This window comes from Bemisia tabaci, unplaced genomic scaffold (assembly GCF_918797505.1).
Source record: "Bemisia tabaci unplaced genomic scaffold, PGI_BMITA_v3".
Lineage (NCBI taxonomy): Eukaryota > Metazoa > Arthropoda > Insecta > Hemiptera > Aleyrodidae > Bemisia > Bemisia tabaci.
This window is the reverse complement of record NW_027311748.1, coordinates 45,441-106,388: the sequence shown is the minus strand read 5'-3', so window position 1 is coordinate 106,388 and position 60,948 is coordinate 45,441. Positions and strand designations below refer to the sequence as shown.

The following is a 60,948-nucleotide window of genomic DNA, read 5'->3' as shown; positions in this document are numbered from 1 at the left end:
GCAAGTGGTCCTCTTTTTCCGTCCAAACTTACAACATCAAAGCCAATGCGAGATCCATGTTCCCTTTTTTCCTCGGTGTAAAATCCTTGAATTTTGATTCTGTTAGTTCTGAGCCTTTCACAAATTTTTTTAGTTAGAGTAGTTTTACCCACACCTAGACAGAATAAAAAGAAACTGATTATGGATGAGACAGGCATATGTGGCGTTTGGGTGTCGCAGGACGCCAGAGTGCGTTGTAGAGCGACTTTATATATATGTATTATGGATGAGAGGAATTGTAAATTGGACTATGAAAATGAAAATTTGATTACATAACAAAACTGAAAGAAAAAGATGATGCTATTAAAGACGTAGATGTTACTTAACAGTTTCAAGATTAGATTGCATTTAACAGAAAGGAACCAAAGCGATTACGGAGCTGTTAAAATGAAACATTTTCATCTTAGTCTTAAAAAAAGAGACATCCTATGGAGTGATAAATAGGTTTCCTTTTTCTCCAACGAAATTTTTAATTTTTAGGGAAGCTATTGTGTTAATTTTATCTTTGTATCTTTGTATATTTAGTATTTTTTAAAGCAAAGAAAAAATGGTGCAATTTTGAAAACACTGTAATCCTGTTGGTTCCCTTCTGCGAAATGCGGTTCAATTATCATTCAACCCTTCAAACTCTGCGTACGCATGAAACCTTACGCCTAGTCTCCACGGGGCGTTTCATGGGATCTGTCTGAGGTTTGAATTGCAGGAAAGAAACTTCTAAGCTTCATTCCCCTTAAACACAGCAATAAAATTTCATCTCCTACTCTCTGAGTCGCTCTTAGGACCCCACAAGGACTCTGCTTGATAGTGCAATTAGTATTTACTAACTCAATATATTTCCCAACTTCGCAAGTGAGATTTTTCCCTGGGACATATCCCATGAAACATCCCGAGGAGAAAAGGCCATTAAAATTAGAAAAGAAAAACTGAGTGGTTGAGTTTTGGTACTTACCCGGAGGACCAGTCAAGAAAATATGCTGCAATCGAGGACGAACTTCAGCCATTTGGCACAATTTAGATTGAAGGTTTGATGTTCCGAGGAGTGGGCAATCGAAATACTATGTACAAGAGCAATCGGTTGTTGATGTCATTCCTTGGGAGAGGATACTTTCATCGCGCAGTCATTCAAATCAAGTTTTCTTAGAAATGACACACTCCTCAGCAATGAGTTTTTAATTACCTGAGACATGGAAAACATAATAGATTATTATAGGGCACAAAAGGAAAGTTCAGTTTTTTAAATCATGGGAACATTTGTAGACTCTCTTAGCTTTGAAAAATTGATAGATCAATTTTGAAACAATACTTAGTAGTAGAGGAAAAGTATGTAGTATGTTATGAAAAGAGATTTTTTGATACTCTTGAAAAAACCAGAATAAATTTTTTTTATACATCCACAAGTGTTGGAAAATAAATTTCAAACCTCAGAATCCCATTAAAATTTCAAAGAAATACGATTGTATTAACTTAACTTCAGACCAATATTTAGGATTCATTGATTCCTATAGATGGAGCTAGTGAAGGGCGAAGACCTGCGGGTGATTGTTGAATTGCTATTGAATGGCCTAGATCGATAAGTAGCATTGTTGATATAGGGAGTTACCGACCAAGGTCATTTAATGAAGATTCAACAATCGACCTGCTGGAGTCACTTACAGCAACCAGCTCTGAATTGGACATGGACTAGGCTGACTTCCACTGCTTTCCTGAGAAGTCAAATGAAAGTCATGGATAAATTTGCAGGGTATTTTATTTGATGACTAGGTGCTAGAATGGTGGGAAAAACTGGGCAAATATTCGTAGAGCCTCCATTCATGACAAGTGGTCAGAGCTGGCTCCTGCTTTCAGAGAGGGCAAACACAGGGCAATCTATCTACACTCTACATTGTGATTAACGAAACATTTTGGTTCAACATGAATTGGAACAACTAATATAATATGGACGTATTTCTATCAAACGGAACTATGTGCATTATGACGTGAGCCCTGAGACCCATAAGAGTATATGCATAACAAGGCTTACGTCATAATGCACATAGTTCCGTTTGATAGAAATACATACGTCCATATGAGAGTAAAATTGATGATTTTCACAGGTACTTAAGATAATTCTTTTATTCATTACTCTTGGTTAAATTCCAGTTTTTCCTTACATAACTTCGCTTTTAAGGATATTCTAATGCAAAGGAATATCATTGATACTGCCATTGAAAACAGAGCTCTCTTCAGAATTTTCTTTTTTCTCTTACATTGCCATAATTTCTTAATTTTCCAATTTCCTGAATTTTTTTGCCTCTCCTCACTTCAAAATTTCCGAATTCTCTAACTTTCCCTGAGAACAAACCTTTCATTTGGATTACTTTCTTCAGAGTATGCTGGCCTCTGTAGAATTTTCAACGATATTTCCACTTCTACAGATTCAAATTGTGGAAAAAGGCACTCATAAGCTGTTCTTGAATGGCAACAGCTGAAGTTCCTGAGCCAATGCGCTTCTCATATAATACCCCGACTATTCAAAGTCGCATACACTTCCTGACTTCAGGTTTTCTAGACTGCTGGAGACTCTGTCTTTCACTTCCATTCATTCCACATCAATGCAATGGGTAAGTTGCGCTGGTCAAAAATTCGAGTTTTGATGATGTAAGCTTACAGATTAATGAAAAATAATAAGATCTGTTCAAATGCCAAGTTTCGACATCCAATAATGACAGAAATATTGCTCATCGAAAAATACAGCTTGTAACGTCATCCACCGCAGCAGTGCATACCATAGTTTTTTTTTTTCCATTTTGGTTTCATCCATCTGTGATACACTCATTTGCGCAGGCCGCATGACTTAAAACGCGAATATAATCAAGGTGGAAGAAACTATGGTATGCACTACTGCAGAGGATAATGTCAGGATGTGTTTTTTGATAAGCAATATCTCTGTTGATATTGACATGGAAACTTGATATTTGAGCGGATTTCATTATTTTCTTGCTGATCTATGAGCTTAAACCATCAGAGCACGACTCTGCCACTAGCGCAATTGATCTATTAGAATAAAAAAGAAAATATGCAATTTATCACTTATACTGAGATTCCCTGGACGTATTTTGATGCACATATACATTATCTTCTGCAGCATTCTTTTTCACTGACATATAAAATTAAAGTCTCCAGCATTTTGTAGTGTACAAATTTAAAAAGAGTCCCTGCACTAATCCAAATAAATCTGATGATGATAAAGGTCTTGGGAATTTGTTACTTCACCTAATATAGTTATTCTTACTACTGGTGGTGTTTGTTAGATTATCAGTCGATCTGTTTTTCATCAAATCTACCCTCTTTAGTTCCTCACTTAATTTTACGCTCTCGATATTTTCCACTAAAAAGAGAGAGCAAATGCAAAGGAAATAAATAAGAACAGATACTGAATTTAAAAAAAAAATGATTTATTTCTGTTTTTGCTTCTCCTTCCTTGGATGGTAACAGAAACAATGTTTGAACTTACGACCTAACAAAAAAATATACATTTAATTTACAACAGTAAAAATAATAATTGAATTGGGAATTCAAGATATCTTATGATAGATATTTTGAAATGGTGACTTCGATATTCTAAGATTTACGTGACTTTTTAGGACTCGGCTTTTTTTGTGGCTCCGCAGAAGGATCCACACCCATTTCATCTAAGATTCTTGGAATTTGCTTGATGATATCTTCCGCGGTGGCTTTAAAGTCATGGTCTGCCCAATAAGCTTTGAGCTTGCTCATGGCCATACCCATTGATGGTCCACCTGGGAATGAAATTAATAAAATTGTAAATGGATTTAACATTATTATCAAGGGAGCATAAAATTCTTAACAGAATGATCCCCGTACAGAGTTACCCTATACAGACCAGACTTACCAGGCCCTATTGAACCAGACTTTTTACTCGGTGTTTTTTTTTTTGGTTGGTTGGGTAGTTGGACCAAATCAGGTACCTCAGGGATAAACAAAGAATTGACCCCAGTGAATCTGAATTTCATGATCTTGAAGCTCCCCTTGTGCCCCTTCGAAACTAAAAGGTGGGTTCTGACTTAGAAAAGCAGGGTCCTCACCACAATTTTCAAATTATTTGATCAAAATCAGATAGAATGGAAAACTTTGACTGAGTTAATACCACTAAGCAGGGCTGCATTTTCCAAACATATTTTTGTGAAAATTCCTTACGGTTGAATATGTCCCAGATTGGTAAAAAGACATGATTTGAAATAGTTTTTACAGAAAATTGTTGGTCAGAACGTCAAACCCATTCTAGAAAGCAGATAAAGGTGACATAACGATTATTCCCTCACATATCCTTCATGTTCCTTGACATTCCCAGGTTTTCCCGAACTTTTTAAGATTCCCTGACATTTCCTGGTATTCCTTGACCGTGACAATCCTAACTAAGTCCAAAATGGGCCTGTCTCTTCCTGAAATGTTGACCCTTAAAGTTAGAACACAGAGCTACCCTAGATAATATGCTAGGTCACTAAATTGAAGGAGAGATCCAGACAGTATGTATATTCAAAGGTTATCAATTGAAAGGAATCCGAATCTGATAGTCCCAAGGCACTCTAGGTCCTTTTGAGACATTAGTCATGAAAGGGCTTTTTTGGACAGGTTAAGTGTATGAAGTAAACATACCTGGAACGCCGTTTTCTCGAAGGATGATACCGTTGACAGGGAACTTGGGACATCGCCACGGCTCAAACTCTTTTAACAATTCCAAATCATTTTTGTACTTCAATAACTCGATAACAAAATCATGAGCTACATTTGGTTTGAATCTGGAATGCAACTCTAATAACTGATAAGGCCTGAAAAAAAAATTTGAGAGTGAGTCATTACTTGATAGGTAACAAATTTTGTTGAGGTGTTAAAAACAAAAATAAAAATCATTGCGAAACAAGTTAGTAGAAAAATTGGTATGTTGGTTGCTTTTACCTTAAACGATTGACGGCTTCTGGAGCTCCTCGATGTTCAACAATAAAATAGCATAAATCTCTCTCTAGCGCAGAAAACTTTAATCGGCCATAAAGCTCAGTTACCTGAAAATAAATTTAAAAAATTAGTCGATTGTTAAATAATTTGAGAAGCGCTATGAAAAGGATTTTACTTTCAAGAAAACCCTGCACATTTGCCCTTGGTGCTCAACTTAAGGACAAGGGCATGACTTTTTGAAAAACAAGGAAGGACGGTTGAATCATGATTTAAAGGGAATGAAAACCAGAAAATATGTTTCTGAAGTAATCTACGAGGGTCCTCCAAAAAGTAAAGTTCCCTACCTTGTATCTTCCAAACGAAAAGGGATAAATCAAATCGGTAAAAACATACATATTCGGCATACTCTAAGCTTTAAAACATGCTCAAGTTTTTGAAAATCGGCCAAGGAGTTCGCGAGAAAACTTAATTTTACTGAGACAACCTCCTGTCTCTGCGTGCCCACCTCTGAGGTCAGGATGCGTGGAGAATCGATTATTTCAGACTCGGCTTATTGCCGCTAAACATCAAATCAAAGAGGAATTTAAAAGATTTTATTGAGTAGGCGTTACTGTACTTTTTGAGATAGTCTGCGCATCTTTTTTGACATTTCTGGTATCATTGCAGCAGCTTTTTCATGCCTTCCGCGTAGAAACTTTTGTCTTGGCTCCACAACCAGTCATTACCATAGATCTGCACTTCTGAATCGGTTGGGAATCACTTTCCACCGCGGAAGTTTTTCATCTTGGGAACAGATGAAAGTCACCTGAGGCTAAATTGAGAGAGTACGGAGGCTTGGGGAAAAATTTTACTACGCAAGGCAACTGATTTGGATATGCAGATCTCTGGCAATGACTGGTTTTGGAGCCAAGACCAGAGCTTCTATGCGAAAGGCATGAAAAAGCTGCTGTAATGATACCAGAAATGTCAAAAAAGATGCGCAGACTATCTCAAAAAGTAAGGTAACGCCTACGCAATAAAATCTTTTAAATTCCTTTTTGATTTGATGTTTAGCGGCAATAAGCCGAGTCTGAAATAATCGATTCTCCAAGCATCCTGACCCCAGAGGTGGGCACGCAGAGATAGGAGGTTGTCTCAGTAAAATTAAGTTTTCTCGCGAACTCCTAGGCCGATTTTCAAAAACTTGAGCATGTTTTAAAGCTTAGAGTATGCCTAATATGTATGTTTTTACCACTTTGATTTATCTCTTTTCGTTCGGAAGATACAAGGTAGGGAACCTTACTTTTTGGATGATCCTCGTATGAAGACAATACTGCCATGATCGCCAAGAGAATCACGGGTCTTAAACTTTCAAAATTGAGTTTCCTTCCAAATCAATCTAATCTAATTTAGATGAAATTACTGATACAGCTAAAACAGCAAAAGGATCCCGCACACCTCTTATGGGAAGCTGCACCATGACCGATTGCCTTCTAACTAATGTCATTGGATTCTCCTCAAGATGCTGATCAAAAGTTATAATTGCGCCAACTTTCTACGATGCACCGTTTTCGCAAAAAATTTAAGAGAAGATTCAATTATTCGGCGACAATGAATAAAAACTAACAAAGCATTTGAGAACAGGCCCGATGTAAATAAGGAAAAAACGTAGCGCGTGTCCATCTTCATATCTAAACCTGCCGACTCTGGGGCTATCTCCCTCCCGCTCTCGTCCGGTTGACGTTCCGACTTTCCTGTTCTTATGCTCCTCAAGAATCTGATTTGGATGGTCGAGCAAAACGGCGTGCGGAATCCGAGATAAAATTGCCGGTCGGTGCGGGAGTTCCCCTGACTTGTTCACTCGAGTACTGAAATGAGGAATCTTTCTGGCTTTTTATCGCCGAATAATTAAATCTTCTTTTGGGTTTTTTACGAAAACGGTGCATCGTAGAAAGTTGGCGCATTTATAACTTTTGATCAGCATCTTGAGGAGAATCGAATGATATAAGTCAGAAGGCTATCGGTCATGGTGCAGCTTCCCATAAGAGGTGTGCAGGGTCCTTTGCCTTATTTGCCAAAATTCTTCTTATTTGTATACAAAAACGAGACATTCGAGAAAGCTATGAGTACGCAAAAATTGGTACTGTTCCAGACAAAACAGCTGTAAGCGGTATTATTCCGCTGAAGAGTCAATGAAAGTTATACTTTTAAATGGCTTACTTGGGCGTTTTATTGCATACTTTGTACTTGTACTTTAACTAAAACTTTTACTTTACTTTTACTTAAAACTAAAATAATGGCGCTTTTTTCTGCCAATTACTAACCTGAAAGTTCATTTGCGAAGTGTAAAAAACTCAATGACAAAAGCATGCAGAAGATAACTTTCAGCTGTCTTGGCTAACACTAGCCTAACATGAAAATGAAAAAGACCCTCCATATATGGTTGAAATAAACTTTCTTCGACTTTTAATCATCCAAAAAATTTCTGAGAGTCTTTTGGATGCCCTTTTGACAAAAAACGGAGGCTTCTTTCAATGAAATTTTCCACTCAGATGCTACTGAACCCATTTTCTAAAAACTTCATTTTTTTACTGGAAGCTCTCTTTGCTACCACGACTGAATACCTGTGTATAAAAATATTAGGCAGAGAGTTGGAAATGTAACCAACGTGTGTCACAATTCAGTAGACCGAACATTTCAATACAAAGGGGAAAAAAGCTCATTCGAGCACAATTTTCCCAGAAAGATGTGCTGTTCGGTGCAACACTAGTCACGAAAACTAGTGCACTAGTATAAAAACATTACTTGTGATTCAACCGACTGATCATTCTATAAGTCAAGTACATTGGTACTGTTAAGCGTCCAAAATTAAAACTGCTGTTGGATACCGACATCTGACACCATCAATAGTATTTTTTAAAAAAATACTTGCTCGGAGGAAGGGCTTTGGGTTTATCTTCCTCTTACATAGTGTCAAGCAGCATGAGTTTATCAAATGTGAGCGAGAAATGGGCTTCAGGATATTTTCACCCTGCAATATTTTTGACAGACTTCACTCTAACCTACTTTGCACCAAAAGTAGGGGGCATTTTATCATCAGACAGCACCAAGTATTGGAGAAACTTAACTTTCTCATGTCATACTTAATGAAAAATATGAGGGAGAAAACTATGAGGTGATGCAATAAAATATGTAGATAAAAGGAAAACTGGAAAGATATCTTACTTCATCTATACTGCTCACGAGAGCTGCTATTAATGAAGGAGGTTTCAACTTAATATTCTTGCTTTGGTTCCAGATTCTCATGAATTCATCCACATTAGAATCTTTTGGAAAACCTGCGGGCAATATAGACCATGAAACATCTTAATGTTGGCAGAAGAAAAAAGATGAACATGGACCTATTTCTGTGAGAAAATCAGTAACTGATACGTCAGTTCTGAGAAAAACAAAAACAAAATACTTTTGGCTGTGTTAACTTAACCAAACTTTAGGAAAAAAGGAGAATATTACAAACATAATTATTAAAAGTTGATCTGGGGCAAAAAACCTTGCTCAAAAGAATCTTTATTTGATTAATTTGGTATCAATGAGTGTTCAGATAAGATGATTCTCCAATAAATGAATTAGATAACATAGAATTTTGAGTAAAATTTTAGTTTGAGCACATAAATAATTTCCAAAAAATGAGGAGAGAATGCACGGGCTAGTGTATGCTTCAATTAGTGCATAGCTTTGCTTCACGAAGAGTTCAGTGGCGAAGCATAAAACATCTGCTATCAATAATATTCTATTCGAAACTATGGTAAAAAATCCAACATTAAAGTGGTCCTTGCAACACTCTGATAATTGATTCTTCTCCATAGGATTAAATGACAGATAGATTGATTCATTGCAAAAAACTCCATGCCTCTGAAAGAGTTAGAACTTTAGATGCGATTCTCACAAGACAAAGTTCCTTCCAATAAACTATTAAAGTAGGTATTTTCATAATTTAGAATTAGGGTCCAAAGATAAAACTTAAAACTCCAAAAAACTGATTGACTTTCCCATCATGTATGCAGATCTCTTTTTCTTAAATGAAAATGACAATTATGTAAAATATAAATCAATGATTTAATATCCCTGCAAAATTACACATAACTATTCCAATCTCAATTTACTTTTCTAGGGAAGGAAAGCAGGCAGCACTATCCCTCAACATTATCGGGAAAAATTCTTAAAAATGATGTAAATCACTGAAATTGTGACAAAATAATTTTGCTAAATAATCTTGTTAAAAGTATAACATGGGTATTTCTTAAGTTCTCATTACGTAAATATGAACTGGCGGAGAAATCAGTCCATTGAAGAACACCAACAATTATTAGAAGCTAAACAATTATTATGGCTTATATCATTTTCTTTTGAATGTTCCAAGAATATTGATTGATGAATGACAAATTTTAGAAAAACCTACCCATGTGAGGACCCATTCCTAAACTTAGCATTTTCGCCATTAGTTCACCTCCAAAGTTGCCCTCTAAAATTTTTGATAGTTCAGCCCAGATTCTCTCTCCAGAAATTCTATCTAAACCTGATGCATTTTGTCTCATGGCTTCTAAAGTCGGACCATCATGAGCATCAGGATGTTCAGCTATTCTACCATAAAATCTGAAAATTAGAAGAAGAATATTACAGACCACACCAATATACAATCCTGATGAGATTTCATAAGAGGGGAAAATACCTGGGAATCTAAAAAAATAAACTGCAAACATATATTTTCGTATAATTTCTACGTGATTGCTACAGAGTTTAGAAAATGGAAAATTAAATTCCAAGATTTCTCTGACGCGTTAAGGTAAAATTCCCTGAGCGTGAAGATATGCCAAATAGTTCAAAAGACACAATTTGAAATAGTTTTTACGCAAACTCTGTTGTTCTGAAAGACGTCAGACCCATTCTACAAAGCAAATAAGGGTGGCGTAACAATGTTTCCATGACATTTCCAAGATTTTCTGGTACTCCCTGGTTGTGGCAACCCTGTTTCAGTACGGGAAATTTATAGTTGGAACAAAGATATAAGACATGACTTGATGATAATAACTAAAACTTTTGTGAGCTTCAAATTTCTATTTAGGCTTATTGTTTTCTTTCCAGATTTCATCTTATTTTTTACAGCTAGGCAGGATCAACAGTATAAATGATCTCCAAAAATTCTAAAGTAATCTCTTTAAAATATTGTTCTTTGTACCAATCAATGAAGAAGAGGGTGCCTTTTATTGCCGTTTTTAAAGCTCAAGAATTTCAGTTTTCTCAAAACCATTGTTTCCATTAAACATGATTATTCAAAAGAATTGTTCAATTTCAAAAGATAACCCTTGGATCTCCCTTTAACTACGCAAGTCTTTCATTTATATCCAGAGGGTGAGAATAAGGTGAAAAAATAAGTGTACCGAAAATATCGAAGCATTCTTAAATAATCTTCTTGGATACGTTGAACAGCGTCCCCAACAAATCTTACTCTCCTCTTTTGCAGATCTTCATATCCATAAAAATAATCATACACAGTTCCATCTAAACCTGGAAAACGAAAAAATTTAACGATTTAATAAGTGTATAGTTTTAGGATAAGAGTTAACTGAGTGCATCTTTTGAGAAGGGATATGTTGACAAATGATTTCTACGATTTATTAAATGCTTTGAACTCTAGCAAGAATGTTAGTAGGATGTCAGTATAAGCACAACACTTATTTTGAGGGATACATACTATCGCAGGAAAAGCTAAATAAGGAGAAAATATCTGGACTATCAAAAATTTTACTGGAGTTTCTCACTACTGCTCGTGATTATTGTACACGATTTGGTTGACATTCATCAGGGAAAACAGAGGACATGATAACTATTTCCTTCAAAGATGAAAGAAGAAAAGCCAACGTACCAAGAAACATGGCATTAATGGTCAAGTCTCTCCTATTTGCATCTAGTTTCCAATCGGTGGTAAATTGAACCTCTGCATGCCTTCCATCTGTGGAAATGTCAATTCTTAGAGTTGTAACCTACACAAACAAAAACAAAATTACAATCTCTTGGGATGAAAAAAGATGGGATCTGCAAGCATGTTTCAATTTTATCAAGAGAGATGAGTTGATACTTTTTATTGTTCCGTCAATGGAAAAAATTTCATGGTAGAGCATGCATTCATTTACAGGAACAATAAATTAGGCTTGCAGCACAATTTTTTGAAGTTCAATTACAAATTAATTTAAAAAAAAAAAAAAAAAAAAATCGAAATTCAAAATAAGGGACAAAATGAAATCAGTCAAAAGTGCCATCACTTGGACCTCGTTAAGCAGGAAAGAACCAAGCCACATCAGTTATAGCCAAATTTAATTGGGTAGTTTACTTTCTTACATGAGGACAGATATACAGATTTTGGTGCAAATGTCGGTGAATTTTCTGCAAAGTACAAAGCAAATTCTTTAACATTTTTAATCCGCACAAACGTTCTCTAGTAAAAAACTAAATTGCCCAGTAAAATTTGGTAATGGCTCATGTGGCTTGGTTCCTTTCTGCTAACACCTCCAGACCACTTCATTAAATGCTCCAAGCTAGTCAGATAGACATACAATAAAAAATAATTCCGAACATCTTGGTAGTCAACTGCAGTACTAAAATTATGATTTGAAAAAAAAAATACAGTTGATGGAATTGAACTGATATGATGAAAAAAATTTCAATCTGAAACTCACTTCAAAATTTGCTTTGTCATTAATCCTAGCAGTTATAGTTCCATGTTTTTCGCCTCTATTGTTAATCATCCTGATGTTCTCAGTGGTGAACATGGACTTCATTTCATCAGGAGTAGCGACAGTTGCGAAGTCCAAGTCATGAGGAGCTTTGCCCATGAGCAGATCTCTGTGAAGTTGGGATAAGTATTTTAGAATGAGTACAAAAAAAGTTTGAATTTTGTTTTTTTGATTGATGATAGACCAATAAAAACTAATTGGCCAAAACTATATCATCAGCTGCCTGTTTACAAACAAGCAAGGGGACCCTGTGTCACATAAGTTTACCTTTTCCATCCACTTACAGACACCATAATGCAGGCAGATGAAAAGAGTAGAAACAGGCTTTGTAACAAGGGAGACAGCATACTGCTGAGGAGGGAATACATGTAAAAAGTAAGATTTTCCTCAACGGAGAAGAAACTCTGTTTTGCATTGAATGCAAAGCAGCACCAAGGTCGTAAGTGAAACTAAGATATGCTCAGCCAGGCTGAATCGCATTGTTTTTTTTTTCAGCCTTTGCAGGAAGTTGGGAACAGGATTCCAATTCTGCAATATTCAATTCTCATCGGTCCACTTTAATGCCTAGGCCAAACTTCCTGTAAAGACTGAAAAAAAAACTAACGGGACTGAGGGTTTTGTCATTTTGGGTGCTTGAATCGCAGAAGAGCATACCTTTGTTTCACTTACTTTGAAAGGACACCATGGTCTTTGGCTTCAGAATAGCTGACTCAATTCTGTTTCAGAATCCAGAGCGGATTTTTTCAGTAAGATATTTCTATTCTTCACATCGATTATCCTGAGTAATCCAATTTTAAATTGCTAGAATGATTGGCACTAAAACTGCTGATGAGAGCAGGTTGGCACTATTGAGTCAATCCTTAGTAACAATCAAACGCAATGGTTCATCTTTTAAATGAAAAAATAAAATACCTTACAGCTCCTCCTGCGATGCGAATTTCATAGGAATGCTTGTTAAAAATTGACACTAATTTTTCAAGCTCTGGAGTGAATATAGAATGAAATTCTGGTGTATCCAATTTCATGATGGCAGGTTCCTTCCTTGCTTCAGCTTGGGATTTTAGATATTTTGCAGGAATAAACTGATGCTTCCTTCTAATACACCATGCTGCAGATGAGTCAAATATCTGGAAAAGAAAATAATAGAGGACGTCTTTCTATGTTTCACATGTAACAATAACTGCTTGACGGTGGTAAATTGGGGGGAAGGGGGGAGGGGTCGATAAATAAAAATCCTGAAGCAAATAGAATGGTCTCTTGTTGACAAAACTTTACGTCCAGTAGGTACTAAGATCACCAATAACGTGCATGAATTAAGAAACATAACAGTGTTATGATGGCTTCTCCTGGGATTTAGTTCACTTATCATGACTAAAAATCAAAATGGGTGAGATTTTATCATTTGTTATGGATTGATTATTTTGTGTCTTGCTACAACTTTGGTCATCTTTAGAGTCTGTTGCTTGATCCCTGATTGATTTATTTTCTATCTCTGAAGCATCACTCACTAGCACCGGTTGGAAATGTTAGAAATTAATATGTGGAGAGATACCTCTGACAATTTAATATATTTTCTTTTTTTCTTCTTCTTTATTTTTTTTGGTGCTCTTTCTGTTGCTGAGCCTCGCCGAGTTAAGTAAAAATAAATATATCTCGGAGCTGAGGTAAATTTTTCACCTTCTCATTGTTTTACTTTTTTTATGCCTTATGACTCAAATTTACCGCCATTATTTATTGGTTTTGTCAATTCCACTCTAACTGTTCCTTTTCTCAGCTCAATTTTCTTGAAAAGAATTAATTTTGTACTTTTTTTTATAATTTTAATCAGTATATTTGGGGAGGAAAAAAAATACAATGGACTAATGAAGGTGAAAAGTTACCTCCCTTGGGATTTCCTTCTTCATTCAAGAACCGAAAGGTGATGATAAAACTATCGACAAAACATCAAACTGAAACTTGACTGATGAAACAAAAAAGTAACTGACAAGCACAAACAGCTTAATTTAGTCAAAACAGAGGGGCGGGGAAAAAAAAATTGCAAGATGTTGGAGGTAAGTAAGGAATAGTGTAAAGTCGAATGATTAATCTAGTATGCAAAGCAAAATAACTGAAATTAATCTCATTTTTTCTTCTTTTTTCGGTAAAAATCGAATTTTGAGAGTGACGCTCAATCAAGACCACTTTAGACAAAGCTGTCGCAGCATAGGCTATGACTGCGTCCGGAACTAACCCAACCGACCCTACCCAATCTAAAACTTGTTTGGGCAACCTCGAGTTTACTTTAATGCTCCGTCAAAAATGAGTGCTATATTCTAGAATTTCAAGAGCTTACTGGCAAGAACATAGAACTACAAGTCTTACAAAATCATCTGGAGATTATCTACACAGATTTCATCTCACAACTTGGCTGTTACTTTTTGAAACCATATGCTAGGACTGACATCGTCCAAATATTGCAAACTGTTTGGAAAATTTAGGTGGTCACGGATGTGAATAGGTATGATAATAGGTGCTTGATGGCTGTCAATTGAAGATACCTGAGCAAACTTATTAGCCAAGAGACTATTTTATTTTATTTTTTTATTTTATTTTTTACATAACATACATAAAGCCACCATATGGGGCTATTGTACTAGTCAACATGGTATTTAGTTACAAAAAAGACGTTAAAACAAATTTATCTTATAATAAATTTATAACCTGCAATAACAGCAAGTTGGAAAACAGAGAGAGTGAATACCGTGAGTTATCAATACTAGAACATTAAGTTAGGAAGTTAAGCAGTGGTGAAAAACTCAGAGAGATCTTGAAAGGATTCAGCCAAAAGAAACGATTTCAAATGTGAAAAAAATTTGCTGATCTCTGAGTTCTTAAAGTGAAGTCTAATATTTAGAGGGAGAGCATTGAACAGCTGAATAGAAGCAAACTTAACACTGTTTTCAGAAATTTTGTACTTGGTGGAATTGTTGGGGATGAAGAAGTGTCTGCTGTTGTAGTTGTGTGTGGGAAATAGATCAGCCGGCTTTATTATTTCTCCTTCTACTGCATATTTAATACATTCATAGATGTATAAAGAGGTCACTGTAAACAGTCTCTCTGATGACATTATTTCTTTACAGTCACTTCCATATGGTTTGTTGTATATAATTCTAATGATCTTGAGGTGTTCTTTGGAAACACGTTTTGTAAAGCTACTCCTGCCCCATACAGCGATTCCATAGCGGATGTGAGACATTACATTAGCATGGTAATATAGGAGAGCAGAACTGAGAGAGGCAACTTTCACAAGATTTCTTATTGCCCATTTGCTCTTTTGGAGTTTTCTAATTATATTATCAATGTGGGATTCCCATGTAAGGTACTGATCTAAAAATACTCCTAAGAAATTTGTGGATTCAAGAAAATTAAGTTGGGTGTTATCGTCGATTTCAAATGTATTTCCATAAGTAAGATCAGTAGGTTGTTTGACTCTTTTAGACGGAACATAAGAAATTAATTGAGTCTTATCTTCATTCAAGGACAAGCCATTCGCTTTGAACCAATTGTGTGCTTGGTTATAAGTTGTTTTTAACTGAGTAAGTACATCTTCCCCTCTGACTGTTGTAGAGGTATCATCTGCGAATAAGAAAGTGAGGGCATCTAGAAAACCTGGGAGATCGTTGATAAAAATTATAAAGAGCAGGGGTCCGAGACATGATCCTTGGGGAACTCCTAAATTGACATTTAATGTCTCAGAGAAGACAGGGCCATCCACAGTCTCTATTTTGACCGATTGAAACCTGTTGGATAAGTATGATCGTATAAGCATTATTGAAGATTCGTTTAGGCCGTAGTGTTGAAGTTTGTATAAAAGGAGGCTATGGTCTACTGTATCAAATGCTTTAGATAGATCGAAGTGGATGCTTGCTATAGGGGATTTATTTTCAAAGGCCGAATAAATGTTGTCCACTAATTTTTGAATAGCCTGAGTGGTGCATTTTTTTTTGCGAAAGCCAAATTGGTGGTCGTCAAACAGCTGATTGGTTTCAAAGTAGCTGTAAAGCTGATTATAAAGGATTTTTTCTAGAACTTTAGCTAAGGTTGGAATTATAGTAATTGGACGATAGTTGGTTACAAGCTTACGATTACCCTTTTTAAAGAGAGGGGTGACAGTTCCCTTTTTCATGAATTCAGGAAAGACACCTTCTGTAATGCAGAGGTTTACAAGTTTCAAGAGAGGGTCTCCTATTACATCAAAGTTCTCAATCAGTAGTTTGGTGGGAATGTTTCCGAAGGTATCTTGATTGTTTGTTTTAAGATCCTTAATAACAGTGGAAAGAGTTTCCAAACTAATTGGTTTGAAGGAAAATTCTAATGATGTACTTATAGGGATGGTGTCTCGCAATAAGTTCATGGCTGCAGGAATGTCAGCATTAGCATTAAATTTTGAGGCAAGACCAGTGAAAAATTTATTGAAAGAGTTTGCTATGTCGTAGGGATCAGTGAATATCTGACCATCGGACTCAACAATGTCAATTAAGGGAGATTGAAACCTCTCTGTTTCCTCTTTAATGATGTTCCAAACTGTCTTGCTTTTGTTTTTGGAGTTCTTTAATTTAAAATCATTAGAATTTCTCTTCAAAGTGTACAATAACTTTTTACATTGTTTATTTGCTACGTTCCAAGCTTTTTTGAACTTTTTAGAGCCAGTGTTCTTGTATTTCTCATAGAGATGTTTTTTCTTCTCACTTAAAGCTAAAATTTCATCATTATATTTGAAAGTTCTTGATCTTTTATCCTTCATATTGGGTTTGATTGGACAACAGGTCTCCATTGCATTGTACAGAAGTGAGTTAAACTTATTAAATTCAAGTGATACATTATCTTTACATAACATTAGAATTGACATACAGTAAATTAGGAGACTTCTGAGATTGAATTTATTTACAATTGTCCAGGAGCGGTAGCCCCTATTTTTTTCAGATTTTACTGCAATTACTTTCTTTTCGATCGATATTACTTGCGCCCTATGGTCTGAAAGACCAGGATCAAAAGTTATCGCGTTAGAAATTGGAAAGTTACTTATGCAATTGTCAATTAAGGTTTTAGAGTCTTTGGAGATCCGAGATGGAGTATTTTTGAATACAGGCTCAAGATTGTGACAAGAAAGCATGTTAAGAAAATAGGAAGATTCTTTGCAATTTTTATCCAATAAGTTAATATTGAAGTCACCACATATTAAAAAATGAGCTTTCTTTTTAACGATTATAGAAAGCAGTTCTTCAAGCTTATGAAAGAATAGTTCAGTGTCACAAGAGGGCGTGCTGTAAATATTGATTATAAGGAAAGGGGCACTTGGGACCCATTGGTCGATTTTCTTTATAATAACTGCACTGATTTCAAAAGCTGACTCTATTGCGAGTTTAGTCAATTCTTCACAGGGTGAGAACAGAATAACTGGTGCTCCGGGGCTGTTTCTTAAATAGATTGAGGAGCCTCCCCCCCTCTTTTTATCTCTGGAATAGAAGTTTGCGCAAACATAGTCTTTAATAGGTATTGGGGCCAAGTTTTTAAACCAGTGTTCGGTGATACAGATTATGTCAGGAAGTTTCTGCAGCTTAGAGATTTCCAAGTGCAGCAGGTGGGATTTTACAGTGCCTTGAATACTTCTAATATTGAAGTTTAACAGTGAGAATATTTGACCGATATCATTAGTGTTGCTAAAATTGATTTTGCGATTTAAATTTTCAAAAATTACATTTTCGTTTTCGTTTTTTTCTTCACATTCAGCGAGACCTGCTGCGTCATTTAAAATAAGTTTAAAGAGGAACTTACTTTTTTTAGAAAAATATTCAATAGTTCATTTTTGCCTGAGTAACTTAGATGAAAACCGTGAGCAGTGAACATATCTCTTTTAAAGATGTCTACGTCAAATACCGTAATATGTGAAAATTTACCAGCCACGTGCTCAATTTGTGAGTCAAAGTACCTTTTAAAATTAACAGTTATCGAGCCTGGTAAATCGTATCTGTGGAAAAGCTTTGGGATAAACAGATTAGTGTGCAATGTATCCATGGCAAGTCGGTGCAATTCTCTTGATAATACATAGTCTGTCATTCTCCCGACATGAGGATGAGGGGGAATATCATTAGAGCCTGCTAAAACTAATATAATATCTTGTTTGGAAAAATTTTTTGACAAGCCTTTGATGTGCGTAGTTACATGCTTAAGAGGTGCATCAGGTTTTATGATGGAACATATCTCAAATTCTCCATTATTGCCTAATTTACTTTTCAATATTTCTGAGACCTTGCGGCCATGAGAGTCTGCTAAGATTAAGATTTTACGTTTTCTTACGGTAGTAACTTCTTTATAATTCCTTACAATAGTACCTTCTCCGATCTCTGGTTTACCCAGATTATAGGAGATCTGTTCACCTATGCCTCTAAATTTTTTAAAAATACAAGTATTTCTGAGACTAAAGTCACAGATATCTTTTTTATCTGAATTTTTTCTCCTTAATTTAGTAAGCATGTAATTTTTAGCTTTTTGGAGGTAGAGAAGTTCTTCCTTGGCTTTCTGTAGCTCCTCACTGAGAAATCTTGCTTTTTCTTCAAGAGATCTGTTAATAATAGAAATATTAGTTATCTCTAACTTTGCTGCATTGTATTTTCCTGTCGTCTCAACAAGCTCACAGATTAAAGCGTCTCTTTGAGTGGTTAGATCTAGACTAGCATCAGTTTGGACACCCACCTGCCGATGTAGGAACCTTTCGTGATCAGTGTCTTTAATCTGAGGGGAGTCCGACAATGGTGATGTTGATGATATTGTGGTACCGGAAGTTGGGGTAAGGTCCCAAAAAGAAACATCAGTCTGGATTCCCTTTTGCAAGTCAGATGGAGACGGGGGGGACCGAGACGGAGATGTTGACCCTTGTGCAGTGGAACATTGTTTCTTGTTGGGGAGGGAAGATGATGCAATCCCGACGGCCCTTTTTGACGCTTTCTTCCGTTGATTTGGCAACATGTCGTTGTGCACAGTGAGATGACATCTCTTGTTGTTACTAGCTCGAGATACACCAGCTTTATCAGTCGGTGGACGGGCGAGATTTCGGACGCCTTTCAGAATGTCAGGGTTGGGAGATTTCTTGTTGGTCTGGTGTTTATCCCGTAATTTGTTGATAGTGTCCTGCCTCAAAACACTGGCTCGTGTGACACGAGGTGATAGCTTATTTTCAATTGACATGGCAGCGTTGTTCTTGATTGTTTACAAGCTAGGATGAGAATGATTGAAATTTTTTAAATTCTTTCGGAGGACCAGCAGTGATGTGCAATTAAGAATTTCCCAGATTCACAGCACAATCACCACACACAGTCACAATTTTAGTACTAAAAGATGCAGAATTTCACAACGCACACTTGGGTAGCAATTTTATATTTAACTTATCAAATTAACTCAGGAAAACATTTCGCGAAGCGGGAGCACAACGCACACGCGTTGGTTCCAGTGTTGACTATTGCAATACTAGACCCACTCAGACCTACTTTCCAAGCCTGAGACAAATTATTCAATATGCATAAGTTAGATATTGTTAGTAACATTGATAGAGGTAATGATATTGTTTCGATTGATGTGATCTGATATCATCAGGCAGGTATCAAATAATTAAATCGGTGGTACAGTAGATGCTGTACTTGAGATTTATTCAATTTGATACCATCAGTTTAGATTTAAACGATGACAAACTTCTGCATGTTTCAGCGTTGCCTACAAAAATGGAGAGGCCGTAACTACGTTCCTGTGATGTCACACTAGTGGATGAAACTCGACCACGGTTTAACATGTGTTCTTATGGGATAACGCTTGCACGTGTTCCTTTCGCTCCGATATCTTCTTGGGAGTTGATCTGATGCAAATATTCATAAGAACCTTTTCAAAAGAGGATGAAATTTCACTCCAGAAAACTAACTAATCCACTTACCTATGACATTGTCTGCTAATCGAGGAAATGAAAGTTAATAATCATTACTCCACTCAGATTCAATTGTGCCGATCACGCAAGTTCTGCTGTCAAGGGCCACTCTGATTGGTCCACGCAGCGATTGTCTCACTCATTGATGCACCGATGAACTGGAGATGCTTGTTGTTTTCGGTAAATATCTACTAGCTTGATGTCACAAAACTGACTAGTTATGGCCTCTCCATTCTTGTAGGCAACGGTTTCAGATGTGAAGATAACCCAAAGTACCTAAGTACCTAAGTAGTAAACAGTGGATTTTGCCTGTCCATGATAGCAGCAATACATGTTACTTATGTCTGCAACGGTCTAAACCTGTCCAGTTGGGACTGGTTCACTTTCATAAAAGTTGGCATCTACAGTACAATATTAATGTAAGAGAAATAGAACTATAGTGATTGGCAGTAAGAGTGTTTACCAGAGGTGAACAAATCACTAGATTTTGCTAGAAACTTTTGAATCTCCAGATTTTTTTTTTTTCTGCTCTCTCTCACATGTTCCGAGAAATTCAGAAAAGTTACCTCTCAAATCGGAACAAATGGTGCTCCTTTAAAATTTGTATTTTCCAAATTCATATTCTGACGTGCTTAAATTAATTAGAGAATAAGTACATCCATTTGACACTTACAAATCTGCAAGCAGGGACACTTTTCGAGACAACTTGAAACAGAAGTTTCACCATATCTTGCAAGAGAAAAATGCACACAATTTCATTTGCAAAAAAAAGGAGTACGATTATTTTAAATTTCTCAAGGCACAAAATGAAACGCGATTCTTTTCAAAGTGGTCTCAAGAATATACTAAAGGAAAATCTCGGTCTTCATGCTGCTAATAAACAACGGCAATATTATTTTGAGGTTAGAACCGTTTTGTTTTGATTCGAGCGGTGCCAGATGTGCCAGCGGATAAGCCACTTGCATGCGTGCATGCTCTTTCGTATTTTCGTGATTTGAAGGCGATTCAATAAACTATTTGACTTGGCTAGCAGTCATAACACTTATGCACAAAGCTCGAAGCTGCATTTCAAAATGTTATTTTCCCTCTAAAACAAAAATCCATCGTGGATGCTAAATCAAAATGATTACTGGTTTACACTTTCCATCAGAGGTATGTCTTTTGTCGGCTTTTGTTTTTGTATGACACGTTACTAGAATTTTTCTGTTCAAAATTTTGTCTCAATTTGACAAATAGGATTTATTAGTCCTCTGTGGTGAGTGATATGAGTGAACTTATTGAATTCTTTTGGATTCCTCATCAGAATTTTTCGCCAAGTCGGAATCTTTCCTTCAAATCGAGAAAATACAAAAGTGCTTAAATGCGTGCAAGTATAGGTTTTAGCTCTTGTGGTCTTAAATAATAATTATATTTAATTATAAATAACAATAATCAATAAATAATTATATTTTTACTAATACATCGCATGGATTAGTTCCATTTTATCAGCTACTTGTCATTTTTTTCGAATTCTGAGATTGCAATTCTGTTGTCAGAAGACTAAAGAATTCACTTTCCCATTTTGATAAAAAAATTCAACTTAATGAAAGCGGGTTATTTTAGAGGAGAAATATAGCATTCGATACTGATATCAAAACTGCACTCGAATGCGATATTTCCCCTTTAAAAATACCACGCCATTATTACGTTGAATTTGTTTGTCAAAATTGGTAAGTGAATTCTTTAGTCTCCTGACAAAGTGACAACAGAATTGCGATCTCAAAATTCGAGAAAAATGACGAGTGGCTGAAAAAATGGAACCAATCGATGAGATATATCGCATGTCGTTTTAACAAAAAAAATATGGCGTCCATCGAACCACCTTCAATGAAAAGATTCCCAGGTTTTGACATTATTCATTAATTATTTCCGTCGTCGCTCGTAACAAATCGTTTATGCAGCTAACTCAAAACTGTCAAAAATCGAGATACGCACTTCTGCACTTTCACCATCGAAATATGTTGGCCCAGTGGCCCTCATTAATATAGCGCCTTTGAAAGAGTTGAAGTATCTCCTATCATCTGCTGTACTCTTCGGATATGTACAATTCTGCCATGCTAAGGAGGAACGCCGCATGAGCCTTCAGACGTTGCCAAGTTTCCGTCGATAAAAAACGAATTTACTGGGAAAGATGTGAATATTTTCCCCCAAAATTTTTAGACAATTTTGTACGAAATTTAATCTACAATATCTGAAAATTTCAAAGAAAAATGTGCATGAGTGCCGTCAAAAATACACGTTTTATCAAGGGAAATTAGGCATCTCTCGAATGTTCATACGACGTTCTTCCTTAGCACGGCAGAATTGGACTACATTTTGAAATTAGGAACTATAAATTCTGACTCAATTTAAAAACAACGTATGAACCATTAGTTTCTTTATGCACATACGTGTTTTTTCGGATAAGCCAGAATTTATAGTTCCTGATTGCAAAATTAAGTCCAATTGTACTTACATGTTGTAGATTTAGGTTCAAGTCACAGATACAACTATTCGTGCACGTGCATCAGCAGGTGGTCCACACCAGCATTTGAAGGAATTTTGGTGGAGACAATTATCTCTCTTGTGGATAGCGTCGTGATGTGTTGCAGTTTCTCCACGCAGAATAAACGAAAAAATTACCTCGTTTTGTTGGGTGGTTCTTCAGCATTTTTGCGAGATTAATTAACGACTAATCGACGATTTACGATTAATTGATCATTTCTAGCTCTTAGACTATTTCGTAAGAATTTCTAAGCAACACATTACGCGCATTCAGCGTCAGGTTTTTTCACACAAAATTTAGCGGAGAAAAATGTTGAAACAGCTTTATACCTACATTCCAAGTGAATAACGCAAATCGAAAGACAAAACGATTTGCGGTACTCACTCGGTGCGTATTTCCAGAGATAGTTCAAAGTGTTTCTTTGTCAAATTTCATGTGCAACCTGCGGAACCATAGAGAGAAAAAAGGAGGTGTTTGCGTTTCGGGCATCTTGGACTTTTATTGATGACGTAGGTCGGTACGGCGACTTTTATCATCGATTTTCTTGGAAATGGTGTAGTTTATGGAAAAAATGCATTCTACATAAAGTGTTTGACATTTATCATGAGTTGATTTAAGCACACAAAAACGGACTGTATGGTCCGTTTTTCATACTTCGAAATCCGGATTTTGCTGGCCAGGTTGTACCAACCTACGTCACAGGGTACACAATCCTCAAGATGCAAACACCTCCTTTCTGCGGCACTACAGCATGTTGTCTCGTGTGTGCGTTATTGTGATGTACCTTACCTAATGTATACATTTCACCGACGAAGCCACTCAACATGCCCTTTTATTATTATTTCTGCTCTTGAAATCAGTCCAAAACAGTGTACAAAACAGTGTACAAACGTGCAATTATCTTTTTTTTTTTTTTTTTTTTTTTTTATTTATTAAACATATCAACTTCTGTACAGAAATAAGATATTTAGATGTAACTTAAAAATAAATAACGGTTATCGACGTGCAATTATCGAACGTATCACCTGAGCCACTTCACCTGAATCGAATTCAAACATATAAGTACGGACTATAAATTAGACGTATTTCTGTTGAACGGAGCTATGTGCATTATGACGTGAGCCTTTTTATGCATATATTCTTATGAGTCTCAGGGCTCATGTCTCAATGCACATAGTTACGTTCGGCAGAAATACGTCCAATTGAACCTAACATCCTTTGCAAACATAAATGAATTATTTTTGTCTTCAGTCATGAATTAAAGCACAAACTTGTCGGAATGGCTAGATCATTACGGAGGATTTTGCAACTGTTCACCGGTGAATTTAACAGTGACGAAGATAAAAAAAAAAATTCTATGAGCATGTCAAGATTAAATGAATAAATGCATTCAAGTAATCATTTATAAAATTTCCGCGCAATTCCGTAAAAATCTCTCGGTTCACAGAGTGCACTTCAATTCCGACAGCTAACGTTAAGTGGGTTCTAAGTTACCATCTTACTTCAAAGGCATAATATATTAACGAAGAAGTGATCTACATTTATGAAGGAATACTCTTGGTAAAAAATACTATTTCTCTCTGTACTTTCAAGACCCTGGCCCTTGATACTTTCAGTAAAAAAATATATGTTTTTTTAACTTCACTTTTAGGACCCTTGGTTTGTAAGGACTTAAATATTTCTCGGAAATAAGATAAAATAATAATTGCGGGGCTTAGAGGACAAGGCGTATAAGTGCAGTTTTTGTTATTTCAAGAAAAACGTGTTTAAATTTTCTAAATTACATTAAGCCTTACGGAGGATAGAAAGTTCATGTTCTGTGAGCCAAAAATCATAGTTCCAAATTGCAAAACGCTCTCCATTTTTGAGTCAGCATAAATCGTCTTTCTACTCACGATAGAGCGTAATTCAGTGTGACAAAATTCAACCTTACAAACTGCGTTATTACATTGAGAACCTTTGGCTTTTCTAACTGATAATTTCACTGATTTTCCTTCGAATCTCACGCGAAAATCAGAAAAATGTTGAACAAAAATTGCACATGATCGATAAACTGGGTGTTGGCAGCGAACACCTTAATAATCGATTCTTTACCATAGGTTTAAATGGCATAACAATCGATACATCGCAATTCACGCCACGCCACCGCAGAATATACTTGAAAACTAGTTTTAGTTGAGTTTATGAATATCTCCATTTTTTTCAAAAACTGCACGTATGCGTTTTGTCCTCGAAGCCCCTCAATTGGACTCCATTTTGCAATTTGGAACTATAAATTCTAGCCCGGTTTAAAAACAACGTATGTGCTATTAGTTTCCCTATGCACATAAGTGTTTTTTCAGAAGAGCTAGAATTTATAGCTCCAAATTGCAAAGTGCAGTCCAATTGACCGTTGAGAATAAATTGATACGTTCCACAAAGCACCCCGTAGCCAGGTTTCGAGACATCGTCTTCCTTTAATACACTGGATTTTCAGATTTGTCACAAAAAGGATTTATTGCATTGAGAGATCGAACCAATGGATTATGAATTATGCTGAAATAATTTTAATTGGTCGTCTGACTACCCTGCCGTGATAGCTAAGAGAGCCGTAAGTGCAAAAATGAAGTTTCGAGAAAACGGGCTCAGAAGCTTCTGACAAGAACATTTTATTGAAAGAAGCCTCCGTTCTTTGTCAAATTGCCACTAATCGTCCGGAAGACTCCCGGATGATTAAAAATCGACTGATTTTATTTCCATTACATAAAAAGGGTATTTTTCATTTTCATGCTAGGTTATTGTTAGGCAAGACAGCCGTAAGTGCTTTCTTCTGCATACTTTTCGTGGTTGCGTTTTGGACGCACAACAAACACATCCCCGCAGAAGAGGGCGGCACTTTACTGGAAAGCACTGTTTTCATTGGCTCTCATATGCACCTTCGGCTGATTGGAAAAAAACTATGTAATTTTTTGTGCACTTACGGCTTTCTCATACGATTTGTTTTCATTAAATTAGGATGAACTTTGCTGTTTTAGCTGTCTCAGTAATTTCATCTAAAAGAGTTTAGACGAATTTTGAATCAAACTCGATTTCGAAAATTTTCCACTTACGGCTCTCTTCGCTATCACGGCAGTACCATCATCGGTCATCACGCGGAGAGCCGGATGACTGACAATGAGCTGCATCGATAGAGTAAGGATACGTTGATACGTATCTTACTCGTGATTTTAACTTCCATTTTCAATGTAGCTCCAGTGCTCTTCGTGATATTATTACGTGAAAAACATACCCAAGTAGCAAAATGAAAATATTTTAAGAAAAATAAATTATAAAAATTTAGAAAATAAAAAAAAAGTAGCTATATTATGGAAAGTAGATACTTGTGCTCTTAGATGTCTTCAAATTATATGCACCCTTTGAGCTGGCAACCGTAGTACCCGATTAACCCCCATATATCATCGTAAAATCCCTTGATTGAGGGTGGCTTTAAACTATAGTGATATGTTTGGTATTATTCTTAGTATGTCTTAATTTTTTTTTTTTTTTTTTTTTTCTTCTTTTTCCTGTACAAAGTACATGGTATCAAAATTTCACTGTTAAATGTTAGGTTTATACTCATCACTGTGTGGTTAGTATAATGCTGTTCCGGTTGTTCGGGGTCGGACACCGCAGATACCGGGAACTATACCGTTTCCCAGGGCATCCAAGTTAGGAAAAAGTCTGTATAATTGTATATATTTTCAGTCGATAACCGTTATTTATTTTTAAGTTACATCTAAATATCTTATTTCTGTACAGAAGTTGATATGTTTAATAAAAAAAAAAAAAAAAAAAATTATATGCGGGATTCTCAATTTTCAACCAAATTATATGTGGGATTCTCCATTTTTGATCATTCAACGGAACTCTACAGAAATTGCTCCACTAAACATTTTGTTTTCGTCGACTAATGTTTCGCTTTCTATTGACGGTTACGCATTGATAAAAATCGGAAATGCGTTTTTCAGATTACGATGATAAAAGTCTTCAATGTTTTTTAATGTTTTCAAGGATAACCAACCATTAGATCCTATTGAAATTCTCTGTATATTTTCATCGCTTTCTCTAAATAAATCACAGCCAATTGCAATGAAACATTTCAATTAGTTTTCTTTGATTAAGATCGAGTCGGACGTTTTTTAAGGTGATTCGACGGTTGCTATTTTTTGCCAGAGCGACGAAAGATATATCGCATCAATTCGTTTCATAATTTAAGGTACTTATCATTTTTTTTGAATTTTGAGATCGCACTGCTGTTGTCATTATGAGACTAAAGAATTCTAAGGAGACTAAGAAAAATATAGCATTCGATACTAATATCGAAAGTGCAGTCGAATGCGATATTTTTCCTCTAAAAAACCCACGCCTTTAATACATTGAATTCCTTTGTGAAATTAGATACATGAATTCTTTAGTCTCATGACAATAGAAGTGCGATTTCAAAATTCGAAACGAATGACAAGTAGCTGAAATTATGGAACGAATTGATGCGATGTATCGCACGTTGCTCTGACACAAAAAATGACAACCGTCGAATCACCTTAAGCGTTACAATTGAGGTTTTACTTTTTCGCCTTTAGCCATTGATACGTGAAGAGTGGAAATTCAAAATCTGGAAAGTGTCATCCGGTATTGCTAAAATTGTGCATCTTGCTCCGTAGCGTAAAAGGACCTGAATACTTCCCTTCATTAAATTTTAGTGAAGAAATGTTCTATGAACTTTGACCTTATAGAAACTGGTGCTCAATCGTAGCAACACCTGGGGGCACTTGCCAGGTTTTGAATTTATGCTCTCCCTATAAAAAAGATAAAAAAGCACTTGATGAAAAGATTCTCAGGTTTTGATTTTACTTACTCAGAGGAGGAATAGAGGAACATATTTTGACAAGCTCGTTTCCACACCACCTTAGGAAAGCCCGATCAGGTAGAGGATACGGTGCTGCTCCTGGAGGTAGAGCTTACGGCGCGTTTTTTTTAACGTGGTGTCGCCAAGAGCCCTAATCCACGGGGAAGGGAAGAAGAAAAGGGAGAGGGAAGAGGAAAAGGGAGAGGAAAGAGGAAGAGGGAAAGGGGAAGAGGAAACAAAAAAATACACTCACCAACGCCGATGCATCTCCACCTGTCACTTCTCCATGCCGTTTTTGATACTCCTAAAAACAGCTGTGCCCGCAGAAGACGAAAGTAGCGCCCTCCGCAACTGATTATGGAGGAGGAATAAAACAGTATCTTACCTTCGGTTGCGGGAAGATCCCAGCAGCAGCAGCAGCACCTGGAACAGAGAATAAAAAAAAGAAAAGAAAGAAAAGAAGGAAAAAAAAAATAAAAAAAAATGCGACGATCCCGGTACGATGGCACCCAGCAGCAGCACCTGAAACAGAGAATAAAAAAAAGAAAAGAAAGAAAAGAAGGAAAAAAAAAAAAAAAAAAAATGCGACGATCCCGGTACGATGGCACCCAGCAGCAGCACCTGCAACAGAGAATAAAAAAAAGAAAAGAAAGAAAAGAAGGGAAAAAAAAAAAAAAAAATGCGACGATCCCGGTACGACGGTGTCCACCAGCAGCGGCCTCCCCCAACCCCGGCTTCCAGCGTCCCGGTTCCTTTCCCACCTCCTCCCTTTTTTTTTTTTTTTTTTTTTTTTTCCACTCGTGGCTTGCTGAGATCCTCCGGGGCGTAACGCCCCGGAGCCGCCGTCGCCGGCAGGGGCGCCCGCCGGGACCCCATAAGGGTCCGCTGGGCGCCCCCACCCCCGACCCCCCGCGAGGGGGGTCAAAAAGCCCCCCCTTGCGGGGGGGCAAAGTGACCCCCCTCGCGGGGGGTCGGGGGCAGGGGCACCCAACGGACCCACGGGGTCCCGGCGGGCGCCCCTGCCGGCGACGGCAGACCCCGGGACGTAACGCCCCGGAGGATCTCAGCAAGCCAGTCGCGGAGAAAAAAAAAAAAAAAAAAAAAAAAAACCCTAGTCCTCCCCCCGTGATCCTACTCCGCGGCCCCTCCCCCCTTGGAAACCCTGCTCCGCGATCCTACATAAACCCAACGGAGTCCCCCCTCTCCCCGGGAACCCCCTTTGGGAAACCCTACTCCGCGATTCCGCCCCCAACCCCACGAGCCCCCCTTTCCCCGGGAATCCTCCCCCCCTTGGGAATCCTCGTCTCGCGGTTCTTCCCAACCCCACGAACCCCCCGTTCCCCGGGAATCTCCCCCCTCAGCGAGCCCTCCCCCAAAACCCCCGCTTCTTCTGCCGCATCTTCTGGAACAAACAAGATAAATCGAGAGTTATTAGTATGGTTTGCAATGGGTGACAAAACTGGCTTTTCAGAATTCTCTATTAAAACCCCTCATTATAATTAGAAATTTTCTTGTTATCAGCAATTAAATTAGTTGGACCCATGTATGCTAAAAGGAACTATGTGCTTAGGATTTGCCTGCAACATAGTTGCTTCTAGCCTAAATGTGTCCAGTTCTCTCTCGCCAAGATTTTAGTCGATGCATTATGCCATAATGAATCAAACGTTTATTTTTCCAAACTTTAATTTGAATTGCAGTTTCATACTCTCTTTGGACTTGCAACATCATTGGATCACATTTTGCAATGAGAAACCACTATCTCTAGCTCTCATAAAAGCACATATCTGAATAGGGAAACCAATGGCATGTGTGTTATTTCTAAAATTGGCAAGAAATAATGGTTCCTTATTACAAAGTGTAATCCAATTACAAGTTTGCATTCAGTTGTAGTAATTGAACTGCATTACGCAAAAAGGAATTAATATTCTTGGCTCTTCAAAATTCACCTACTTATGTTGGAAAAATGAAACTCGTGTTTTTTCTACGGTGAACCGAAAAAGATAATTTATTTTTGCGTAATGCAGTTTAATTTCTCCCAGTTAAATGCAATATTATTTGACTGAATTAAATGAGAACCATGCGCAGAACTGGAAGGAATAGCAAATACTTCTTATATCCCTTTAAACAGCTGAGGGCATTCAAGTTAAGGTGATTCGACGGACGCCATTTTTTGTGTCAGAGCGACGTGCGATATATAGCATCGATTCATTTCATAATTTCAGCTACTCGTCATTTCTTGCGAATTTTAAAATCGCACTTCTCTTTTCATGAGACTGAAGAATTCATGTACCAAATTTCGCAAAGAAATTCAACTTCACAAAGGCGCGGTATTTTTAGAGGAAAAATATCGCATTCGAGTGCAGTTTCGATGTCAGTATCGAATGCCATATTTTTCCTCTAAAAAAACCACGCCTTTATTACGTTGAATTTGTTTGTCAAATTTGGAATATGAATTCTTCAGACTCATGACAACAGAAGAACGATCTCAAAATTCGAAAAAAATGACAGGTAGCTGAAATTTCAGAACGAATCGATTCGATATATCGCACGTCGTTCTGGCACAAAAAATTGCGTCCGTTGAATCATCTTAAGGATACGACACGTTTAAAATATAATTATTTTTATGGATTTTATGAATGAAATTAATTAAAAATTGATTGGATAAAATTTCAATCATACTAGTAATTACTACTTTCTAAATTATATGGAAATAATACACATTTAGGAGGGCACTACTTCCGTCCTCAATGACTCAACATGCGGAGCATCCATCCTCTTCGTTTCTTTCCGACCTGAAACAGACTAAGAAGAAAAAAAAAGGAATGATTAGTTCTTAACCTAAACCTAACTTGAAAATAAAAACTTTTATAACAAATTAGTTTTGATTTTTGCTTAATATATTTGTCAAAACTCATACCTCCTCTTTTCTAATGCTAAATTCATTCCGTGCAAATATTTGGAACTTAAGGTGATTCGATGGACGCCATATTTTGTGTCGCATCGATTAGTTCCATTTTTTCAGCCACTCGTCATTTTTCTCGAATTTTGAGATCGCAATTCTGTTGTCAGGAGACTGAAGAATTCCCTCACCAATTTTGACAAACAAATTCAACGTAATAAAGGCGTGGTTTTTTTAGAGAGAAAATATCGCACTCGAGTGCAGTTTCGATATCAGTATCGAGTGCGATATTTTTCCTCTAAAAAAACCACGGCTTTATTAAGTAAAATTTGTTTGTCAAAATTGTTAAGTGAATTCCTCAGTCTCCTCACAACATTATTGCGATCTCAAACTTCGAGAAAAATAATGGGTAGCTGAAAAAATGGAACCAGTCGATGCGATATCGCATGTTGCTCTGACACATAATATGGCGTCCATCGAATCACCTTAGTGCAATTGTTTTTACGCTATTTGTTCTCCTGAGCTATTTATTCTGTGAGCAAATAATTAGTCATTTCAAGTGGCTTTTTGAACGCAGCATAATTGGACTGCATTTTGCAATTTGGAACTATAAAGTCTGGCCCGGTTTAAAAAGAACGTATGTGCCATTAGTTTCCCTATGCACGTAAGTGTTTTTTCAGATAAGCCAGAATTTATAGTTCCAAATTGCAAAATGCAGTCCAATTATAATTGTTCTGATTTTAAATACTTAAAATATCAAACATCATTAATGAGCGATTCAATGATCAAAATGTGACTTTATGATACGTCTAAATTGGACCATGCTGTACAGTAGAGGAATTGATAATTTGTCTTATTTCAGAAATATTAGCAGTTTGCAGATAAGTGCTTTTGTGAGGGAAAAAGAATTAGTAGTTTCAATCGGATGTATTTCTGTTAAACGGAACTATGTGCATTATGACGTGAGCCCTGTTATGCATGTATTTTTATGGGTCTCAGGGCTCATGTCTTAAGGCACATAGTTCCGTTTGACAGAAATACGTCCAATTACAATATGTACTTCAACTGCAAATGGTGTAAAGTGGCAGATACACTTGCAAGTTAGAAGCGCTTGTTAAAAGTGAAACATCAATAGGAAACCGGGATTTCAATCGCTCGACGTCTAGCTATCAAAATCTTCCTTTCCTATTGGTGTTTCACTTTCAACAAGCGCTTCTAATTCGCAGGTGTATCTGGGTCTTCAGAGGAGACGCTAATGAAAGATGGAAGAAAGAATAAATAAAGAAAGAGAAATTAATAAGAGGTAGTTACGAAATAAAATGAAGAGAGCAAAATAAAATTAGGTATGAACTGCTTTCACTGCACCCGTTTCTTGCCAATCTGAAAGAAGAAGAAAAAATGGAAAATTAGTTTGAGGTATTTAGAATATATAAAAGAAAAAAAAGAAAAATAAAAGAAGATGAAACAACTTTCACTGTGTTCGTTTCTTATCGATGTAAAAAGAAATAGATAAAGAAAAAACATGATAAAGATTTGAAAAAAACACGGAGAGAAAAAGTAATATGATGTTTGAGAAAAACTACCAATTCTGTAAAGCAATTTTATCCGCGATCAGTATGCTGAAAGTAGCTTGTGCTCTGACCCTGTCTCTTGTCAATTTAGAAGAGATAAATACACGAGAAAGGAGAAAGAAAAATTAGCATGAAGCCTTTGAAGAGGAAAAATAAAAATTTAGTCCCATAAAATAAGTTGATTTCATTCAAAAAGCAAAATGCCGGAAACTTCATTACTGTTTTGCCGATCTGGAAAAATAGAAAAATGAAGGAAGCAGAGCTGCTAAAGATCTAATGTAAATTAAAATTATAGCCTGTGCGCAATTTTTTTTTTACTAAAACTTTAACGAGAGTTCGAATATCGATAGCTGAAGGTTGAAAATACTTATCTTTGACTGTGACGTCGCAAATCTCTGCTCTTGTTTTATTATTTTCAACCAGAACTAATCAGCAGTTTTTCATTAATATGAGTTTTTCATTAATATGAGTTTTTCACTCATTCTATAATATTTACGGAGAATTTGAGGGAGATTCCTCGGTTACTTTTCTTTTCTGAAAGTGGAACACCATCGGAGATTTTCAAACGTGGAGGTGTAGTTGCGCATTTTTTATTTAATCAATGTATTTTGATGCGATTCTGGATGCAAAATAATGACCTGAAACAAACAAAAATAAAAAAAAAGAATTATTAAAAGTCTAAAAGCATGAAAATAATTGGGAAATTAATGAATAATTGAATTGATTATTAATCAATTTTAACCTAGCAAATATGACCTTCTTCTAAAAATTCTGGGATTTTGATTTCGTTTATTTTTTTGACTAGGCGCTAAAAATTACTCAAGATTCAAGAATGCAAAAAAATGACCTAAAAGAAAAATAGCAATAATATAAGTCAAAAAGCATGAGAGCGATTGGACAATTCGACTACATTTTGCAATTTGGACCTATAAATTCTGGCTCATCTGAAAAAACACTTATGTGCATAGTGCACACTAATGGCACATACGTTGTTTTTAAACCGGGCTAGAATTTATAGTTCCATATTGCAAAATGCAGTCCAATTAATAAATACTTTGATTGATTACTTTTAAACTTTAACCAAACGAATGTTCACTTCTATTAAAAAATCTGCGATTTTGAGGGTTGATTCTCGTTTATTTTTTCAGAATAAGCGCTGAAAATTACTCAAGAATTCAAGAAAGTTTTCACAATCTAAGGGTTTTTTTGGTTGTGTAGATCTGTGCAAATTGCAGGAAAACAATGAAGGTGATTCGATGAACGCCATATTTTGTGTCAGAACGGCATGCGATTTATCGCATCAATTGGTTCCATTTTTTCAGCTACTCGTCATTTTTCTATATTTTGAGATTGCAATTCTGTCGTCAGGAGACTAAAGCACTCACTTACCAATTTTAACAAAGAAATTCAACGTAATAAAGGCGTGGTTTTTTTTGAGAGAAAACATCGCATTCGATACTGATATCGAAACTGCTTTCGAATGCGATATTTTCTCTCTAAAAAAAAACCACGCCTTTATTACGTTGAATTTCTTTGTTAAAATTGGTAAGTGAGTACTTTAGTCTCCTGACAACAGAATTGCGATCTCAAAATTGGAGAAAAATGACAAGTACCTAAAAAAATGGAACTAATTGATGCGATATATCGCATGCCGTTCTGACACAAAATATGGCGTCCATCGAATCACCTTAATATACTGTTGATCCATAGAATTCGAATGAATTGGAATAAAATATTATTACTTTCCTTTTTCCTTTTTTATTTATTTACCTTCTTTTTTCCTTTATCTTTTTTCTGAGAATACGAGTACCTAAAACGATGATTAATAAAAATTTAAACCTGGTACGGCCGTAGTAATGATAAAATACTATAGAATATACCTAAAATTTATAATTTATAAGCGAAAAAATTTCAATTTGAAAAATGACTGCTTTATTTAACTTTGAAAAATAAAAATTAAAAATTTGAAAATTCAAAATTTGAAATTTGTAAATTAAAAATTTAAATTTGAAATGTTTAAATTGGAAAAATAAAAATTTGAAAAATAAAAAATTTAAAATTAAAACTATCAAAATTTCAAGTGTATAAAAATAGAAGGTATGAGTAAGCTATAAGGTTCACTTACATATTAGGAGCTTAATCCAAATTGAGTTACTACAAATGTTGGAATTCCGGTTGCTGACTGCAGTGTACCACTAAATCACTACCACTGAAACACTGAAACACTGAACACTGAAACTGAACATGAAGCACTGAAGCACTGAAGCACTGAAGCACTGAACACTGAAGCACTGAACCACTAAACAACTAAGCCACTGAACCACTGACCCTCTGACCTGTTCACCCATGGAACTTCTTCGCTTTCTAAACTCACACTGATTGAACTTTAGGGAAGGGGTCTCCCTTTTGTAAGCTCGGTTGGTCTGTAGCCACCTCCAAAATTCCCACCCCCCTCTGCTGACCCCTCCTGCAATTAGGATGTAATTTAGAAACTATTTCCTCGTTGTCCTGTGGCGGGAAACCCGAATTTTACGGAACAAAAGGACAAAAATGCATCCCTTTTGTTCCATTGAGGTGGAGGGACCTCTTTATTGTAAACAGGATTTGAAAATCCCTGTTCTGTTCTTCGAGAAACTTCGAGACTACAAAACAATGAAAAAGGATTAAATTGTGTAAACAATAAGAAACGAAAAGAACGCTGTGAGGATGTATTTTTTGGGGGAAGGGAGGGGTAAAAGTCCGTAAAAGTTCAAAACAAAAGAAAAATACTTAACCCAAAACCCTTTGGGGAGGGGCGAAAAAGAGAGGAAATTTCTAAATGAACTGTTCCAGAATGTTCCAGAAACAAGAGCGTCTATAATGTGATGATAATGGGGAAAAATTAATCAACGCAGAACTTTATTTTGCGTTCAAAACAACGTAGTTTTTTCTCCGTTCTCAAAATTGTCACGGAATCACCATGCGTGCACTGAAATAAGAAGCAACTTGCAACAGTTTTTGCTCTAAACTGGGAGGTGTGACTTGCAAAAAAGGTTAGGTAATTCCAATTGGACTTCATTTTGCAATTCGGAACTACAATATTTGTCTCATTTGTAAAAACTTTTGTGCATAGGGAAACTAATGGCACATTCGTTGTTCCTAAACTAAGCCAGAAATCGTAGTTCTCAATCGAAAAATGCAGTCCAATCGACCTTTGATGTATATTCGATGCAAGCTAATTTTTTGCTTGGATATTCCGTAAGTCGCAAAAAAGTTAGGTAAATCCAATTATTGGACTTCATTTTGCAATTTGGAACAACAATTTCTGCATCATCCGCAAAAACACTTTTGTGCATAGGGAATCTAATGGCACATACGTTGTTCCTGTACAGAGCCAGAAATTTTAGTTCCTAATTGCAGAATGCAGTCCAATTCATCGCCCCGCATTGTGTCTCCGATGCAAGCTAATTTTTTGCTTGGATATTCCAAAACAAAAAAGGAAGATCAGGAAAGGAGGAAAAGGGAAGGAGGAGAGAAGGAGGATAGTCGCAAAAAAGTCAGGTAAATCCAATTGGACTCCATTTTGCAATTTGGAACAACAATTTCTGCATCATCCGTAAAAACACTTTTGTGCATAGGGAAACTAATGGCACATACGTTGTTCCTGAACAGAGCCAGAAATTGTAGTTCCTAATTGCAGAATGCAGTCCAATTGACCTTCTCGAATTTTGTCTCCGCATACAAGCTTTTTTTCCGCGGATGCTCTGAAAAAGTCCCAGAATATCATTTTGTTGTTGTTGAATTGTTAAATTTAATTTATTTTCGTTTTAGTACAGAGGTATACAAAGCTTAAAGACAAATAGTTTTTGTCTATACTAGCGTATTAAAATATCGTGGTTTATCCATTTCCGAGTAAGAGTTGCGCTAAAAATAATTATTCCAACAACCGTTCCTAATCAAATAACGCGCGTATCAAGAGTATTGAGTAGTTCTGAATGATGGGTAAATGAAAGGCTTCCATTAGTCTTTAAGTGCAAAAGTGATGATTGGATAATATGAGACATCGGCTATAATCCGATATACTTATAACTTGCAGAGGCATTCTTCTCTATGAAGAAAACCCCTCGGGACTTTTATAAATAGTTTCACTTGCGCCTTTGAGAGTGTGTTCCCATACTGTCACTTTAATTATCGATCACTTTACCTGAACTCGAAAATTTCCGTTGTTATCTCAGGGAGAAGAATCGGTGACTTGAGAGACAAAATCGTTATTTAGATCTTATGTATTGCAATTAAAAATATTACCGCATCTTCTTTCATTCGTTTTTTTTTAAAATACTAATATTGCACTCAGTGTTCGAAACTCACAGGCGCCAACGCGCCAAATGCGCCTAAAAAATCGGCCATGGCACCTAAAAAATGAAGGTACTGCGCCAACGTGGCCCCTAAAAATTGCTCCCGAAAAATCTTGATTTTCATAAGAAGTCACATAAAGAAAGAAAACAAATCTATTTGAATTAAAAAAAAAAAAACTCTATTTCTATTCTTCACAATTTCATTCTTAGTGCTTTTGTCTTACCCAAGTTACAGCTACTTACTAGTTCTGTTACGAAAACATCTTGCGTCTAACTAAATAAATATGCGTAAAATATAGGCAAAAAGTCAATTTGGCCCCTAAAAAATCTTCAATGGCGCCTAAAAATCGGGCTTGATGCGCGACATGGCTCCTGAAACTCAAAAGTGAGTTTCGAACACTGATTGCACTTCAATCGCAAACAAGTAATTGTTTGATCAAAAGGGTCAAATTTGAATCACACAATTAAACGCAGAAAACAAGAAGCGGCAGCTGAATACTTCACTTTAAAGCTGTATCCGCCCTCACTTTTGTTCTCTTCTCACGATTGTGCGCCTTCAATTTGAGCGCGATACCAGCCGCGCGCACTGGCGTTAAAATAGTGGTATCATACAAAATCCTCATCTCTCGCGGAAAACGGAGTATACCGAACCTCACAGTGGCGTGGCGTGAATTGCGATTTATCGATTGTTATGCCATCTAAACCTATGGTAAAGAATCGATTATTAAGGTTTTCGCTGCGAACACCCTGTTTATCGATCCTTTTACGTAGGTTTAAATGGCATAACAATCGATATATCGCAATTCATGCCACGCCACTGATTCCGTTGCGATGAAAAGGAAGATTGTAATGTTACGTTTTCCCTACTTTTGAATATTGTCGTTCTCAATTAATACGTATAAATATCCATTTCAAGTTACGCTAATAATCTTCATCGATATCCATCATTTTAAAGAGCTTCACAGAGACTATAAGTTTCGTTCAAGAATAGATTTATGTAATTACATTATCATTTTTTCGAAATAGAGGTCTATTCCTGACGACATTATTTGCACTATCTGCACTGCGAACTAACTTTTGTCTATCTAATCCCAGATTTCTAATCGATCCAAAGGTAATTAATACTTCCTAATAACCCCGCAGGTATGCTTCTAATATCCCTCGCTAAATAAACGTCATTCTGGCATGAGGTACCATAATTTCTGACCTATCCGTAAAAGCACTTATTTGCATAAAGAAACTAATGGCACATACGTTGTTTCTTAAATGAGCCGATAATTCTAGTTCCTTATTGCAAAATGTAGCCCAAATATCAGTTCTCTTTCCGTCACAGCTTCGAACAGTCACTTATCTCAGTCATTTTCTACTTATTCTACATTATTCGTTTGCCTGGATGGTCTCTGACACTTAGAACTGGCTATTAACTATGGGTTAGAACAACAAATCACTGGGCACAAAAACTTTATTATTACAAATTATCTCTTGAGTAAGTCAGTTAAAACTAAAAAGTTGAGTAAAGTCGATGAACCAGTCGCTATAGGCCACGCGGCGAGGAGCCCAGGACGGCTGTAACGGTGCGTAATGGGTACGGCGCGTCGAAACCCGCGTATAAAAATGGTCATAACTTCTATACCAATCGTTTCCCCGCCAAGTATGACATATCGATAGATGCGGAATCAGACGAGAAATCGATTGGACATATTTTTTTTAAAATCAAAAAATGGCTTTTTTGGGTATTTACGAACACGTAAAATTCGACGGATCAAAAATCCAAAAAAAGAGGTGAATCATAAGTTTAATGTTACGTTCTATCCAAAAACCATACATAAAACAAAAGTTCATAATTTTTAAAGAATTTTAGCGCAAACCGCAGATCAATAACTCAATTGGTTCAAAAGTTATCGAATTTTTAAGGTTGCAACTTGGCAACGCCGCCAAAGCGCGGGAAAATTTTTTTTGGACTTGAAATTATCAGAAACGGGGCCCTTTGTTATGGTAAAATAGCATACTAAAAAATGGAAGCAATCGGAGCTACGGGGGATTTCATGAAGATACTAGTATTTAAGTTCATAATGCATTACAAAACTACATATATTCATCGTCTTCTCCTGTGATAGATGAAAGAAAAAGTGTTTGAACATTAATTTGAAATTTGGTGGTTATTCCAACCGTATTCCTCATCTTTGCCGTGCTAAGTGAAAACGTCGTATGAGCATTCGAATGTTGCCACATTTTCTCTCAGGAAATATTTATTTTTGAAGAAAGTTGTTGATATTTTTCCTTGAAAGTTCCAGACTTTTAAGATCAAAATACGAACAAAATCTTCTAAAAATTGTAGGAGAACTATAATATCCTCAAACTCTCCTGATAAAGCGTGATTTTTTAAAGGAAATTTGGTAACGCCCGATGGCTTTACGAGATTTATCCCTACGGATCTTACCTCGGTTAACCATTCACTGATTTCGTACCCACATCACCTTGCAAAACCCCCGTTTTTTTTTTTTTTTTTTTTTAAGTTTTATTTTGATTTGTACAATAGATCAAATTAGTACAAAATACACTCATAGACATTCATATATGTCTTTTTAAGCTTAATTTAACTGTAAGCAAAACTTAACTATGGTTATATATACATTTTAACTTAATTGAAACCCCCGATGCGAGAATGCTGTTCTAGACATAAAAGCAGCACTCAGCAGTGTATTCTTTTTGTCAAGAAGGTTCATGTGCATATAATCGGCTCGGCTTCATTTTTCCATCTCTGAAGATATTTTCCTGATTTTTATCTGCTGATAATTTGAGTATCTAGTATAATTTGACACTTTTCTAGGCTTCATGATGCGCATAATGACGATCCCTGTCTCCGAGGAGGGTTGAGCACGTCCCGGTGTTGGTGAGCAACTCAAAGGAGGAGCAAATGACGTGTGTTCAAGAGAAATCCCGGGGAAGTGTCAGCGCAGTTCATTATAGGTTGTAACCTGACACAACGGAGACGACACGAGCCCCACACCGTTGCCTGATTGAGCGTTAAAACACAGGTATCACAGCTCCATTCAATTAGGCATTACACGCATTTTTTTCCTACATCAGAATTCGTCGTCTCCGGCACGAAGGAACGTAACTCTACTCCAAGGTTGCCAAATTGACTCAAACAATTAACTTATGATACATAAATGTACGTAGGCAATTTTTATGCAAAATATCTCTGTTTTTTGCTTGGGATCTAGAGAAAAATCAGGGAAATTTTCAGTCAGAAATGCCCAAGATTCTCTTGATTAATAGGCAATTTGCGAGGGGAAATTTGGCAACATTGGAATGGAGTTACGTTCTTTCGTCCGGGAGATGACGAATTGTCATGTAGAGTGAGATCCGGAGTGTATTTACTCCAGAGCATATTAAGCGCTGCCCTAGTAGCAATGGCTGTTGAGAAAAAATGTAAAGAACTCGTAAATCTTGAGAGAGCTTAAAGTTTACCTCAAAACCACTTGAAAATTACGTAAAAAAACGCTTGAAATATTCGTAACAGGACACACTTTCTAGGGCTTTTTTGCAGAAAATTGAAGAAAATTTTAAGTAAAATTTACGTATTTCTTTTTTATATACTTATTGCGGTCAAAAACGAGGGGAAAAGTGGTGAACAGAAAAGTGTAAAACGAAAAGATGCAGCCCATAAAAATTGAGGATAAAGTTTGTTGTTTTTTACGTACATTTTACGTTTTCTTTTAATTAAAATAACACTATTTATTTATTCAAGAGAATTCCCCAAAGGGTTTCGTAAAACGAGTATTTTAAGAGTTTTTTAAATTAAAATTTACGAATTCTTTAAAATTTGCAAGTTTTTTTTAACGTTTTTTTAACAACTTTTTGCAGAATTTTTTTAAAAGCCATTGCCACTAGAATGGGTGCACTAGAAAGGGCATTTTTTGGTTGAAGTGTTTCAGAATCTCTGCCACCGTTTCATCTCATTGAAACTTTTACTGAATTTTCTTCATGATTTATAACGCTGAAAACGAAAAATTTCAAAAAGTTGACTAAATATAGTTTCATTTATATAATATAAATATTTGCAGCGAAGATTTTGAGACAGCGCACCCAAGAACTGCCCTTTATGCGCCCAACGCATCATGGATGGACAGATTTTGGAATCATGAACTACTATTGTTGGCTCTCTGAACGATCTATACATGATCTTCGGGGCTTTTTTTTCCAATGATATTTTGATTATGCCATCAAAGGATACCGTTCAAGTGCCTGGTCAATGCAGCAAAGGTCATAACTTACTCTGTAATATAAAATCATAAGAATCACGCTCAACACATAACGCCTGAGACGCAGAGCACTTCAGGGGGTTGGACTGCGAGGCGATCACGGAGCGTACCCACTATAGTATGCTTTAAAACTAAAGTTGAAGTTCTGGTTCATCCTCAGCGCAAAAGACTATCGTTCAACAGAAGATGCAAAAATGAGGTACGTTGAAAACTGAGTAGAGTAGAATCAAATAAGTTTTGCTCTTGGAGCCATCGTTTTGTAAAAAAGTGACTTTAGTTATTTCAAGACTTCAGCATGTTTTCTGAAGTCCTCATACTCTTGGAAAGTCGATTTTAATAGTGGTCATCTTCGTTTTCAACAGAAAATTTTTTTGGCCTCTTTTATCGCTGGAAGTTAATTTTTTTGTCCGTACCGTAGACCAATTAAACAGGCTTGTTTTTCTATCAATACGTGCGATAATAATACCGTTTTAAGTTTTTTTGCACTCAAGAGCTATATTCTTGTAGAAGAATAAAACAAAATATCCTTCAAAGTTTTTACTTCCAAAATTTAGCCCCCAAATTGCTCTAAAGTCCGATTTATAGAATTTTGCGCCATCATTTTTCTCCCATAAAAACCGGGAAATGTAATTATACGATTAATTTTAATTAATTTCTTTAGAACTAACTTAGAAGATGTGGTAGACAACTTTTTTAAAGAATTTCTACAGGTTTGCTCTTTTTAAAGCTACAAATTGTACAATTTTTTACTGGTCTACGGTACAGGACAATAACGTTACGGTACGGACAAACGGGCTACGGTAAGGACGAAGAGGCATTCGTAAATATTACTGTATGCAAGGGCCGAATTATAAAGAACTGAAATTCATTGGGGAATAAACTGCTAAGTTATAGCATAGCTTATAAGTGCCACTTTTATAAATAATTACAGGCAATAAAGGTAAAAAGAGTAAGTAAATCAGTTTTTCAAAAATAATGAACTGCTTTTATTTTAAAGTAAACGCATTAAATAATTAGGGACAAATCTTAGAAGCTGAGTTCTTAAAACAAGCTTGACAACGTTAGAACGTTTTAGGTGCACTTTTACAAAATAAGAAAGAAAACAAAAAGGTAAATTTATCGAAAATGTGGTCACAAATCACCTTAAATAAATATTTAAAGGACAATAAGAAAAAAATAAGTTAGATATTAACGAATAAATATTAAACGAATAAATTGCTATGAACTTCAGACGAAAAAGAGGACTCAAAGTTCTAAAAGAAAAAATGAAAAAAATAAAAAGATGGCGATCCTTATGCAATCATCGAAAAAAAAGCCTCCTTCTTCTAAGTCGCGTCGTACTAAAAAAAAATACGTCTCTCTTTTTTTTTTTAAATTCCAAATTTTGGTGATAGATAAAATAAAGTAAAGTGGGATGATCTATCAAACAGCGCACCGATTTTTGGATGACTTTCGCATTTTGTCCGTACTTACCGTAGACCCGGCCGCATCGCGCGTCAGCTACGGGCTACGGTACCGGACGGCTACGGGCTACGGTACGGACGGCTACGGTGCGGACAAATCGTGTGATTATTGGCAACGGTGCTCGGGCATATTCACGCATGTGGTTGAAATTCTGGATTTGAGGTTAAGATATCAGAGCGTATCAAAAAATACCAAAATTCGAGAGTTTGAAGTGATTTATGCATTAAAAAGGTAGGTATACGGTAAGGACATCCTAGATGGTCGTTAAACCTAGAAACTCATAAAAAACGGTCAAAATTTACTGTTTCATTGCGGTTTTTTTTCCTCTGCTCGACATCAGCGTGTGATAGTCACGATAACACAAAAAAAGTAAACAAAGTTCATAAGTGCTGCACTCTAACGGACGAAATGATGCTGAAAAAAGGGGGCTACGGTACAGGACGCGAATTCCGCAGACAAGGCTGCTTGACGCAAAGACGGTCAATATTTTCACTTATTTGGATGAATATAACTGAAAATAATAAGTTAGGTACAAGTTGAGTGTGAATTTACAGCAGAAGTGGAAGTATTTAGATGCAAGATGATGGTTATGAAGCGTTAAAGTTGCGCACTTGAGTCGCAGACAGGCTACGGTACAGGACATTTCAGCTGTTTAGGGCCAAAATTCTGATATTAAATGGCAAAAACTGCCTAAAGCGATGTTGGGACCTGATTAAGCGTAAAATTTTGAACAAATTTAAAAAAAAAAAGGTCAGATTTTTCCATTTTGAAGGGCTAAAAAGTTGGCAGACATGGTAGAGCAAAACTTATTTGATTCTACTCAGTAACCCGTGACAAGACGTACAATTTTAAAAAATACAAAATAGAAAAACGTATGCACCAAAACGTTTCGGCTGGAAACACCATAGCCTCCCTCAGTTGGATAAAATACATAAACATTTAAGAAAATGTAAAACTCAGTAACAGGTACCTCTCGAAACGAGATGAGTAAAGGTGTTACGAAAACATTTTAATGAAACAGTCAACAAAAATATCGAACATGCAAAACATGTTACCTTCCCATATCGACGGTGAAACTACCAAACCACGTATCTCGTTTGCGGTGTTTAAAAATCTTCGCTCACGTTTTATTTTTTTGAAGTAGACCAAATCAATATCATTCCTTGAAATTTTCACGGAATTTTCTCCGCACAAAGAGGAAAAATCACAGAAGTTTTCAAGACTGGATGTTAAGTAGTTTTTCATTTAAAAAATAAAGTATGACAGGAAGTCTGCGACGTCGCAAACCGAGATACGTGGTTTGGTAGTTTCACCGTCGATATGCAGTCAGAACCTCGCAGTAATTTAGTTTCGCATGTTGTGGTCGATCGCACCATTAGTGCACCATTGTATAACCACCATTAACACTATTTATGATGCGGCCGTTTCAGTCGACATCCAGACTTTTTCCGAACGGGACAAGCCAGAGTAGTCTTAGATTGATTGAATTTTTAATTATACTAAAAAGCGTAATAGGTCAGTGCGCTGGTCACAGAATCGTGTGTTAATGCCTGATTCTCGTAGATTAGCTAAAAATAATTACATCCAAACAGCAACTTCATACTTTCAATATTAACCGAGATATGTCGCTTTGAAAAATTCGGTTTATGACGTCATCCATTGTGGTCGTCACACCCTTGGTTTCCTCCATCTTGCTTTCATCCGAGTTGCTTTTTAAGTAACCAGTGCAAATGTATGTCTCACTGATAGATGAAAGCAAGGTGGAAGAAACCAAAAGTGTCACTGTCGCGGTCTGCGATGGATGACGCCATGAACAGAATTCTTCAAAGCGAGATAGCTCTGATAATATTGAGCGTAGAAAGTTGCTGTTTGGACAATTCTTTTTATTTTCAACTAATCTGCAAGAGTCAAGCGTCAAAACACGATTCTGTGACTGGTCCAACTGACCCTTTGGATACATCTCAGGGTGTAGTCGAATATTCATTGATAGAGCTGCCTTAATTTTATCAGTTGATCTTGAAACAGCGCGGAGAAGACAAAGCGCGTGATTTGAAATGCATTTTGTAGCGTCATCAAGATCATTAAAGGCTACTGCCACGAAGGTCTGAAGAACAAAGGCCCCTAGAAATCCATTAGTTGATGCGCTCCGAATTTCTCGTGAACTGAGATACCATTCGTATAAAGTATTTCCTGTTGGATTAACTGTTTACTCAGGGGGTACCGTTTCTTTTGAGTGCATTGAAAGATAGACCTCTTTCAGATTTTACCCGCAGAGAAGTGTCGATTGAAAGCATAGCTACTCTTTTACATGTGATTCATGGAGAGATATTTTCCATTTGCCAGAGCAGCATTACTTCCGTACTCAGGCGGACGATTATCTGTGCGTCTGGTGTTTTATTTTTTCTCTTTCCTCAACTCTTAGAGTGCTTTTATTTTCATAAAGCAAACGGTACTTACCCAGTCCGAACTGCGTTTTGGAAATTGTGGTCAAAATTGTGAGACGCTCGTGTTGAAATCTGTTCGTGCTTAAATACGTAATTCGGGATGCTGCAGGTGCCATAAACTGACCTGTGCACATACGCAGAATATCAAAGTTGCGTTGCAATGTTGTTGGTTAATCTGGATTTTTGCAAAGTAGGAAACAAAGCGGTCGTGGGCACGCCCATCCCTCTAAATTCATTTTCTCAGGAATGTATTTGCACCACGTTAAGCAGAGAAGAACCCAGCCACATCAGCTATTGCCAAACTTAATGTTTTACATGAAAAAGGTTGTGCGGATTTTTTTAAAAACCAATTTCATTGAAATTTCTGCATTTTACGAATCTAATTCCTTAATATGTTCGAAAAAATTCGCACAAACCTCCTGATGTAAAAAAGTAAATTGCTCCGTTAAATTTAGCAGAGCTTGATTCCTTCCTGCTGAAGGCGGTCCACTTAAAGGAGTCAATCTAAGAAGTAGAAAGACTTAGCTGAGCAATTTTCTGGATCGCTCCTCACATTAGTCTCTAATCTTTTCCTCTGAAGAAGTTTAAAATCTCCATCTGATGTGTTTATTTCTTATTTTGGAAAAAATATATTAAAAGGATTGCTTTAAATGTTCACAGAATATTCAGTGCATGGCGTAATCTAACCATTCAGTATATTTACTGTCGACGCGAAAAAACCTTAGTCTGTAAAAAGTCCAAACTCAATTATGAAAGTAAACCCAGATGTATATCGCGAATTGGACGTATTATCTGCCAAACGGAACTATGTACATTAATACATGAGCCCTGAGACCCATGAGAATGTATAAATAACAGGGCTCACAGGGCACATGGTTCCATTTGGCAGAAATACGCCCAATTATGCTTCAGCCAACTGAACAATAAGTCTGGTTGGCCGAAAGTCCAAACTGAAGCAATATTCACGCTTTTAATACTAGTCAACGATATCGTTCTAAGTATTCAGGTATTTTCTTGACTGATGCTTCCTAACATCTCGTGACTTATTCAAATTATTCTTGCCCATATTTTAAGATACTGTCTGGTGGCCCTCTAAAATTCTCTAAAAATTTTGAATAAACGATTACTAGCAGTAACAATTAGATAGATAGATGGATAAATTATTTTATGTCTCCCAAAAATTTTGGGACTATAAAAGAAGTCCTTAACATTTTCCGCATAAAATTTTACAGACATATCTATAATAAATTATTAAAAGTAGGATACAAACGAGCGAGAGTTTACAATACCTAGTAGGTACCAGGTACCTATCAGCAGTTAGCTTCCTCTATTCTACTCGAGAAGAATAAATGATCTCATTTCCATTGCTGCTGCTAAAATCGCGTATATTTCTGATAAGTGCTCAATTTTTGCTGTGTTTTAAGGATTGTTATTGATTTTGGTATATTGTTAAAGTAAGAGCTTCTAACGCTACTGTCATTGGACATTCAAAGAGAACATGTTATAAGTTTTCCAGACATTTAGGACATTTTAAACTTTTAAAGGATACAATAAAACAAATCTTCAAAGTACATGTATGAGAATATCGTTCTACAGAATAATGTCATCTTACACTTTTTCGAGTATTTTTCATAACATCATTTTAGTAAATTTTAACAACCATTTTATGTAATTGTTAATTTATCTTTTTGAAATACCGCATTTTATTTTCCGCCCACCAATAGAACAGATTTCTAGAGTTTATTAACAAAAGGTTGATGTAAACTTCTTGTTCATTTACTAGTTTTTCGTACATACATCCTAAGGGAGAAAATCCCAAGAGAGACTTCCGAACTTGTCAATTTTATAAATATACGTATTTTGAAGTACAAATGGTAATATATATTGCTTATGGGGCTTAACGTATCTTTAGATGACGATAACGGAGCAAAGAAATCTCTCTAATAAACTTGACGTCGATTGACGCCGAATCTCAATCGGAGGATAGGTCCTGACAGACAGATTCAAGTAGCGATACTGCGGAATGCAAAATTAAAGGAGGAAGTGGATTAGTTATTCAGTGAGCGTGTACAAACGCGGAGGAAAAGCACAAATGGACGGATTTAAGCAGAGAACAGAGTCAGCCTAACTACATCCGGCGCTGCCTCATTTCGTTTCCCCCTTTTTTTCAGGAATCCATGCAAAATTTGTATTAAAATTTCTGAGCATTATCCTCATCATGGATATTCCATAAAACAAATCTGAAAAAAATGATGATGCTCAGCTCTCGGTTAACTGGTTAAGAAAATAAAACATCTTAGTAAACTTAAATTTCAGTCACGCTGATTCTGGTTAAATACATGCTTTTACAGATGCTCGTAGTCAAGTAGCATTTTTTAACGGAAGAATCGCGATATTTTGAAATCAAGTTGCGATTTTTATACGATTCGTTGGCGACAAAATCGCTGGGATCATCAACATCTGAGCGAGTATCCTCAATCTTGTCGCAACACTGGTAAAAAAAACCTCTTGGACCAATGCCGCGGTGCATTGACTTAAGAGTGCAGTTTCTTGTCGCCGGATTTAAGAGTCTTGAACTCTTGTTTCAAGCGGATTTTGCATTGATTCAGGCGGATTTTGCATTGAAACAATGGTCCAGACTCTTAAATCCGGCGACAAGAAACTGCACTCTTGAACCAAGAGGTTTTTTTACCAGTGAATCAATTTTATCTCTATAATATCGCGTTCGATGAAACTTAAATTTTATCTCGATTTATCAAGATTTATCGTTCGATAATATTGTGATAAATCGCCGTCAACAAAATCGAAATTTTATGGCACATTTATGAGATAAAATCGTATTTCATCGCAATTTTTATCCTATAATATTGGAATATATCGACGTCGATATAATTGCGATACATTCTTCGATCAAATCGCAACTTATCGCGATTACTGCAACCCGGGGTAACTAAGAAGTTAGGCAACCAGTGATGCTTCCGCACCTTGCGCGAGAACCAAATCAAGGATCTCTACTTCAAGCTTCTCGAGTTTCCAATAAATCAGAAGGGAAAATTCGATCCATTACGAGGCATCGTGCTGAGCTGTCGATGGCGACGGCCGGACCTAGGCAAAGCAAACAAGAGTCAACGTTAATTTGCGTCTTTGTAAACGTGGCAGCCCTCGTTCTGTCTGATGTCTAGACTCAGGTAGCCTTAGTAGCCAGTGCAAACTTCACTCACCAAAGCTCAAAGCTTCTCCTGTCAAAGAGCTTTGAAAAGAGCGCAACGTGCGGAATAAAACCCCCTAGACCCCCTCCAGTATCCTCAGCTCTGACGACATCGGACAGTTCTCAATAGTTGCCGCATGTTAGTGGCACCAGACACCAAATTCAATTGAGGGGCTTGGAGGACAAGGCGCCAAAGTGCAGTTTTTGAAGAAATTGAAATAGATTATTTCGAGTAAGACTAGTCTTAATGCATATGCTGTGAAAAATTCGCTCCCAAATTCCAATTTTCAGCATCTAAAAGTAAGTTTGAACTTTTTTCCGCAATAAGGATCCATGAAATTTCGAAATTTCAAACACGTTTTTTTGGAGATAGCAGAAATTGCACTTAAACTCCTTGTCCTCCAGGTCCCTTACTTACAATCCGGGTACCTCGGACGAAAGATGGTTTTCGATAAGGGTCATTTTGGGGTTAACTCTGGCTGAATTTCCTCAACTCTACAAGTGTTTGCTCATTAAGGGTCTATATTTTACAGTATGCAACATAGTTTGTTCGTTTTCGGTCTCTCTTTGGGTCGATCAATAGCTATAACATGGGTCTGAGGGCCGATTTTGCCCCCAAAATGTGGATTTTTTGACAACTGACCACAAAACCCGCATTTTTCAACTCGGCCTTTAGACCCATGATAAGGTCAGTATTCGATCCGAAAAGGACTGAAGTTGACAAAATTAATGCATTCTGTAAAATATAGACCTTCAGTGAGCAAGAAATCGTGGAGTTGATGACCCTTATCGACACCCCCTAGTCAAACAAATGCGGCACACGGGACCAGAGAAGCGAATGGACACTTTTTGATGAAGCTGAGATAATAGCATGTACTTAAAAATAGTGTTATTAGGCCGCATCAGAAGAAGCATTAAGAAAACGAAAAAAATTAAATTTTGGGGGAAACTACGGAATCTACTTTCAAACTTTCGAGAATTTTCAAAAAACTTTGAAAATGTTTAATTTCTGATTATCATTTTGTCATTATAAATCTATAACTTTTCGATTTTTTTAACGTAGTGCTTCTATAATTTAGTTTTTTCCCAGACGGATCCAAAGGAGGTGCGCGTATGAGGAGTGCACCCCACCCCTGTTCGCCCCCAAAAAAGGAGGAGAAAAAAGAGGAAGAATAAAAAGGGGAAGAAGAAAGAAGAGGAAGGAGAAAAAAGAGGAAGAAGAAAAAGAGGAGGAAGAAAAAAGAGGAAGAAGAAAAAAGAGGAAGAAGAAAAAAGAGGAAGAAGAAAAAAGAGGAAGAAGAAAAAGAGGAAGAAGAAAAAGAGGAAGAAGAAAAAAGAGGAAGAAGAAAAAAGGAAGAAGAAAAAGAGGAAGGAGAAAAAAGAGGACGAAGAAAAAGAGGAGGGGAAAACGCTTACATTTGGCAATTAATCATGATAATATTGACTCAAACTGCGTGTTGATATGCTTTAAAAATTCAAAAATTTTCTAGAGGGAGGCCTCAGACCTCCCTTACGCCGCCCCCCTTATCGCTTGAGGTGTCTGGATCTGCCTATGAGTATTTCCTTTCAATCTTTAACTTTTTTGATGACAGTTTGAAAGATCGCCTCCCTCAACTGAAAACGGTTACGAACATCGAACAGCCCTGTTTCACCTGGAGCTGTTCGTATTTTACAGCAGTTTGGCAGAGTGGCTCTTTCGTTTAACCGTTGACGGCCCATGGGAGCGAAGGGGAGGGGGAGCTCAGGGGTCTCTGCGCCCCGTGTCGCGTCACGCCAGCCTTGGGTTTTTATCACAAGCGCGGACGGCATCACGGCGAAACGAGTTCTATTTAATTTGTCACACGTCAGATTTGAAAACTAACGGCAAAGAAACCGGCAAAGCTTCGTGCCGTCCTGTCTAATTTTTGAGCAAACTTGCCTTTTAATACCCCTCGCCCTTATTAGTTATTTGAAGGGAGGAATTGAAAGGAACACCAAATGAAAAACTTGACGCGTTCACGCTATGCAATCTGAGTCAAAACGTTTCGGAGATCCGAGTCTTGGATTCAGGACGATGCTTCTCTGAGTCAGTGGTTTTGCGTGCTTTGCGATGTATCGATTGATCTGCTACTTAAACCTATGGAAAATAATCGATAAACGGGGTGTTCGCAACGGACACCTTAAAAATCGATCCTTTACCATAGCTTCAAATGAGGAAATATCGATAAATCGATCATTCACGCCTCGCCATTACTGGTAGCCAGAAATTGTTCGCTTTAAAGACTTCCGTTTTTCCAATATTTCACTGTAGAATCCAGTCCCTGCACCGTTCAATCAAGCAATAAGCGATACATGAATGGGGGAAATGAACGGCAAAGTTTGCTGTAGCTCTGAAAACTATGAGAATAAATAGACCTCCGTGTGAATTTTCCTTTCATCATGCAGTATTATTACTAAAGAAAAAAACATTTTTGAGGGAAATCATTTGCCGATTGGTATTTTAGAAAAACAAATTTATTCTACTGAGACGACTTCGAAAGAGATGATCATATACTTTATCCATAGATAGCCGATTGAGTGCTTTCACTTCAGAAATAAGAGACTCCTCTACGCGCTTTGATGACGGCGCAGAGATACAACTATACGTGCTTGATGGATGTCCGTATTGTATCCGCACAATCGAAGGCGCTATGGCGCGAGGCGTGAACTCTTCATCCTCGCTCTACGCGGGCAATGAGGTGTCGCTTAGTTGATTACATCTTTCATACCTTCGGCTGTGTTGGCGCTTAAATTTCTTCTCTTTTTTACAATTTGATGTCTAATTCTTCACCGAAAAAAACAGTATGCTGATTTAACATTCTGGATGTAGAAGTGCGACAACCGAAAAAACGTTGAATTATTAACCGCTATAAAGCCAGTTACTTTAGCAATGTCAAGATGTAAAACTAACTGCTATGGCGGCTAATTTAGCGTTTTGTGAGTTGCCGCGCACTTTTTTACATCCAGAATGTTAAATCAGCATCCTTTTTTTCGGTGTTTTTTTATGGTGTGTTGGTATCTCAAAATCTCTACATCTAAATCTTGTATGTATACCGGTTCCGGATACAATCTGCGAGGCACGTGTTTTCAGAAAGCTTCGGGCCTCTGGTGAATTCGACCCGGCTTGGGCAGCCAAGCGTCAACTGACTATTCGTGTATGCAGAAAGAATAATTTAAAAGTGGTCGGGATTTAAATAGATCGTTACATTGCTTACAGGGATTTGACTTTAAATCTACAGCAGACGGGCACCATTAAGACTCTCACTTTCACCTTTCAGCATAGATCACTTTAAATTTTGATTTTGGAACGTAAACTATTCGGGTTTTGTTCAAAATTAAATACATCGGACGGTATTAAATGAAACAAACTTTCGAATCAGGCATAGAAAGTCCGGAACAAGTCTGAAATTAAATGAGATCATTTCATAAATTTATTCATGAACTTGGTTGCAATCGAGGAATATTCTTTAAGAGAAACATGGAGGACGACGGAAGACAGAAAAGGATAAAGAGGATCGTAGCAGATGAACAACTGTGCATTTTCGCATCGAGCTCACAGCTCCGCCTCCTGGTTCATACGTTTCGTCGCATCGCTGACAAAAGGGCGTACCTCAATTTTTACGTGAGCCCTGTTTTCTATATAAACCCGTGCTTTCTGGGGCTCGTGCGGAAATCAAGATACGCCCTTACACCAGAGAAGCGACGCTTTAGGGCGTTGTTAGAGCGAATTTCATTATTTTCTCATCGTTTCTTTTGTCCGTGCGATTTACGAAAGAGCGCATCGTGAATTTTGAAAAGAGGGCGATGAGCGCATTCCAAAATACCTGTATATCCGCATTCTCTTGTATTATCACGGAATTGCATATTATGCAATTTGAAAATACTTCGTCGGTACATTTAAATTTTTATCACAAAAATATTCCTCCCCCTGCTCAGCTTGTTGCGGTGAATTAGTTTATTTGTTTGCATTGGAAGTCATACGTGATTGCTGCCTCCTCTGTTGTGAGACTTTCCTTGCACACATAATCAACTTTCATCGACTATTTTCAATCCTTCTTTAGTTTATAATACATCCAATCTGCAAACCTGGGCTCACCTAATACATTCCATACTCCTGCATAGATTTATCCTTCCAATTTTTTGTCGATTTTTAACGAGCTGTGGGAAAAAATCCTTTTGCTCTCGAGAAGTGGAGCGTTTCGTCGATTTCGGATGGTTGAATAGGGGAATATTATACCTTCGTTTTATCTTGGGAACCCCTTGACATATGCCTTCGATGGCCAAAGTGCGAAATCACGTATCTGCTTTGTGACGTCGCAGACTTCCTGTCATAATTCATTTTTCCTTTGAAAAACCAGTCAACCTAACTTCTTGAGGACTTCCTTGATTTTCTTCTTCATTAGCAGGATATTCCGTAAAAATTTCAAGTTGTATACTGGAGCTTTTTCTCCTCAAAAAAAATGAAATGGTAGCAGAGATTTTGAAGCAACACAATGGAGATACGTGGTTCCGCACTTCAGCCATGACCCAAGTAGCAGTAATTGCGATATTTTGCGATTGGATCGGAGAATGTATCGCGATTTTATCGACGACGATGTATTGCCATGGTATTGTAAGTTGCGATTTCGTCACACAAATTTGCAATATAATCGCAATATGTAATCGACTGCGATTTATTGCAATAGAATCAAACAAATCGTGATAGATTGAGATAAAATTTGGTTTTTATCGAACGCAATTTTATAGAGATAAATTTGCGATAGGATCGAGGATCGCCGAGTGACCCGAGCAATTTCAAAACCAAAAAATCGTGAAAAGAAATTGCAACTTAATTTGAAAATATCGCGATGTTTCCGTTGAAAACCGCTACTTGGGCGATTAGTTAGATCACGCCAACCGAGCGTTAAATCATCATCAATCAGCTCTCCTCTGTCTTTCTCGCTGTGTATCACAAATAATCTTCGTTTCCCGCACCTAACCTCACAGCTCAGTGGCGAGGCATGAATGGTCGATTATCGATATTCCCAGTGGCGCGGCGTGCTGTGCGATATATCGATTGATCTGCCATTTAAACGTATGGAAAAGAATCGACAAAGAGGGCATTCGTAACGAACACCTTAATAATCGATTCTTTACCATAACTTCAAATAGGGAAATGTTGATAATCGATTTTTCACGCCACGCCACTGATATTTCCCCATTTGAAGGTATGGTAAAGAATCGATTATTAAGGTATACCTATACCCTGTTCATCGATCCTTTTTTATATAATAGGTTTAAATGGCAGATGAATCGATGGCTCGCAAAGCACGCCACGCCACGGCACTTCTCGTGTTCCTCGAGACGTTAATGAAGGATGGTGAGGTATTCGTTGATCTCCTGGTCACGCAATGGTAACGCAACAGTTCGCCGAGACGGGGGGACAAGGAGAGGCCGACTCGGTGAGGCTGTGCCTCGCAGTGGTTTTAAAGGCAAAATCGGATCTAACTTCCGGATCCGTCTTCGATTCATTTCCCACGATTACTCCGTCGACTGAGCTTTTTAATACGATTATCTTCCTCTGGCGAACAGGCTTTGACCACTCCAAACGTCGCCGACTCTCCCTCTATTCCACCCTTTCTCTTAATTCTGTGCTTGATAGCGTCCCCGAGCACTTCATTACTTGGCAACTGGGAGATGCGCTGAGCGTGTTTTGTATCATGATTTAACCTCTCTTTCCAATTTTCCTCTCTCCATCCCGTCATCTTTACTGCGGCCGCGGAGTAGGAGCAACTTATGATCAATCTTACTTGTCACAAAAATACGTTTTCCTCGTTTGTCAAACGTCCTCGCTCTCATTACAGTCTATCAATTTGTTTATTTTCGATTTTTACTCTCTCCGTGACTCTTTCGGGGTGTTTGAGGTTGCGCCCTCCCAAAATTGGGTCTTTCGATGCCGTTTGAAAATCGCATTCAGTAAGAATCCCTTAGTCAAAAACATTAGATTTTCCGGTGCAAAAAACTGGAGTAAGTTTACAGGAAGAGTATGGGCACAGGGCCCCAGGGAGAGTATGGACACAGGGCCCCATGGAGAGCTTATGACCCGAAAATGGCGGCGCTTTGTTTTGGTTTGTGAGGATGGGAGGGGGGGTCATTGCCAGCTTTTGACGGTTATCACCAACCGCACTTGCTACCAACCTTACCATATCCAAGATGATTTCTCTCAAAAGTAGCACATAATTAGCCGTGAAACTACGTTAATACGTCGTAATGATGCATTTGAGTAAAGTTCTGGATGAGATATTCAAATGAAACTACATTTTAAGCCGTTTTGTATTTGCATTTATTTTGTCTTTTGAAATGTCCACGATTTTTTAACAGTCGTTGCTTCTATGAAAGCTGTCTTGTGTACTTTGTCTGAAGTGGGATGAGATATTCGTTTGTAATTTTCACAAATTTTCACGGGGACGTGAATTTCGTAAATCCCTGCAAGCGTAAAATTCACGCCCCCGAAGTCGTAAATTTTCCGACCCCGAAGACTTAAAATTTACGACCGGCAGAATGTAAAATCCATATCCTCAGGGGGGTTAATTTCACGTCTCAGGGACTTAAAATTTACGTCCTCATTAGTCAAAGAAACATCCATCAGGTTTGTAAATTAACATCCACTGAAGCTGTAAAAGTAACGCATGCCGTCCTGGCACATTTTTTTAACAACCTCGGGTCGTAAAATCAGCGGTGTCAGTTGTTGGCGTAACACTTATTTTTTTTCGGTGCATACTCTCCCAATAATATTGCCGTGCTAAGAAAGAACGCGCGCCGTAGGAACATTCGATGGTCGCCAAACTCCCCTTGATAAAGCATGTCTTTTTGACATTTTTTATGCAAATTCTACCTTGAAATTTTCAGATTTTTAAGATTAAATTGCGAACAAAATTTTCTGTAAATTTTGGAATAAACTATTCACAATTTTCCTAATAAATTTGGTTTTTATCGAAGGAAACTTGGCAGCGTCTGAAGGCTCATACGGCGTTCTTCCTTAGCGCGGCAGAATAGTGCTCTACGAAAAACGTAAACCACCGAGGGTCGAAAGTGATGCAAATCTCATGTAGTGGACAAAGGCGTGGCGAGTATTGCGATGTATCGATTGTTATGCCATTTAAATCTATGGTAAAGAATCGATTGTTAAGGTGTTCGCTGCGAACACACTGTATATCAATCCTTTCCCGTGGGTTTAAACGGCATGACAATCGATATATCGTAATTCACGCCACCCGCCAGCCTGGTAGTAGAGGAATCAATGAATGCGCTTTGAAGCTTGCACTTTGATTGAGATCTGTTGCCACACAAAAAAAATAAACTCATCATAAATTCCACAAAAAATCATAAGGGACTGCTTCTGTCGGCTTGCGAGCATGACGGTTGTCCATCTAAAAGCGACTTTTCCAACTGAATTTGGAAACTGAACTTTTGAACCCGAATCGGTTTCCTGCTACACCGAGCACCTTAAGAGCTTTTTCGCATGACCCCATCATACGCAAGGTAAAATGTGGCTTGAAACTCGAATTTTTTAGCGCGGAAAAAAAACCAGGCTGGGATATAAAATATCAATTTTCAGCTTTCGATGCTTCCACTTGCGAAATTTAATTTAAATTACTGATAATACTGCATTAAAATACCCTCTTGGATATTTTATTGATCCTTCTCGATTGAAGAATGAGATTGAGAGCTTTTAATTTTGTATCCCGGCCGATGGACCCAACACGAGCCGAACAACATCGTCTAGAAATCCAGATTTTTACAAATACAACTATTCGTGTTAAACGGTTGCCCCTCTTGCATACGCAAGTAATTGAAGGCGCCTCCAACTTTTTCGTGCAACTGAGCGCAACATATTTTTCGTTTTAATAACAGTCTTCTTTTGGGAGATCGTTCTAGTACATCGGAGATGAGGGAAGCATTTATCACGTGGTATTAGGGTTCTGGAGAGGTAACATGCAATACAATTATAATTGAGCGCGGTTATTTCAGTTATTTTCGTAGCGCGAATCGTGTTTTACGTGAAATTTCGGTTAGAAAACATGTATGAGAATGCTTAACTTTCTTTATACCTTGTCTAGTGGTCCATTGCAGTAAATTGCATTACTATTGCACATTAGCTGAGTTTTTTTTTTAGCTGCGAGGAGAATTGAGTCGAGTCCTGAGTGCGGGAGCTTCTTTCAAGTGAGTGAATTTTAGATAAAGGATAACCTTTCATTACTCGCTGCCGAAATACCACAGATAAAGTTACGAAGAGGGGGCTCTGGGACAAGACGCCGGAGTCAAGGAGGTGGATCTAGATGCGACCGCTGAAGTAAGATCATTGTTTTTGTTTTTTGACCGTGCATTTTATTTAAAAGAGACTCGCTGCTTTTTTCATTCAGATTACAAACAGAAATGTGTCTCCAGAGAGAGCATTAAACCCACTTTGAGCTCAGACTCGCAGTGCACTCTTCGAGCTCTTTCCTACCCTTTTAGATTCGCCCCCTTCATTTTATCAGTTTCTATCGTCGCACAGTGGACCGAGTCAATAGGAGAGGTCGGACATGAAATTTTTGACTAAAACTGCAAATTTTGATGTTCATTTCGTCACATTTTAAATTTTAAGGGGTGGTCGTGGAAGAAAATTTCACAAAGATACCAAAGAAACCACTTTAAGGACCTCCAAGTTTTGTATTAACGGAGTTATGAGCGTTTAAAGTTTTCAAATTTTGTCCGACCTCTCCTATTGACTCGGTCCAGTCTGCGTCGCTCGCGGTTCGCGTACGGTTCTTCTGCCGTGCCAAGGAAAAACACCGTATGGAAATTCGAGAGTTGCCAAATTTCCTCCAATGAAATGTTTATTTTAAACGATATTTATAAATATTTCCTCTTGAAATTTTCAGATAATTTAGATCTAATTATGAAGAAAATCCTCTGAAAAATTGAACGGATAATATTCACGAGTTTTCCTGAAAATTCGTATTTAATCAAAGGAAATTTGGCCACCGACGGAGGTTCATACGGCTTTTTTCCTTGTCATGGCAGTGTTCACCCCCAGTTGTCCTCGTGATTACCCAAATGTTGAAATTTACCTATTAGAAATATTCCTCTTTTCATGCATTTCCCTTACGAAGCGTGGCTCCAAAGGTGATACTCCATTTTTCTCACCGCCGCGCCGTTCCGTCAGTCGGAATGGAATTTTCATGTTCCTCCAAGAGCTACTCGTTTTTGTTTCTTCTTGTATTTCCTTCTCCTCGTGTGCATTTCCGTTCGTGCCATTCTCTTGCCATTATGTACATTGTCCAAACAGTTTTTATTTTTCCATTTTATTCCGACTCGTGTTACTCTCCTACGTCGACTGGAATACCACTGACGCACTGTGGATCGAGTCAATAGGAGAAGTTCGGACAAAATTTGGAAACTTTAATCGCTTTTATACAAAACTTTCGGGTTGCACAAGTGGTTACATTGGTTTCCTCGTGAAATGTTCTTTCAGAAACCCCCCTTAAAAATTGAAATGTGACGAAATAAACATCAAAATTTTCACTTTTGGTTAAAAATTTCATGTCCGACCTCTCTGATTGACTCGACCCACTGTGTGACGGTCGTTAACGCTAGGTTCTTTTCTTGACTTGACTTGGCTGATCGATCACATTTTTGGTCAAATCGACCGAAACCATAGGTTACTCTACGACGACTGAGAAAGTGAGTATCTTGATGAACACCGAAGAAGAAGTAAGAAGAAGAAGAACCGAAGAAGATCTAGTGAAGAAGTAATGTAACCCCATTCCAAGGTTGCCAAATTGACTCAGTAGATTAATTTATTTTACAAAAATTTACATGTGCAATTTTTATCCAATTTCTTTTATTTTTGCATGAAATCTGAAAAAAACGTCAGTAAAATTTTCAGTAAGAAACGTCCAAGACTCCCCTGGTTAATACGCAATTTTTGAGGGGTAATTTGACAACATAGAAATGGAATGCCGTTTTTTCTTGATGGAAATGACATGTACGCTCCTGTTTCTCTCGTTGTCACTCAATGGTTGCAACTTGCGAATGGCTAATGCATTGGTCGACCACCACTGTGATGCAGGTCAGATCCTGACGGCTTGCATTCGATTTTTACCTAACAAAGTTTCCAATTTTCAACCTAAAAATTCGGTCAATGTAAAGCAAACAAATACTAACCAAAAAGTATTAAAAGTTCAGGTTACCTTGTGTTCTATTTTATACAAAATGTTGGTTACTTTCTCTTATTGCTTACTATCGAATGATAACAAGTCATTCTTCCTAAAATACTCTTTCCAGATTCGGACTGGCCATAAGGCCAATCTTCCATTGGCAGATAAGCCCCCCCCCCCTTACGCATCGAAGACGTAGCCGTCTGCCAGATATAGCAAAATAAGATGATAGAAAATTATGACGAGAAAAAATGCGGGTAATTCATAAAAGAACGGAGAAGAGAGAGTAAGAGTAAAGAAAGGTCCTAGTACGCATGATAGTGGTGAATGGAGATCGTGGAACTATAAATTCGGCACTCACATAACTCGTTTTGCGACGTCGCAGACTTCCTGTCACACTTAATTTTTTAAACGGAAAACTACTCGACGGTAATTCTTTAAAACTACCTTGATTTTTCTTTTCTGTGCGAAGAAAACTCTGCATAAATTTCAAGGAATGATGTCAATTTGTTCTTCTTTAAAAAAATAACACAGAGGCGGAGATTTTCAGACACCGCTAACGAGTTATGTGATTGCCGACTTACACCGTCGAAATGCTATCTCAAAATTTAATTTCTTTCCGTGCACTGTATGCTTGTATGCTTTACTTAAAAAGAAGAAAACAATTAGGTAGGAACCTTCGAACGAACAAAAACAGATTAGGAATTGGATAGCCATTTGCACGTATTTCTGCCAAACGGAACTACGTGCATTAAGACATGAGCCCTGAGACTCAGAAGAAGATCTGCATAACAAGGCTCACGTTATAATGCACATAGTTCCATTTGGCAGAAATACGTCCATTTAGAGAAATGAGCCCGAAGAGTTGAAAAAGCGCCAAAATAAACCGATGGACAATCAGTGTCGTTATCAGCTCCTTTTTGCGTCTATGAAGTAAAGATTATGAACTTCGACTATATTCTTGAATAAAAAAGTTGAAGAGCGCCTCGCACTGGCTAATGGTAAAACGCAAACTGAAGTATCAGATGCATCACAATTTTTTTGGAAATCAGTCGGCACACAACAACACGGATTAGGTGCCCAATAAGGGCAACCTGAAAGGCTCGTTTAGAATAGGTTTCATGTTAACATCATAACAATCGAAAGATTCCAAAGTTTGCACAGTATTCTTGTTGGAACTTCAAAAAGACTTGAACTGTCAAGATCGGCTTCACAAGTTCCATGTCGACTTTCATGTTACAATGAGGTTCGCATGACTTCTTGCTTGAAATCACAGACAGGATGTTAAATCTGTGAAATAACGGCAGTGTTTGTTGCCTGGTTTGGCGCCGAGAAAACACTGTTGACGAAAGTTTATTCTCATATCTTCGTTAACTCAAAACTGAACGAAGGAGTTTCATCATTTGCAGCTGTAGGTTTGCATAACTTCCGTTCACTCTGGAACAGATGCCAGTTTTCAAATGCTACGATGAGGCTCTTGTATGTGTCAGTAATTTGAGATTTAAACAATGTTTCTTTCATAGAATTTCACGAGTGATGCCGTGGCTCCACTGGTCTTTCCTTGGATGAAGGGGGGGGGGGGGTGGCTCCACTAACTTTTGACGTTTAGACGCAAAGAAAACACATTATTTGCACGTTCGAGTCATGTGCAGGTAACGTCGGAAATTTTGTGGGTCCTGAAAACTGCGTAAAATCTACACAGATAAATATGTCCATGTTTGATGTCACTCTGGGTTACTTAGTGTTACTTTTTTGTGTCATCAAGGAAAAAAATTAAATTGTTGATTCAACAATTCAATCGCTAAAAACAGTGAGTGCAATGTTTCTATGTCGATTTTATAACAAAAAAATGCTACTTTAACCACCTCCGTGGGTAAATTAGTTTACAATGTGGTTAGAGTAGCATTTTTTTGTTGTAAAATCTACGTTGAAACATTGCACTCACTGTTTTTAGCAATTGAATTGTTGAATCAGCAATTTATTTTTTTCCGTGAAGTCAACCTAAAAGGCTTGATCGCTCAACATAATTTCGTGTTAAATCGAACCAAACTAAAAGCTACCCCGAGACGTCGGATCATGAAGAAAGTGTCCTGCCGAACTTACTTGTGTCCTCTTCTCTCCTGCCTAGTGCCCAATTTCTTCATCGAAAATATCTCGAAAACAAGAATCCCGAAATAGAGAGTTGGCAGTTTGGAAAACGCCTTCAATTGTGGCGTGATACCTCACGCATTCCGGAGAGTGCGAATAGTTGTATCATCGCGCCTTAGCAATGCGATGGAAGATTCATATTGAAGTGGCCTCTACGCTGACTTCGTCGGCCTTCCTTTGCCAATTTTACAGTTTTGACCGCATAGTTCAAGTGTGCTCAATCTAGGATTGTATTTAGCAAATAAATAATTTGTATTGAAGATTTAAAAATAAATAAAAAATTCATACGTCGGAGATTTCAGAAGCCAATTCTCCGGATTTTTCTGAAGAGATTGATGGGTGATAAACATGACACATTCTTTCTGAGGTACACCGAACAGTACAAGCTGGATTTTTGTTTCATCAAAACACCAAGGGATCATATTTCAAGTTGAAAAAAAAAAAATCCAGGTCGAACTGTTCGGTGAGAAAAATGTGTCATATAAAACTCATCAATCTCTTCAGAAAATCTGGAAAATTTGTTTCCTCAACCTGAAATGTGACTAGCGACAAGAGACGACAATTTTAAGACGTATCTTTTAAGGAAGAGGGGGGTCTCAGGGAATGAGTCCCCTACTCCCCTACGTCTCAGTTGGTCATTAGAGTTCATTGACTGACTTTATCTTTTACAATGGACATTGATCATCGAAACATTCTCAATGTTGCAAAAGAATTCCCACTGACTTCATAGTTTTTGCTGCAATGGACAATTTCTATAGAAGATTTAAAAATAAACGAGAAAAAATGTATACGCTGGAGATTTCAGAAACCAATTCTCCGGATTTTTCTGAAGAGACTGTGGTGGGTGATGTACATGACAAATTCTTTCTCAGTTACAGCTTGTGCTACTTCGTGTTTTACTTCCTATATTAAAACAAGACAAGGAGGCTCCGCCTCCTGGCCGCTAATTTTCCCACTTGCAGACTTTGAACTCAAGCTCATCGACCGTCTTACTCCCTTCCTCACCCTGTCCATCGAGCGTCTTAAAAATGATTTGATTAGAATAGAGAGGATTTTTGTTAATTTTTCTCACTGTGTAAGATGGCTGAGCCTAGAGTCCCTTTATACTGAGAGTCAAGACAACACCCCTCATGGAGTCACAAACGGGAATAAAGATTACAGAAATTGACGTTTTTTGTTGGTTTTTGTAATCTTTGATCGGCCCATTCTCAAATTCGCTCTCTCGTTCCTTCTCTCATTCCGTTTGTTCCTTGCCGAACCCGTAATTCCCTGGTCCATTCCAGATTATAATCTTTGCAATCGGTGAAAATGT

General features: G+C 37.3%; 1 protein-coding gene across 2 annotated transcripts; it reads right to left on the bottom strand.

Moving 5' to 3' along the window:
- Positions 1-3,452: 3,452 nt before the first annotated feature.
- Positions 3,453-20,628, bottom strand: LOC109036139 (CCA tRNA nucleotidyltransferase 1, mitochondrial). 2 transcript variants are annotated; one of them, XM_019050107.2, is made up of 11 exons: positions 20,387-20,628; positions 13,643-13,692; positions 12,675-12,889; positions 11,706-11,871; positions 10,895-11,012; positions 10,410-10,536; positions 9,431-9,624; positions 8,197-8,309; positions 4,996-5,099; positions 4,696-4,868; positions 3,453-3,818 (listed from the first exon to the last, which is right to left on the bottom strand). In XM_019050107.2, exons 2-11 carry the CDS (start codon positions 13,664-13,666, stop codon positions 3,640-3,642), a joined length of 1,413 nt encoding a protein of 470 aa, XP_018905652.2. In that variant the 5' UTR covers positions 13,667-13,692; positions 20,387-20,628; the 3' UTR covers positions 3,453-3,639. The 2 variants fall into 2 exon arrangements, with proteins under 2 accessions (XP_018905652.2, XP_018905651.2); XM_019050106.2 differs by lacking the exon at positions 13,643-13,692.
- Positions 20,629-60,948: the final 40,320 nt, after the last annotated feature.

Excerpts from the sequence above, each read along its gene's own strand:
- LOC109036139 (XM_019050106.2), bottom strand. The coding sequence starts at position 20,440 with ATGGTGAAACTTCTGTTTCAAGTTGTCTCGAAAAGTGTCCCTGCTTGC. Across the intron at positions 10,537-10,894 it reads CATTAATGCCATGTTTCTTG|GTTTAGATGGAACTGTGTAT; the intron begins GTACGTTGGCTT and ends TTCGTTTTCCAG. Across the intron at positions 9,625-10,409 it reads AGAATGCTTCGATATTTTCG|ATTTTATGGTAGAATAGCTG; the intron begins GTACACTTATTT and ends TCTAATTTTCAG.